This window comes from Babylonia areolata, chromosome 27 (assembly GCF_041734735.1).
Source record: "Babylonia areolata isolate BAREFJ2019XMU chromosome 27, ASM4173473v1, whole genome shotgun sequence".
Taxonomy (NCBI): Eukaryota; Metazoa; Mollusca; class Gastropoda; order Neogastropoda; family Buccinidae; genus Babylonia; species Babylonia areolata.
This window is the reverse complement of record NC_134902.1, coordinates 30124990-30197078: the sequence shown is the minus strand read 5'-3', so window position 1 is coordinate 30197078 and position 72089 is coordinate 30124990. Positions and strand designations below refer to the sequence as shown.

The window sequence follows — 72089 nt, the reverse complement described above, 5'->3', positions numbered from 1 at the left end:
GTTGTAGTTGTGGCAGGTGCATGGAATACCACATCACTCTTTGTTGTAGTTGTGGCAGGTGTATGGAATACCACACCACTCTTTGTTGTAGTTGTGGCAGGTGCATGGAATACCACATCACTCTTTGTTGTAGTTGTGGCAGGTGCATGGAATACCACACCACTCTTTGTTGTTGTAATTGTTGGTGCATGGAATATCACTTCCTTTCTTTGTTGCATGTAGTGCATGGGATAGCGTTCCACTCTTTGCTGTAGTTGTAACTTATACATGGAATACCATTTCAGTCTTTGGTGTTGTAGTTGTATTGGGTGCATTGAATACCATTCCACTCTTTGCTGTATTTGTAACATGTGCATGTAATGCCACTCCATTCTTTGTCGTAGTTGTAGTAGACATGTGGAATACCAAACCACTCAGCAGGGGTCTGTGGTGCATGGAATACCATTCAACCCTTTGCTGTTGCTGAAGAACGTACATTGAATACCACCCCATTCTTTGTTGTAGTAAGTGCATGGAATATAAATTCCTTTCTTTATCGATCAGTAGCAGGTGCATGGAATGCCCTGACACGTTTTGTTGCAGCAGGCGCATGGAATACCATTCCTCTCTTTATTTTTGTGGTTGTAGCAGGTCCATTGGATACCCTTCCACTCTTTATTGTAATTGCAGTAGATACAATGGATGCCATTCCTTTGTTGTGATAGTAGCAGATGCGTGGAATGCCATTCTTTTGGCATACCAGTGTAGCAGCCTATTCGTAACCCCGTTGGTTATTACCGCCGGAGTGAAATCTGGCCAGCCCAGCGGAATAGCCCCCGCAGTTTATGTCGTCTTGCCTAGAATGACCTCCGGGAGTGAACATCAGTTCGTTCAGTTCAGTTACTCAAGGAGGCGTCACAGCGCTCAGACAAACCCATACATGTTACACCACATCTGACAAAGCAGATGCCTGACCAGCAGCGAAACCCAACACACTTGGTTAGGCCTATGGGGGGCTTGGGGGTGGAGTGTTGGGGGTGGGTATAAACTAAAAAAATAGATGTCATCAAATCAATGAATAAATAACACACACACACACACACACACACACACTGTAAACATCAGCTTGTCAGAACTGACCATCCCAAGATGGGGTGTGTATGTGTGCACGTACATGCATGCATTGTGTGTGCGCAAACTCTCCTCTTGCTCTGCTAGTCCTTTCAAGAGGTTTAGATTATGAAATGTTAGAGATTTTTGGTGAGATAACATATCCTTTTTGTGTTTTGTTGTTTTTATCGGGGGGTGGGGGAGGGTGCGGTTGGGGAACAGTAGGAGTGGAATTGGGAAATACAGACTTGCCACTTGGTCACATACTGAAATGGATCTCTGTAGCATCGTTGTTGTTGTCTTCGTCATCCATCAATGAAATGTCCCAAAGTGTCTGCCCTTTCATACCCTGCACTTACAGTGACTTTGGATTCCACCCCCACCCCCCACCCCCAATTCCACACCTGGGGTCAGTTCCTGTCAACACATTTGGTGTCAGAAGATTCATGGGGTATTGTCACTGGGGGGAACGCGGTGGTGGTTGCCTGTTTGGCTTAACCATGTTCAACGCCACTCAGGGGTATAGTAAGTGGTGTCACTGAGGCGACGTCACTGGTATGTGGTCTTGAGGTGACCAACCATCGCTTTGGCTTGCTTTTCCATATTTATTGTTCCATACAATGCTTATGTGTATCTTCTTTCAGATTCCTGGTCGAAATTATTTTTATATGAGAGCCAGACAGTAACATTATATTCAGTTTCTCCTCCTCATGTGCACATGTATATTTAATATTCGAACACCACAATCTAGATGCATGAAATGTGCATGCTCCTGTTTCAAATCATTCTTTTGGTGTTTGCTGTTCATTTCATGTAAATGCTGAAAAAAAAGTCGCAAAAAAAGTCCCAGTATCAAAACGCTGACAATTCTGTCACAGTGCGTATGTGTCCTTGAACCTATTTTTTTCACACCTTTTTCTATCTTTTTTGATTTTCGTGTTGTTTTTCCTTCCTTTTTTTTTTTTTTTTTTTTTTTACATTCCTTCATTGAGAACAGAATACAACACAAATAAGCGTATAAAATCAGTTGCTTTTTTCTTTCTTTTTTTTCATAGTGGTAATACTTATCAGAGACGCATCTTAAACATGTAAAGCAAGTCAAAAAAGATAGTGGTACTTTTCATCAGTCTTTTTTTTTCTCTCTCAATTTTTCAAAATGCTTTTTATCAGAACCTCACTGACATCATTTTTGGAAGTGGGGGGAAAAGGGACTGCACACCTTGTATGTGGGTTCCCCAACAGCCGCAGGTGGCTTGGGGGTCGAGTCCTGTGTACAAATAAAATCATGGACCAGAGATAATTCCGCTTCTCAGGCAAGCGCATCATCCTCTGACCCTGGTCCTGTACAAGTGACCTATGTCCCCAAAGTGACCAATCCAGTGCTTTGTGAAAACGGACCAGGGTCAGGGCCCATATTAAGGTTACAGATCCAATGGCCTATTATGGCCATCAGGGCAATGGATTTGCATCTGCCGTGTCTAGGGTTTTGCATGGGAAGGCAGGGCCCAGATCTCTCTTCCACAAATTTAACCCTCCCCAACCAGAGTCCGGCAGTCCTACCCATTCACACCTGGGCAGAGTGAGGAAAGTCAAACAAAATGCCCTATCAAAGGATAAAACAACATGCAGAAACGGGGCCTCGAACACTGCACATCACAGCATGGTGAACACTGCTTCAGAAAACCAACGCCCAACCAATTTTGCCACAGGTCCTTCTGGTGTCCACAAGTATGGAAAAAGAAGAAAAACGGTCCACTTCACACCTGTGTCCCCTGCCTCGTGACAAACCATCAAAGAAGGGGTTATCTGACATGCAACACTACAATGTGACAATGTTTATAATTGTGTGTACTTGTTGGCCTATGTGTGCAGGAGTGAAAATCATCATGTGGTAATGTGTTTTTTGGTTTCTCATATCTAACATACAAACAATGGATTCTGCGCCTTACTAATGCAACAGTAAATCTTGATCAGGAACTGAACCCCATAATGGACATAAACTTGATCAGTATTTAGTACTGAGAATCTTGGGTGTCACTTAAGTATTTATATCACTGTCACTATCATTAAATGAAGTCGCCAAGTTAACTGGGAATTGTTACCATCCACCTGAAAGAGTCAAAAATCATTTTTAATAGTTTAGCACAGGAGCAAGAAAAAAAGTGCTTGACATGTTAATTAGCGATACTGATCCAACTGTCCCTTTTCTGTCCATTGACAACAGATTCAAAACACTTCAGAGCAACATGAGGACAAATGTAATCTTAGTGACATACTCTCTCAGCATGTGAAAGGGGTATTGTTTTAAACCTGGACACAGATGGTTGAGCGGTTGGAGAGGATGTTCAATGATCATTTGAGGAATTATGAAGGACCTATAATGACTCGGGGATAACATTTTTATGGGCGGGTCTGACTGAGCACTTTAGGTTATGATGCTGGTCAGGCATCGGCCTAGCACATGTGGTGTAGTGTAAATGGATTTGTCTGAATGCAGTGACGCCCCCTTGAGAAACTGGAACTTGACAAAGTGGACAACAATTCACTGCTCCAGGTGCTGTTCACATCAATGGGACCTTCATCCTTGGGGGAAAAAAAATCAAGAAGGAAATGACAGGTGCATGTTTCCTGTGTTTTGGTATCACTGAATATCTCCATATTAACAAAGCAACAGTGGGGGGAACTTCTCTGCTGTGTGGCCTGATGACAACCTGCTAGATTATTGTGGACTGCTAGCACTTATGCAGCAACAGCAAACCAAGCTGTGGCTGTGGCTGTGAGATTTGGGCTGATGATGTTTCTTCAACACAGCACTGAAGTCGGGGAGCACAAACATGTCAAATAAAAGAAAATTCAAGGATAAGAAATGCGAACGAAAAAGAATTGATTCCCAACTTTTTTTCTTCTTCTTCAGGGTTGAGAGTGACAAAGTGACACAATTAAGCTTTCCAAAACTGGTGGAACTAAACCACTGTTCTACTCTATCTGTCTCTCATACACTCTCTCAAGCTCTTTCCACTCAAAGGGAAACATTTTTTATATATTTATTACATACATGAAAACACAACCTGCAAAGCACCAGACTGACATTAAAATCATTAAAAAAAAATTTTTTTTTTTTTAAAGTGATCTTCACACTGAATCATGGGTTGTTCAGAAATAAAAGGACTCAGACATGTCTTCCTTGCCTTCATACATGGAATGTCCAGATAATTTTTATACACAAACAAATGCACAAGTCTGCAAAACAATATAACAAGTCTGAAAAAAAAAACATTTTCAACACAAGGGGTTTAAAAAAATCTTTTCAGCACTAACATTCAATATTCTAAAGACATTTTTGCACTATTTTGGGGGATGGAAAAAAAAAAAAAGTATTGGTTTGTTTTTCTGGGGGGAGGGGCGGGGGGTTGTTTGTTTTGTTTTGTTTGTTTGTTTGTTTTTCCAGAAACATACAGTGATTGATAAAGGCATTTTCCTCAGAATCCTTGGAAGGGGAAAAAGACATTTTCTGCACAAACCTTCAGAGCTGAAAAAGAAATTTTCTGGACAAATTAAAGGGGCTGGCAACAAAAATTTGCTTATTACATCTCTGCACTAATGTTGGGGATTGAAAAAAGATCTTTTGCACAAAAGTTAGGGGTTGAAAAAGACACTTTCAGAATAAAGATTACAGATTGAAAAAGAAATTACTGCACTATCGTTAGGGGCTGAAGAAGGCATTTTCTGTGTAATCATGATTAGGAATTAAAAACATTTTCTGCACAAATATTCAAAATGGAAAACAACATCTTCCTGCGCAAGTGGTGGGAGTTTAAAATAATATTTTCCCAGCATGAACTTTCATTAACTGGGCTATTTTTCTTTCTCCTTTTTTAAGACACACGTGTTAGTTTCTATAGAAAAAAATATATAAAATGCAAGGACATTGGGAACAAAGCATTTCTTTTTTTTAAACTCATATCCAACACACACACATATATAAGAAAGTGAAAGATAAAGAGACATAGATAGACAAACATCAACATTTATCAGTATGTACAATCATCTCATTCATCTTCATTATTTAGTCACCATGACAAAAAATACACCATAACACCTGACAGCCAAAGGAGCTAACCAAAGATGGTGGTGATGTGATTATCGGTTTGTTGTTTGTTCGTTCTTTGTTGTTGTTGTTTTTGATGATGATGATGAAGACGCTATCAATGCCGTTACTTGTTGCTCTTCTGTAAATGATTCCAATATTCAGCTGGTGATTATGAAAGAAAGCTGTGCTTGTATGGCCATGTTCCAAGGAACTGTGAAGGAATGGAGATGGAGAGAAGACAGCAAAACAATTTGCAGAGACCCATGCTTTGGCAAAAACAAAGGACTGACAATTGTAAAATGTACAGGAAAACCCTTTGCAGAGGCTCAGACTTCAACAAACAAGCATCAGACCTGGAGGAATATGGTGTACAGTTCTGTGTGGCGCCCCCATGACTCTTCACAAAGTTAAGGGAGAAGAGAGAGAGAGTGTAGGAATATCCATAGTCAAGGGAGAAGTGAGAGAGAGAGAAGAATATTCAGATTAAAGAGAGAAGAGAGATGTTCTCCAGGCAAGCTGAGCATTCACACAAGGCAATGAGGTAGTTTTGTATTCAGGCACAATCATGCTAACGCAATGAAAAAAGTTGTGTCTTCACTGAATAATCTAAAGGACTCTTCAGCAGTTTTCGCTTTATATATTCACATTAATATTTACAACATTCACTACAACATTAATTACATACTTTATAACAAAAAAAGCATTAATTACATACTTTATAACAAATTCAGAAAATACTGATACAGATCATGTTGACAGAGATATTGAAACAAACACGCACACACAATACTAATGCTCACCTACTTAAAATAACCAAACTGGTAAATTAAGATGCAACAAAAAAACACACACCTCACCCCACCCCACCCCCACCCCACAAAGGAAAAAAAAAGGGATTCAAACCCAGGACCCACAGACTGAAAAGCCCTATGATCTAACCACTCAGATTTTATACAAGTTCCACATCCAGTACTTTACAAACAGCAATACTCCAATAGAGAAGAGATACACATCCAGTATACTTATACTGGGCTATCTCTGGATTAAAAAGCACAGATGTTTTTCTAAAATGTTTCTTCATTTCCTATCAGGTTTGTATTCAACAAAAGCATCTGAACTTTCTTTCAGAGCATGATTTCAGTTAATATATGACATAAGTGGAAAAGAAAAAAGATGGGGTTAGGGCAGAGAACAAACCAACATCTTTTCTTAACAAGGCACTTAAGAAATCTCAACAATACCCATAACTGGGAACAAAAATTCAAGCAACAGGGGGGGACAAATGTGATCTAATTTCACTAGACCTGGAGTGTGATCTGGATGCTATTCATTCTGATCAAACGATAAACTGAGGTCCTGTGTGCATCATGCACTCAGCACACGTTAAAAAAACCCACAGCAACAAAAGAGTTGTCCCTGGCAAATTTCTACAAGAACAAAAAAAAGGAAATTTTCTATCTAAAATTACGTTTAAATAACATACTTACCGTGACCCAACTAGTGCAGACTCCGGCAGGGGTCTGACATTCCTGTCCTGTGCAAACTATCCGCCCATGCGGAGCAGACGAAACTACGGCCGATAACCTCCCGGAAGTAGGTAACCTCCCCTTTGTCCCGCTGGTTATCGCCCTCTTTTTCCGGCAGCCATCATGACTCCTGTACCTGTGCTCTTCATACGGCTAAGTTTTTTCGTATTTTCTGTCTGTCTCCACATTTACAGGAAAACAAATTAGCTTGAGTTGTCCATCCTGATCACAAGGAAAGATGTAGCCACTGGAGTTGTCTATCCTGATCACATGAACAATGCACCCACTGGAGTTTTCTTCTTTATTCTTCTTCCCCCTACACAACCAACATCCACTTGCAGTGCGAATTTGTCGTAGTAGATGCATACTGGGTATTTTCATGCTTCAATACCCACTGACATTGACATGGATCATGGAATCTTTAAAATCGCATATTAGATCTTTTACATGCGTGAACACACAAAAAGAGGATCACACAGGCCAGCAGACCTGGGAGATCAAGGAAAATCTCCACCACCCTATACCCACAAGTTACACTTTAACAGAGGATCGAACTCAAAATCTTGGGTCGAGAACTCAGCCCTCTTAACCGTTTAGCCACCACACACTGTCCTGGTCACATGAAAGGAAAGATGTAGCCACTGGAGTTGTCTGTCCTGATCACATGAAAGGAAAGATGTAGCCACTGGAGTTGTCTGTCCTGGTCACATGAAAGGAAAGATGTAGCCACTGGAGTCGTCTGTCCTGGTCACATGAAAGGAAAGATGTAGCCACTGGAGTTGTCTATCCTGGTCACATGAAAGGAAAGATGTAGCCACTGGAATCGTCTGTCCTGGTCACATGAAAGGAAAGATGTAGCCACTGGAGTCGTCTGTCCTGATCACATGAAAGGAAAGATGTAGCCACTTGAGTTGCCCCCCACCAGGACGTTCTGGGAGGGGTGGAACTGAACCACGCTGCACACCGAGGACAGAATGTCCCCCTGGAACTCGTGCAGCAAGCGACCGTCGGCGCCGAAGGCCTCCATCTGCAAAAGCACCAGCCATCCACCCATCTTGACATCTGTCACCCTCTGTTGCTGCTGTTGTTGTGCCTTTTGTGTTTTTTGTCTGACTTTTGTTGTGGTAAATTGAAGGCTATGGTGCTTGTGCAATATCAACATTTTTTTCTTTGTTTACTTATGCTTTTTTTTGGGGGGGGGGGGGGGGGGGGGGTCCTTGAAGATGCAGTGCTTGTACAATGTAAAGGCCTTTTTGCTGTTGTAAATCCACGGTTATGGTGCTTGTGCAATGCAAACCTTTCTTATTACAGTTGTTTTTGTTATATAGATTTAAGGATGTGATTCTTGTGTGTAAAGAATTACTCCACCCTTCCATTTTTTGCTGTAAATTAAAAGTTATGGTGCTTTTACAATGTAAACACTTCTTTTTCTCCTTTTGTTTTCTTTTAAGAAATGATGCTTGGAGGTTAAGGTGCTTGTACAGTCAAAATGTTTTTTTTATTGTTGTTGCTCTTCGTTTCTTGCTTGGTTTTGTTTCTTGCTTGGTTTTGTTGCTGTAACTAAAGGCTATGGTAATTTAACAAAATTACCGTAATAAAACTTTGCTGTTTTTGTGGTTCTTGTAAAATAAAGGCTATATAAATTTGTACAATGTAAAGGCTTTTGTTGCTGTTTCAAATTGGAGGCTACAACAATCTAAAACCACCACAATTCACTAAATCTGGGACACAGACACGCACACACATGCTCGTGCACGCATTCACACCAACGTGCACGAACATGCACGTGCACACACACTTACACAAGCACATACACACACACATGCACATAACACACACACACTCACGCACACACACAGACACACAAACACACAAAGTGTGGGTCACCTACCCTGCGTGGCGACTTCATGGAGCCCACAAAGAATACGTCCTCTCTAGCAGGATGCCAGACAGCACGAAAAGGCGTCAGCCACCGACCAGTCTTGTTGTTGTGACTACACAGACACATACACACACACAATCAATTCACAATGCACATTTTACACAGTGTACATGCCTAACACTTTGCTTTTGTCAGAGACTGACATATGCTTAAAGCTTACAGTTGGGCCAGTAACAAAGTGAAAGCTGTAAAATCAATGGTTTCTTCATGCCACTGGGAATTCATTTACAGCTTTATCTTTTGTTGAGGACTATGACCCTGAAACGAGGAGGCAAGATTGCATCTGGTTTCGTCATTCAATCCTTCTTTCATACTAAGGGCATCTGGTTTTGTTATCAAGTCATCTTTATTCAAAGTACATCCAGATTTCAAAAAGTCCTATTTATACTAGGGACATCTGGTTTTGTTCTAAAGTCCTTTTTACACAAAAGAACATTTGATCTTGTAAAGTCCTTTTGATACAGTCAAAAGTATAGACAAAACTCTTTTTTTTTTCAACTTTTTTTTTATAGTGAAATACATCTGGTTTTGTTCCAGTCCTTATCAGACAGTCAAAACGCATCTGGTTTTGTTAAAGCCCTTTTCATAAGGTCAAAGGACATCTGGTTTTCTTAAAGTTCTTTTCATACAGCTAAAACACATCTGCTTTGTTAAAATCCTTTTCATACAGTGTTCTTTTCTTTTCTTTCTTTCTTTTGCGTTCGACAGCTACGCAGTCAGGGTCGAAGTCCGAGGGATGCCACAAACTCGGACGTCCGGCTACCATCCCCCAGAGCTTGGTGTTGAGGTCAGCACCCCAGGCCAGGACTGCTGCCGCATCTTCTCATACAGGGGGCAGTCTTGGAGAATATGGGATAGGGTTTGGTCAGCCTAGCTGTAATCACATAGGGATGTGGCTGCCACTCCAGTCCTCTTCAGGTGTGCTCGCAGGCCGCAGTGTCCTGTGCGAAGGCGGTAGATAGCTAGTCTGGTGTCTCCTCTCCGGTGTCCTGATGGGATCCTGGTGTGCCTGGTAGCCTCCGTTCAGGGTGACCCAGCCTCTTCGGAATCTGCTGCGGAGGAGTGTTTTGCTTCCTCATACGTGACAGGAATGGTTGGCTGTGTGAGCTGGCTTCCTTCCTTAGCAAGGTGGTCTGCACGCTTATTGCCTGGGAGGCCTACATGTGCAGGCACCCACTGGAGGGTCGTTGGGGCTGTTTGGGTAAGGGTTGCGAGGGAGGCCTTAAGGGACTGGATCAGTGGACCAGGATCAGGGGAGTCAAGGGCCTGGAGTGTGGACATGGAGTTAGTGAAGATGGAGATGCTGCCAAGGGGCTTTCCACAGGAGGAGAGGAATTCTGCTGCTGTTTTAATGGCCAGGACTTCAGCTCTGAAATTGAAACAGAGCTTTCCTCCAGGGAGTGCGATGCTGCTGTGCTCTCCATCGGGAAATCTGATATAGACACCACTGCCTCCGTTGTATGTGGCTTCCTCCGCTGATCCGTCCGTGTATACATGGGTCCAGGAGCTGGCTGGGTAGGACTCCTCTATCATGGCCAGAGTCAGGATCTTGAGAGTAGCTGGTTGCTGGCATTTGGTGGTGATGCCAGGAACTCTGAGGCTGATGGTGGCCTCTATCTCTTGGTCGAGCCTCCAGTCAGGCAAGGCAAGGTCAGTGCAAGACTCCCCTTTTGCTGCCAGAACATTGCTGTGCTGTGCTCTGAGTGCTTTATACTGGTGGTTGAGGATCTGACGTTTGAGACAGTTCTTGGTGGGCTGCTCCAGTCTGTGGTGTAGGTGGTGTGAGGGCAGTCTTCTGCGCTTCTCTCCCTGCATCAGGACTTTCAGACGTGTCTTCTCACCAGGGGCTCAACATTAGCAGTTTTCTCCATGTCATGGATCGGTGTGGACCTCATGGCTCCAAGTATGAGGCATAGTCCCATATTTTGGACTTTGTCGAGCCGGTTCTTGTTGGTTTTGGAGGCTGTGCCCCACGAGGTTGAGGCGCACTCCATGATGGGTCTGACCCTGGCGAGAAGCCTGCTGTCTGCTCCCCAAGTCGTCCTGGCCAGATTCTTCAGCAGGGCTAGCTTGCGGATGCCTCTCCTCTCCATCTCCTCAATCTGGGGCCTCCAGGTCAGGCGGGTGTCCAACTTGACGCCAAGGAATGTTGGTATATCCATCTGGGGCAAGACCTGTCCCTGGAGCTTCAGCTTGACATGCTCGTTCGCGGTGGAGAGAGAGAAGAGTGTTGCGTTGGTTTTTGTGGTGTTGAGCTCAAGACCCCAGTCTTCTGTCCATGTAGCGATATTGCTGACGACTTCCTGAAGTTGGTAGGAGGCCGTGCTGGTGTGTTCAGCAGATGTCCATACTGCCAGGTCGTCTGCGTGCAGACTGTTGGAGACGTGCTTCGTGATGTTGTCTCTGATGTCATTGATATACAACAGAAACAACTGATGTCATTGATATACAACAGAAACAATGTTGGGGAAAGCACTCCTCCCTGGGGGACACCCTCACGTAGCTTGACCTTTCTGCTGTGGAAGCCGTCTAGTTTGACCCTTGCGGTCCTGCCGAAGAGGTAGTGTTGGATCCACATGTACATCTTGCTACATACGCCAGCTTGGAGAAGTTTCAGGATGAGGCCCTCCTTCCACACTTTGTCAAACGTTCTCGACAGGTCAAAAAACACGGCCAGTGTCTTCTTCTCCTGAAAAGAGTTTTCGATGTCCTGGACAAGGAGGGCTAGTTGATCTTCTGTGTTGCAGAATTTTCTGCAGCCGGTCTGGGTAGGTGAAAGGATGTTCTGTGTTTCCAGGAGGAAGGTGAGGCGGTGGTTGACCATTCTTTCCAGCAGCTTGCCGACACAGTTTAGAAGGCTAATTGGTCTGTAGCTGTGGGGGTCCTTCTTGTTCTTTCCCTTCTTTGGGATCGGGATGATCTCTGCCTCTTTCCAGATGGAAGGCACAACTCCTGCTGTCCAACTGTAGTTGAAGATCTGAAGCAGCACTGTTCTGGATGCTGGTCCCAGGTGCTTCAGCATGTCGCCAGTGACACCATCAGGCCCCGGAGCTTTCTTGGGCTTCAGCTTGCGAATGCCTTGTTTCAGCTCCTTCATGGTTAATGGTTCGCTAGTACAGCTGTCATCTATGCCATGTGGGTCTGATGTCATAAGTTTCGTGGTTTCCTCTCGTACCTGCTTGATGCGCTGTCTGGACATGTGGATCGTACTCTCCTCTCAGTACAGTTCCACAAAGGTGTTGGCTGCGGCCTTTTCTGTTTTCAGCTGGTTGTCCTGCTCGATGACGGTCTTGCCTCTGCTGGAGTTGTCATCATTCAGTTTCTTTGTCAGCTTCCAGAGCCCATGCATGTCTGTCTCCATGTTCAGGGAGGATGTCTTGTCTTGCCAACTCTTTCGTGTTGCTTGCAGCTTTTCCTTTATGGACGCAGCTTTCGCTCTGTTGTGTGTCTCTACATTATCGTCAGTGGGGGAGCTCTCCATCGTGTCCCTGGCTTCACTGAGGGTCTTGTGCAGGGTGTCGAGCTCAAGTGTCCAGTAGGGACGGTAGTTCCTGCGTTTGCCTCATGGAATAGCTGCCTGCGCCGCGTCTAATACTGCCTTATTAAAATTCTTGGCATTTTCGTTGATGTCTTGGTGCGACAGTGTCAGTGCTGAAGTCCTCTTGTCTGCCTCGTGCTTGAAAAGGTCCCAGTTTGCCTTCTTGTAATTCCAGCTTGCTGGGAGCCTGGTGGGATGGGTTTCAAAATGTCTCTGTACTGTAATGATCACTGGCCTGTGGTCGCTGCCTCCAAGCTGGGGCGACACCTCCCTTTGGGCAATGCTATGGATGTCGTCTGTTGCGAAGGCCAGGTCAGAAGTGCTTGTGGTCCTCCATGCTCGTGAGTAGCACATAGGTGGATCTTTTGGACTGTTTATGAGGATCAGCTGGTTACTGATTGCCCAGTTTTCCACATCTTCTCCCATCTTGTTGAGATCTTGGTAGCCCCAGCTGGGTGAGTGGCTGTTAAAGTCTCCTGTGATGATCCAGCTGTGGGAGTCAATGAGGATAGAGTCAAGCTGTATTTGGTTTGTAGGTGAGTAGACATTGAGGACTGTCACTGACGTGCCTGGCAACACCAACTTGACTCCCAGAAATTCTGTGTCGAGATCAGCTTGACCAGAACTCTGGGTCTCTGCTGCTGGGTTGTTGTTTCTTACCAGGGTAATGAGGCCTCCCTTTGGTCTGTTCTCTCGGTCTTGTCTGAACAACTCGTAACCTCTTATGAAAAAGCGGTGAGTGTTCTTGAGGCGAGTCTCTTGGATGCAACATACATCGATCGCATTTTCACGCAGAAACCGCTGGAGCTCAACCTTCTTGCGCTGTACTCCTTCGCATTCCAGTGGACGATACGAAGTGCTGCTTGCCCATGTGCTCCAATCTGTTCTCCCCAAAGAGTCTGGGAAGGATCGCGTCCTGTGGTCGGTAGTAGTGGATGGGCCCCTTTAAGGCTGAGGGCCCAGCACAGTCTCCCCCTGGCCATTGTCCAGGAAGACGACACCACATTGGTCTAATGTTGTCTGTGTAGCCATGTGTCATAGAGTGCGTGCTCAGCCGGTTTTGACTAGATCACGCCCCTAAGAGAGGCCACCGTGGTGCCTGTTCTGGTAACGGTTTACACTTGGCCGGGTTTTCTCTTGGGAGTTTTCCTTCTCTTGGAAGGACTGCCTGCTGAGGCTAACAGACTCCATCTGCCTGGGTTTGAAATCAGAGTTGTCCTTCTCCTAGACTATGTGGGTCCACGGCACCTTATTCCATATCATTTGGTGCAACCCCCAAAGGGAGGGCTCCCCCATCCACCACCCGGGGGACGCACCCCTACGCCGTACAGTCCCAGTGCGAGGTTTCATACAGTCAAAACACACCTGTTTTGTTAAAGTCCTTTTCATACAGTCAAAACATCTGTTTTTGATCAAGTCCTTCTCATACAGTCAAAACGCATCTGTTTTGTTAAAGTCCTTTTCACACAGTCAAAACACATCTGTTTTCGTTCCTCTTAATATCACCCTCAATCCACTGACCTCACGGTTTTGGCACGCGTCACTTCTCCGCATGAGGAGGAGCAGTTGTAGATGCTGCCCATATAGAAACAAAGCAAATTAAGGACCTCAGACATCAACACTTCAAAACATAACAGACCTGGATTGCCCAACCAAACTTCACATTCAACCTCAGACTTAGTGATGATGCTACCTCCAGCAGCCATCCTTCCACATGCAATATTTTCAGTCCGCGAAAACACTGCAGCCTTCCTTCATCTGAAACCATTCCTTGCTACCAAAACGCAACACCATTCATTTCTCTAGACAGAGTTAATTATAAGCTTCTGGGATTCTTTGAAAGAAAAAAACATACTTTTAATTAAACTGTCGAGACAAAGTTAACCACATACTTTCTTTTACATTTATAATGACTGCATTATGTTGCCATGTAATGATGATGCAACCTTCACTAACAGTACAGAAAGTGACTTTTTTTTCCCCTACCCCTCTCAGGTGGTCAATAAAAATCATGAAACTGAAATAAAGCATGGTGTGAAGAAATTTACCAGACATACCCACACAGACAAACATGAGGGGAAGGTTGACACAGTTGTACAACTCTCTCACTGTGACTTTTCACACAAACAACAAAAATTGTCCACTCTGACGTACTTCAACGTGTCATCTGCACTGCAGGACAGAATGTGTCGGCCTGTCAGGGGAGAGAAGTAGGCGCTGGACACAGCCCGCCCGTGTGTCAAGAAATGCAGAGGTTTGCTCCCTTTAGAACTGAGTTTCCTTAGGTCCCACACTGAAACTTTCCTGTTATCAAATGGAGTGATCAGAATGACGAGTTGTATATATATATATGCTTTCACCAAAAACACAACAGATCAGTTTAAAACTCTAACATACCATCACATACTCTGACCACTATGACAAGAAAGAAAATGTCCAATCATTAGACGACAGAGAATATATCAACAAAATTCATTATGCTCATGAACAAAAAATAAACTGTTTTTGTTTTCTTAAATAATGATAAAAGCTATAGTATAAACAAATGAAAAATAGTGCATACTGTTACCATGAATGCACAAAATAATTACTGGCCCCACACGAACTTCAAGCAAATAGTGTGTTTGCACAAATCAGAAATTCAAAGGACTTTTTTTTCTTTTCTTTTTTTTTAAACAAATTTTTAAAAACTTGTATAAAGCTGGTCATGATGGCCACATTATCAGTGAGAAAAATGACAGTGGATTTCAGAGAGAAATGTGTTGTTTCTCTATTCCTTTGTTTTGTTTCGTTTCCATTTCAGGCTTATGGTTCTCATGACCCTGTGAAAATTTACATCCCCACATAAAACCAATTCATTTTACAATCATCATCATCATTAATGCATGACCATCCTCAGCATTTACTTCCCCACACCAAAGCATTTACTTCTCCTACTACTATCAGTATTATCATTCTCATCATTGACATTACCACACTCATTATCATTTCCTACTATTAAATCATTAAATACTACTAGTACTGTCATTGTCAGATCAAATTCATCATCTTCACTGTTTACTTCCGCACCTTGATTCATTTGATATTACTTCAGTAAACTACAGCACAATCTCTTAATGTGATCATCACCTTCACTGTCATTATCATCATCAACATTGCCATCTAGCTACTACTACAATTATCATCATCCTTGTAATCATCAACAATCATCCCCATCCTTTACTTCTGCACACTAAACCACAAACTACTTTAACAATCATCATCATTCTTGACGCCATCAACAATATCATCACATTAATAAGAACCTCCTTGTTCTTTGCTGCAGCACACTAAGCCATCAACTACTATTATCACTTTCTGTCATGATCGCATCAACATCACCATCCTCGTCAATTCCTTCAGCACATTCTTCATTATCATCATCAACTTTGTGATCATCACATCATCAAAATCATCCTCGTCATTTACTTCCACATACAAAAACCATCACCGTCATTATTACATCATCATCCTAACTGTGTTACTTCTCATACTTGTCATTACTACAGCAATCATCATCATCCTTGTCATCATTAACATGATCATCACGTCCTCGTTACCCTCCTCATCATGTAGTTTCCTACTTACTTTTTTTTTCTTTTCTTTTTTTTTTTTGCTGCCCTATCCTCTAAATGGCATTACTATCAGGCCGCACTTACCAAGTCCCCCATACACAGCCGCACACAAGTTCATCTGTCACAGCCCCAGCATCAGCAGTACACAGGGACAACTGATGTTAGGTCACCAGGAGGCCACACACCGGAGGAGAGTTCCCCTCATTCTGTGTCCTTTCATGCCCCCCTGTGGACCTCAGTTTCTACCCCCTCCCATTTCCATACTGAGGGCTGAGTCCTGTCAGAACAAGTACTACACAACACCACCAAGGAGACTCGGCAGCAGTGCGGGGCCTCCTCTGGTGTGTGGCCTTCTGGCAACCAAACTTAAGTTCCAAGTGGAAACTAGCACTGCGACAAACGAGCCCAGGCGTGGCCGTGTATGGGTGGGAGGGGGTGGGGGCAGTGTGGGGAGTGACGCCACTGAAACAGTGCAGATAATGGGGACAGCAACAACAACAACAAAAAGTCCCCCCCACACTGACGAACACACAGAGGTCAGCGCCTTACATGTCAGTGCCAGCAGTGATGAAGATGTTGGGACAGGAGGGGTGAACGCTGACTGTCCTCAGGTACTTGTCACACACTCTGTACACCTTCTCTGCCCTCTGCCTGAACGACACAAAAGACACAACAATACTTGATTTTTTCTATAAGAGAAAAATTGTAGACATGTTTGCTGACAAAAAGGCAACATACATAATATCTAATTAATCAATCAGAACAGCTGACAACAAGGCCACATAAAATCAAATTGATTAATCAGAAAAATGCAAACATCCTTTTATGACATCAAGTAGCAAGCTGAAAGAAAATCAGTACAATAGTATCTGTAGCTGAGACCACACAACATCAAAGCATCTGTTCAACCAGCCATTGCTTTATCACACACTTGGGCCTTGATGTCTGCAAGACTGCAAACTATTGCAGGTGTGTCTTGTTTATGTGTGTGTGTGTGTATGTGTGTGTTTAAAGTGTGTGTGTTTTTATGTCAGCATTTGCACACTGGTGGCAGTGTGCATGCATGTGTGGGTTCATAGGTCACAAATGTGTGTATCTGTGCAGGTTCGCTTAGCGTGGCCCATTTTTGTTCTCGTTTTAGTCCTGTCATTTCCTTTCTTTGTACCTTTGACAGGATTTTATCAAAATAGCTCTTATTTTTCATTCTAGATTCATATTTAACAAACATGGGAGAAGAAGAGCTATAATAAACAGAAGTGAACATGAGAGTCGCAGCCCAAGAAGGAGGAGGAGGAAGAAAACAAAAAAGACAGCAAAGAAGATGATGATGATGATGATAATGACGACGATAAAGAAGAAGGAGAAGAAGAAGGAGACGAAAAAGGAGAACAGGAAGACAAGCTTTAATAACAATAAAAGAAGCACATGTGAATGAGGGAACTGCAGCCCAAAAAGAAGGCGGAGATGGAAAAAAAAAAGACAAAGCAAACAAAGGTGATAACGACGATGACAATGAAAAATGATAATGACAAAGGAGAATGAGAAGAAAAATAGGAGATGAAGACGAACAAGGAGAAGAGGAACAGTTTACATAGACACAAGTAAAGCACGGAAGTCACAGTCCATAAACACAGAAGATGGAAGGAGAAGAACAAGAACAAGAGAAGCTCATCACCCCGGCGTGCGTGTGTCCAGAACGGCCACGTCCCCTCGGAACTGAGCCAGCAGCAGGGAGGAGGGAGACAGGAAATCAAAACTGCGGAACAAGTCATCCTCCTCCTCTGGCACCGAGTACAACTGCCACACATACACATGCACATGCACACACACACACACAAACATGCACACACACATATATACAACCATGTGACTGTGATACAAAGGGGGCATAAAAAGAGACAGAGAGTATACGTGTGTGAATTAGTGTATGTGTTGTGCATGTGTGTGTGTGTGTGTGTGTGTACGTGTGTGTTGTGTGTATGTGTCATGCCCCTGTGTGTGTGTGTGTGTGTGTGTGTGTGCGTGCGTGTGCATGTATTAGCTATTCAATAAGGCTTTTTTTTCCTTCTCAATATACACACTGTTCTGTCAATCTATTCTATTTTTTCGACAGACTCGAACACTGTTCTGTCATGCAATTTTGTTTTCTCCATATATCAAGCACTTTGTTCTATCATGCAATTTTGTTTTATAAGTTAATTCAAACACTTCATTATGGGAACAAAAACAAACTCAGCATGCACACCCCTAAAAAAAACGAGTGTGGTTGCAAAACTCCCATACCCATTCATGTGTACAAGTGACAGGGGTTGAGCAATGAAATGGCCTCTCAGAGGACAGCTAGGCTTAACTCTCTCCATACGAACAGCAAAAGAGACGACGTTAACAACGTTTCACCCCAATTACCACCATCAAAATATTGCAAGCGGAAGGCTCTTGTACTGAAGAGGTGAATGTTGACAAAGAATACCACAATTCTGACGACCGAAGCTAAAGGTTGGGTCATTGAGACACCCACTGAACATCCGAGGGGTCCGTGTAGAGGAGAAGAGAGGACTGGCCATACTGAGTGAGTTAAACGACTTGATTTGATCTGCTTTGATTTGATCTGATTTCATGCTGGCAACCATAGTTCCAATTTGGGGTGTACACATGCTGTTTATTTAACAATGCTAGTTGTTTACGTGCTTCCCATTAAGCACTGACAAGACACAGAACCTTCAGAACGAAAAGTCTGCTGCATTTGTAACTACTCTGCTACTGCTGCTCTTGTTACCGTACCTCTTCAAAGACCCCCCTCTCGATGTGTCCGCTGCGCAGAGTGGCGTCGTAGCTGCAGGTGTAGACAGTGTGAGGGGCGCTGGGGGGCACCACGATGTGACCAATGGGACGCGAGTGGGGTCGAAAGGTCACCACGCTGGAGTCCTGGTTGGTGGCACTCTGTGCATAATGGAGCAGACTTTTTTTTTTTTTTTAACTGCCTTCGTATAAAACAACAACAAAAGCAATGATAACAAACAAAAAAAAAAAAACCTACTTAATGCTTTTTAAGAATATAGCACTTTAAAAAAAACAACACATGATGATTCTAAATCTAAGGTCAAACATTAAAACAAAAAAAACATGATGATTCTAAATCTAAAGTCAAACATTAAAACACTTTCACATGCAAGCATACATACTTTACACATGTATAAACTCGCACTAATACATATTTCCTCACTCTCACACACACACACAAACACACACACACACACACACACAATACACCGCACCATACCAGTCTCACCCAAGTCTACAAAAAGAAACAGGTGTGCAACAGTTTTCTTTTCAAAGTGGCATCTTCAAATTTCAACAAATGAAGAATAGGATTAAGTACAGGTTACGCCTCCCTTCAAAAAATCAATTCTCAACAGAAACTGTCTCACTGGTGAGAAACGATTTCCACATATATACGTTAAAATTGTACATGCAAGAGAACGCAGAAGATGCAGCCCACAAATACTGATGAAGAAGAAAAAGATGAAGAAGAAGATGGCAAAGAAGAAGAAGAACTCACAATATCCCAGAATCCCAAGCGGCCCCACTTGTCGCCAGCCATGGCCAAGACACGGTCGTTGGCAGGATGCAGGGCGACGGAGAAAAGTCGGTCTTTGCACGCCTTGGCCTTTGTGCTGATGCTCATCTTCTTCATGTCCGAAACAAACCTGGAAAAACAAAAAGACAGTGTGAAATGTATTGTTATTCTCAGATTCAAAGCCCACCAAGCAAGAGTGTGAATGGGTGGACAGGTGAAGCTGTGTGGGAGTGTGTGAGGGTATGGGGTGTGAGTTTGTGTTTGTTACACACATTTTTGCACAAATGTGTGTGTGTGTGTGTGTGTGTGTGTCCTGCATGTGTATGTGCTATTGTGTACAATGTGTGCATGTGTTGTTGTTTTTTTGTGTGTTTTTTTTTTGTTTTTTTTTTTTTTTTTTTGGGGGGGGGAGGTGTATGTGTGTGATGTGTGTGCCGTGTATGTGTGTGTATGTGAGTGTGTGTGGGAGTACAAACAGTATTTTCCTTTTTTTTTTAATTTTTATTTTTAATTCCTTCCTGGACATACAAGAAGCTTACTTGCGCGTGTCAGTCTGTGCTTACTAATTTTGTATGTCCCAGTGTGAACAGTATTTCAGTTTCACTAAGTTACACTATAATCTGTCTTCATTAGACAGCACCGTGAATGGGCACAACAGGTCAAGTACTTTCAGCACTGGACGTTCAATCTGAGGGTCCTGGGTTTGAGTCCCTGTTGTGGTTTTTCCAGCCCTGGAAATGCTGCTCTCATTTTTACAAGGCTTTTCCAGACCTCCATGATTGTGTGAACTGTGGAGTGTGTTTGTGTCAGAGTGTGAGAGGCAAAGGAGGGAGAGATTTCACTGTAAAGGTTGTATTATATCCTGTATCTGACATGTGGAAATATTTATGTGCACATTCAAAATGGGGGTTTTGGTTGGTTTTTTTTATTATGTCGCCTGATACACTTTTGATATCTATCTATGTAAATAATTATTCAATTACTGTCTGAAGTCCACCCCTCCCTCCATCCCCCTCACTTTCATTTTGATTTAATTTGTTGCTTTGCGAGAGTGATGCATTCACTGGTCTTGAGTGATCTGCTGCAGTGGTGTGCAAGGATGAGGTGAATGAGGAGCACCACAACAATTTCCTGTCTGTGAACATTCATACAATTGTACCTCTTTTGTCTTCATCTCTCTTCCACAGAGCTGTTGAGGACAGACAGGCGGAGGAGAGTGGTGGTGTTACTTCCTTACTCACCTGGCCAAATCCTCGGAGAGAGGCTTCCATTGACAGCGGTCTTTCGTCAGGCCCGACAACGCGCTGGCCACAATCCCATAGTCTTCCTCCGCACTCTCCATGACGTCCACCATGTTCACGGGCCCAGCAGGAACCCTTGGCTGAAACACCACATCAAAGCCGGAAGGGTGATGCATCCATTTGTTTCCAGTTTCATTTTCTTAAGGTGTCACTGCCTTCAGTCAAATCCATATATACCAAACCACATCTGCTAGGTAGATGCCTGACCAGCAGCATAACCCAACGTGTTAGTAAGGCCTTGAGTGCATGCATATATATATATATATATATATATATATATATATATATATATATATATATATTCGTGGACCTACCTGACTTGATTTCTTCAATTAATTTTGCCAGAGGACAACATTTTTGCTGCCATGGGTTCTTTTTCAGTGCTTTTAGTGCATGCTGCACAAGAGACCTTGGTTTATCATCTCATCCACATGACTTCATGCTCTGTTTGATTTTTCAGTCAAAGCTGGCAGAAAGGGTGAGGCTGTGATTTGCACCCATACCCTCACGGACATTGTATCGGCAGATAAGCATCTTAACCATTCTGCCACCTTCCTCTGGTAGTTGACTGGTGTTACAAAAACCACAGCTTTGTTTTCTACCTTCTTCTTAACCAATGAAGAGTTGTAAATTAAAAGTCACAATGACCTCTAACCTGAAAGGTCAGAGAGGGGAGGGGTGCGGATAGTGGCAGAGATTTGAAAGGTCTGTGTGTGTGTGTGTGTGCGTGTGTGTGTGTGTGTGTGTGTGTGTGAATGTGTGTGGATGGGGAGAAGAGTAGGATTTGGGAAGATGAAACAAATAAAGAAACGAGAAGACGAGCCAGATCATCATTCATCCTGACAAATTTTCAACAACTATACAAAAATCAGTGAATGAAGCGCCCTCAGTCACCAACTGTTCCCTGAGTGTATTTCAGAATTTTTGTTCTGCTTTTGCTGCCCCCTCATCTGCATTCCTTCAGTACCATAACCCCCATCCCCTTCATCCCAGTACCCCCCCCCCTCCCCCCACCGGCACACATACACTCACACACAAATGTTGAGGATCAATCATTCTTCTCTCTCTTTCTATGCCTCAGGTGCATGCAAATCACAGAGGACATTATTTACTGTTCAACTTTTGTGTGTTTTCCCAATAACTGCAGCATTCGACGGGCGCAATAGCCGAGTGATTGAAGCGTTGGACTGTCAATCTGAGGGTCCCGGGTTCGAATCACGGTGACGGCGCCTGGTAGGTAAAGGGTGGAGATTTTTACAATCTCCCAGGTCAACATATGTGCAGACCTGCTAGTGCCTGAACCCCCTTCATGTGTATATGCAAGCAGAAGATCAAATACGCACGTTAAAGATCCTGTAATCCATGTCAGCGTCCGGTGGGTTATGGAAACAAGAACATACCCCAGCATGCACACCCCCGAAAACGGAGTATGGCTGCCTACATGGCGGGGTAAAAACGGTCATACACATAAAAGCCCACTCGTGTGCATACGAGTGAACGCAGAAGAAGAAGAAGAAGAACTGCAGCATTCTTTTACATATAAGTGCTTACATACCTCTGGGTTTTTTGGAATGCAGCAGCGCATGTTGCAAATGACATTTTCAAGCAACTCCAATCTCAGTCGCTCCCAGATGCTTGCACATAACACACTTTTTTTGTTTGTTTCTTTCTTTCCCTGTTCTTCTGACCATTCAGTTGTTGCGGCCGTCAACTCACATGCTCGTTGACAAACGGTTCCGGTTCTGGCTCTGGCGGCAAAGGCTGACCGGCAGGATCAATTCTCTGGATGCGTAAACTTTTGCGTCTGGGCAGCACCTCTGGCGTCTTCCGCTCTCTGTTGGATCAGTGACAGCACTGACACTCTTGTCTTCTGTACTATTTATCATTCTGCTGCACTGTAATATTGTACTGTATTGTTATTTATTGGATGGTATCGTATTTATCTTGTATTATTATAATGTATTGTATAACTCAAGTGATATTATTCTTATTCTCATAGCACTGTATTGTATCATTTTGCAGTGTACTGAATTATTTTTCATTGTATTGTACTGTATTACATTGCATGATATTGTATCATCATACTGTATCGCACTGCATTAGTGTCATGTATTGTATCATTATATTTCTTTTTTCTAACAACAGATTTCTCTAAGTAAAATTCAGGCTTCTCTTCCCGGGGAGAAAGTGTCACCATGCATCATCCTTTTCTTTCTTTTCTTCTCTCTGCACAACTATGTTTTTGGACTATCAGTATTTTTTTTTATTTTGCCAGGGACAACCCTCTCCTTGCTGTGGGGTTTCTTTACGTCAGCTTAGTACATGCTACACACAGAACTTCAGTTTAGCGTCTGATCCAAATTACTAGCACCCAGACCACTATCCAAGGTCTGGTGGGGGGGGGGGGGGAGCAAAAACCCAGTCTGTATATGGAACCAATGGGAACAGCACTCTGATTTCGACGTCAGTATATTACAATCCATTCTGACCTAAAATTGTCATCTTTTCCAAACAAATTTGACATTAGTTACAGCAAGACATTAATACTATAAATACCTGTTCTGCAAAAATGCTGTTCTCTTCAACATTTTTTTTTTCCAGATGTTGTAAATCAAAGCATCATTTTTTTTTATTCAAGAGCAAAAGAAGTTCCTGCCAAGTTAAACTGCAGTTAATAACATAAACAAAAATATATATACAGTTAAACAAAATAATTTTTTAAAAATCTATTTGCCCATCTGTATACAAATCCAAATTCTCTCTCTCTCCCCCCCTCTCACTCTAGCGCATGAATGCACGCTCACTCTCACTCACACACAGGGAAGACACTGCACAGTGGCATGGACAGCAACCAGAATTTCACAGAGAAATCAGTTGTGACACAGAAGTAATGCAATACAATAATAACTCCCCTTAAAGCTACAGATATTCATTCAGTGCATCTGTTCTCTAAATGCCTCCTTTTCAGGATATGTATATTAAGTGGGGACATGGCAGTGCAGAAGAGACCGAAATGATGATTTTTCATGATTTGGGTTTTTGATGGATTTTGATTCTTGAACATCTCTTCTATCATATGCATAAGTTTTTCCACTGTAAAGATGTCTTTAACAATGAAAAATTGCCAATAAAGATTGCTTGCTGAATCATGAAAGTGTTTATAGGAAATTTTCTTCCTAAAATTACGTTTAAATAACATACTGATAGTCAGACCCCTGCCGGAGTCTGCACTAGTGGGTCACAGTTAAGTATGTGTACGGTAATTAAATAATAATTATTGTTTAATTTCGACACAAGTCGTCAAGTTTCTGGCCTTGACAACATACCTTGGACTTGCTCAATGATGAGTAAACCTACAACCATGGGACTTTGCATGACTGTTTTGTGACATGTTATTGAAGTTTTGTCACGAGTATGTATGAAAATATTCTCTGGGTTTTAATGCATAGCAGTTCCAATCTTTTTACCCATTGTAAATTTTGAGGATTTCACAATACCCAAAATTCCAAAAATTCATAAAAAGTACAATAATTGAAGAATCAACACAATCTCACGTGAAAATGAAGATAATGTCATTGTGTATCAAGTCCACATAACAAAGTGTCTGCATGCACCACATGGACTACAAACCCGGTTTCTTTGATATATTGTTTGGCGGCCATAGCAACAGGTATTCACAGAAATCTAAAAACACTTTTTTTGTGATCCACAAGTGATGATACACCTAGTAGACAAAAAAAAAGAGAGATATAGTCAGAGAGAAAAAAAAAGACATTATTTGACTGTAGTGTCTGGCCTTAAGTAATGTATGTGAGCCCTACACAGTACAGCATATTTGAAGAAGAATAAACCACTGTATTTTTCTGTACAGTACCAAGTTCTATAATACTAACATGTATTACGCTGCTGTATGCAGAAATGTATTACCTGTAATATGGCTTTATCACACTACACTACACCTTGTTGCAATGTTTTATGGCTTATGCCAATCCCTTCATTCTTACCATTAGAAACAGATATCAAAGTAAGGAACAAACTGAAATTTTCATCAATTTTCAGGAATGCACAATATTCTTCTTTCTGATTTAACATGACGTAACTGATAGAGAATCTGCACTTGCAGACAAGGTGCTAACTGAACTTTTCCATTGTATGGACTTGTGAAGATCATTCACGATCTTTCCTGAAGATCTGACAGTGTCAACTTTTTGTTTTCTCGTGGTGAGAGTTTACTCAGTATGTTCATCAGTCGCATACTTTTGCCTTTGACAGCTAGCCATCTTTTCACTTGAACACCCTTTCTCTTCAATTCGGCTCATGCACAGCTGGCTACAGACACATGTATATGTGCACACTGTTTGAGTTACAATTTCCCACCTGATGTAATGTAAGTCCACCTGTCAAAAGAGCGTCCCAACTCTGTTGTTGTTTTACACAAAATACATGATTTGCAGCCTTAACATAAGAATAGTAAATGTTTCCGATATAAATACAGCTAATCCGGGATAGTAGGCATGTATGAATCGTGCACAAAAAATGCTGACTGGTAGATCTTAATATAGCAACCATGGAGATACAGCTCGAAAAGCACACTAAAAAAAACAATCAAGGTGTAAGAACAAAGGGAACAAGAACAAGAGGAGGAAATCTGCCTGATCTGAAACTCTCTGATCTCAAGTTCTGTGCCATGGCAAGGGTTCGTATCTATATGGATCTATCAATTGAGGCATTGCATATTTGCTTCATTTCTTCTTTTTTTTCTCTCTCTCTCTCTCAAAGCCCCCTTCCCCTCCCAACATCCACCATCTCAACCGCTTCCCACAACCAGTGTGTGTATCTGTGTGTGTGTGTGTGTGTGAGAGAGAGAGAGTGTGTGTGTAACGGTGTGTGTGTGTGTGTGTGTAGTATGTGTGTAGTGTGTATGTGTGTGTGTGTGTGTGTGTGTGTGTGTGTGTGTGTGTGTAGTGGTGTGTGTGTGTGTAGTATGTGTGTAGTGTGTATATGTGAGTGTGTGTGTGTATATGTGTGTGTTTTCATGCGCGCATGCATGTGTGTGTGCATGTCTGTGCATATATATGTGTGCTGAAATGAATGAATACATAAATCACCATGTAGTGAACAGACAAAAAACCAGTGATGAGAACAAGAGGTTTAACTGTTCAGGCACACACAGTCAACACAGTAACTATGTAGACAATACTGCGTCACTTTTAACACTCAACTCACCGTTTCACAGAAGATTTGGGAAACTTCTTCTGAGCACTCACATGAAGGCGTTCTTTAGCCTGAAAGGCAAAGAGGTGGATTGTATGGAAACCTTCAATGTTATCTGAGTGAGTGGCAAATCCATGGTCATAGCAAATGAATCAGGCAATGTCATGGGCAAAACATTTGAAACATAAATATCCCTTTTCTAGCTGGGATATTTCACAACAAAAAGCAACAAACGCTTGTCCAATGCTCCCAACAAAAAACAACCAGCTGACAAGTCAAAGATTTATCATCACTGCTCCTTACTAAAGTATGACACAATGAGCTGTTAGGCCTAGTCTAACCTGACTGTGTCACATATCACCAAAAAAGGTAAGGTCTAAGCCATCAGGGCAATGAATTCATATCCACTGTGTCTTTGGCTTGGCAAAGGAAAGCAGGGCCCAATGATCTCCTTCACTATTTTAATGTCTTTGGCTTGGCAAAGGAAAGCAGGGCCCAATGATCTCCTTCACTATTTTAATGCCTTTGGCTTGGCAAAGGAAAGCAGGGCCCAATGATCTCCTTCACTATTTTAATGTCTTTGGCTTGGCAAAGGAAAGCAGGGCCCAATGATCTCCTTCACTATTTTAATGTCTTTGGCTTGGCAAAGAAAAGCAGGGCCCAATGATCTCCTTCACTATTTTAATGTCTTTGGCTTGGCAAAGGAAAGCAGGGCCCAATGATCTCCTTCACTATTTTAATGTCTTTGGCTTGGCAAAGGAAAGCAGGGCCCAATGATCTCCTTCACTATTTTAACTTATCAAGTACCCATTCACACCTCAGTGGAGCGACAAAAATCGGAGTACAGTGCCTATCCCAAGGACACACCACCAACCTTTAACAGGGCCTTGAACCCTGATCACTGGCAACGATGGATCAGAAGTCTACTGCCAAACCAATTCCACCACTATGCCTGCACACTGTCTTATCTACTTGACGGTACTGAAGCAGGATTTCCTCACTGGAATCTGACAACCATGTGACACATAAACTGGATACAAGATTTCTGACATATTCTGACACTCTTAAATCTCTGTGTGGTGTGGTGTGATATATGCTTTCATGCATGCATGCATGTGGGAGTGTGAGCACGTGCGTGAGGCTGTGAGTGAGTGCAAGCATGACTAAAGTGTGTGTGTGTGTGTGTGTGTGTGCATGCGTGCGTGTGTGTTGCAGGTGCACACAGAGGTTTCTATCTCACCTTGTCAATGCCCAGCATGGAGAAGAAAGCCTGGTTGTCCCTCAGGTTCCTCTGCCTCATCTCCTCATAGTCCACCTCCTCCTGGTGACACAAACAAGTTAAGGTTGAAGTTCAATGTCCCATTGTCTCTTTACACCCATTAGGGCAGTGAATATATATCCACTCCATCTAAGGCACAGGAAGGCACGGGCCCTCTCCTCCTGCCATTCTAACCTTCCCCAACCAAAGTCCGACACCCCTTCACAACTGGGTGGAGGGAGGAAAATGGGAGTTAACTGCCTTTCCCCAAGGCCACTACAACAAGCCAAAACAGGACCTCGAACCCTGATCACTGGTGAATATTGGACATGAAGTCCAACGCCTTAATATTTCTGCCACAGCGACTCACCCAAGACAAAGAACACACACACACAATTAAATAAAACAACAGCCATGAGAGTAATGTTAAAGAGACTCCGGACATAGTGGAACCTCTTATCACCAACCCTACAAACCCCCCTCTTCACAAGCACCCTGAAATGTTGTAATGGACCGAGCTCTTAGCCTGCTTCTGATCAGTTTGAAATCCTGAGAGTCCTTGGGGGGCCCATGGACTCTTTCTAACTTAATTCAAGGGGGAAGTCAAAGGGACTCTTTTTACCATATTTCTAACACTGAGTTCCACAGATTTTTTACCAAATTTGTAGTCTCCCAGACTTTTTCAATATTTCTACAGGGAGTCCCACAGACTTTTACCATATTTCTACAGAGTCCCACATATTCTTTTACCACGATTCTACCGGGAGTCCACAGACTTTAGCCTGAATTATTCAAGGAGTCACACTGACACTTTAACCATAATTCTACATGGGGACCTATGGTCTCTTTTTGCCAGAATTCTAGGGCGTCCCAGACTAACATAAAAAAAGGTCATTTAAATGCTGCTCATTCTTCCAAACAAATCTGCATTGCTACACACATGCAAAAATGTGCATACCTTCCAATCATAATCATCTTGGTTTCTGGGCCAAATAATGATAAAGGGAAAGAACTCTTTTTCAGAGCAGACAATCCTAGAGTCATGACTCACACTCTGATACAATATCATACCCTTGGTATATGTTTGTACCACACGGTTTTAGAACATCCCAAGTGCCCAACTAATAACACGAAGTGTGTCCTTTCCTTACACAAAGAATCAGGGATATAAATTTCTGTGATATCAGAAGCCCCGTCTTCCACTCGTGTGCTGTGAAACCTGCCGTCCCACGGGCTTGCTATGTGATGCCATCTTATGACCTCGAATCCTCACCTTTCAGTTGCAAATTCTGCTCTATCAAAGGATATGATGGGAAAGATTTCATCAGTTTTCAGTTTCAAGGAGGTGTCAGAGCATGCATTCAGATCCATGAACGCAGCACCACATCTGCTGTAAACTACAACAAAGGTTTCATCACATTCCATCGTCCTGCCCCATTTGTTTCAGAAAATGCCAACATTATTTACTACTCTCTCTCTCTCTCTCTCTCTCTCTCACACACACAGGCTCATAAACACACACCCACACAAAAATACCCACACACACATGCACACACACGCACACATGCACTCTCACACACACTGTGATTTCATGCACACACAAATACGTGACGAGTTCAAATACAGACTTAACTTATACACACATCTCTGAAAGTTTTGTGTTTGCTTTTGTTTTTTTCAAACAAGAAGCAGAGAACGGACAGTACCTCAGATTCTGAAGACTCCTCCTTATCAGACTCTTTCTCCACTTTCAGCAGCTTGGCTGGAGGATCCACAACAGCCGGTGAGGATTTCCGTTTCCCAGAAAGGACCTTCAGTTCTGTGAAGCAGATATTCTGCTTCATGACGTCTGGCTCCACCTTAATACCCTTGATGTCCTCTTCCTTCTCTGTCTTTTGCTGTTCAGGCTGAAGGTCTTTCTTCATCTGCAATATTTTTTTTTTTTTTTAATTAAGAAAAAAAATAACAGAGCCAATGGTTACATAAAAATTAAAATCTTCATTGTCAGTCTATGTTGGGACATCATATTCACTTGTAACTCTGTGTCTGAGTAGAATAAACGAAATACACAAATCTACATGCATGAGATTTATCTGTACAAGTGTGTCTACCTTCAAACCAAGTTCTGATTTTATTAATTTATATCTTAAAAACATTTCATGGTGAATGATGGATGGATCCATTCCATTCTGGCTCAGTGTTCAGGGCTCAACATTAACAGCTGCTAGACTGCCCAGGGAAAGAAGAACATTATGATGGAAAAGCTATGCCACTGACCAGGCAAGCAATTATCTTTTCAATACCAGCAAGTAATTTGTAGTTTGTTGTTCTATTTTTTTCCCCTAAACATTTTGGTTGCACTCCAGACACCAATCATCAGATAATCTCCAGCAGATCATGTTTTGAATCCTGACAAACTGGGCAGAGTGAAAAGAGAGTTGTCGTGCAGCTCTCTGGCAATTTGCCACTGGTGACAGTCAATGGTAATTTTACTCACAACCCAGTTGAGATATCCTCTTTTCATCCATCAGGAGCACAGAAACTGGGGATCGAACCCAGGACACTTGAGGAAGAACCCAGCGCTCTGCATGATCATTCAGGACCACACCCGAAATTAATAAGATTTTAAAATATAATTTCAAACTTTTCCATGTGAACATCTGTCATCTTAATAACAATCTTTTTTCTTTTTTAATATGACAGATGGTATCAATCCCTGTGTAGAGAACCAGATTGTAGTAGTAGTAGTAGTAGTACTAGTAGTAGTAGTAGGGACTGGCATTTTTGCCTTTAGGCCTCGCGGCCTATAAACGTCCCCTCTTTGTATTAGTATCTTTTTGGTTTGCATTGCATGCTTCATTTTAGATATACATATCAAAGCAATTATTCGTCAAATTTATAAAACATGTTACCAAATTTTGAATCGCAGTCCAGAAAGTTCTTAAAACTGTTAGTATCTTTTGCAAATTTAACTGACGGTGGTAATGAGTTCCACACGTTAACAACATGAATAGAAAAGTTATATTTTCTTTTGTAAGTGCAACATGGTTGAACAAACATTTTTCCTTTAGAATTTCTTGTTATGCTTGATTGGCGAAGGAATGTGAATGTGGAAATTTTAAACTGATCATAATTGCATGAATTTGTACAACTTGTATATGTCCAGACCCGCTCCTGCCTGAAACCCCTTCGTGTGTACACTGATGCAGATCAAACAGGCATGAACAATAGCTGAAATTGCAAAAAAAAGCCACGACATTGAATGATTGATACAATATATAGCCTGTATACACCAGACTACACCCTGACTTCATCAGTATGCTGAACGATTACAGCCTTGAACAACTTGTGGAAGAATCTACTAGAGAGGAAAACACCCTGGACTTAATCATCACCAACAACCCACAGCTGATCCTGCGAGTGGAAGTCCTTCCTGGGCTGTCTGACCACGCCACAGTCTACTGTGAGGTGGTGGTTTACACCCAGAAGAGGAAGCAGGCACCGCGCTCCATTCCACTGTACAAGAAGGCGGACTGAGAGGGTCTCAGGAAGTCCATGAACGATCTCACCAACACCTTGGAAGAGATGAAGGACACTGCTACTACAGAAGAGCTGTGGGCTTGCTTCAGAGACACTCTTCATGCAGCTGTCAAGCAGTTCATCCCCCACAAGCAGGTCCGTGTCAAGGTGAGCCAGCCCTGGATCATCCCAGCCCTACACTGACTCATCAACAGACAAAACCTCATCTTTAAGATGTGCAAGCGAGGGACAGAAGACCTGAAACAGCAGAACAAGCAACTCCGAAGAGAGGTCCAGCGCCAACTACAACGAGCATACTGCTCCTACCTCAACAACACCGTCGACGAAGCAGACTCCGAGCAGGCAGCCAAAAGCAAGTGCTTCCAGTCATACGTAAAACACCTTAAGTCGTCCAATGCCGGTGTTGTGCTGCTGAAGGAAGAAGGCAGGTTGGTGTCTGACCCAAAAGTACAGGCAGACATCCTGAACCGCCAGTTCCAGTCTTTATTCGGCAGCGGAGAGACTCAGAGACTTCCCAACCCCAGACAAGGTTGACATTAACATCCAAGGGGTGAATATGCTCATCAGCAACCTGAAACCTGGAAAAGCACCAGAACCTGACAACATCAGCCCGAGGATCCTGAAGGAGCTGGCAAGCGAACTGGCACCAGCTCTTACCATCATCTTCCGTCTTCAGTCAATACCGGCACCCTACCAGCTGATTCGAAAACTGCCCATGTTACACCAGTGTTCAAGAAAGGAGAGCAATACAACCCGGCAAACTACAGACCAGTCTCTCTGACAAGTGTATGCTGTAAAGTGCTGGAGCACATCATGACCAGCACCATCATGAACCATCTCAAGCATCACGGTATCATCTGTAACCAACAGCATGGCTTCCGCATGAAAAGATCTTGCGAGACCCAACTCCTTGACTTCACCGAGCTGTTTGAGAACATGGAGAGCGGGAAGCAGACCAATATCTTGGTGTTGGACTTTTCCAAGGCATTCGATAGGGTCAACCATAGCCTCCTTTCTCACAAGCTCAACTACTACGGTGTTCAAGGAGAGATCAACACCTGGGTAGCCGACTTCTTGAGAGATAGAAAGCAGGCGGTGATTGTCAGCAGAGAGCATTCTGGCTTCGTCCCAGTCAGGTCCGGAGTCCCACAAGGCTCTGTTTTGGGGCCCTGTCTGTTCCTGATCCACATAAATAATCTGCCCGACATCCTGACTATGAGATCACGCCTGTTCGCAGACGACACGGTGGTCTACAACATGGTCACTTCTCCAGCAGCCCAGGCCCATCTACAACAAGACCTTAACCAGCCTGCTGCGTGGGAGAAGAGATGGGACATGGCCTTTCATCCTGGAAAGTGTACCACTCTGCCTGTGACCCACAGCATGGACCCCCTCCACTTTGACTACTGTATGCACAGCCATATCCTGGAGACCATCACCAGCACTCAGTATCTAGGCGTCACCATCTGCAGCAATCTTAGCTGAGGCATGCACATCAACCACCTGTGCAACAAAGCCAACAAGACCCTAGGCTTCCTGCAACGTAATATCAAAGTCAGCTCCAGGAAGATCAAGGAAATGGCCCACAAGTCCTTCATGCAACCCATCCTGGAGTACGCCAACAGCATCTGGGATCCACACACCGAGCAGAACATCAGCAAGTTTGAAGGGGTGCAGCGCAGGGCAACCCATTCCCTGATGAGGCGCTACCACAACACCTCTAGCCCCACCGCCATGCTTGAAGAACTGAAGTGGCCCAGCCTCCAGGGCAGACGACGTACAGCACGCCTATCCATGCTGTACAAGATCCACAATGACCTGGCAGCACAGAAGGCATCAAAGCCAGCCTGCGCCATGCAGAACGCAGTATAGACAGCAGGCGTTCCTACCCCGTACCATCAAGGACTGGAACGAGCTACCCCAGGATGTTGTGGAGGCCAAGACCATCGACACCTTCGTGTCTAGGGCTTCCCGTCTCCATTAAAAGCCACGCCCAGGTTTTGGGGGGGTGGGGGGGGGGTTCTGCAAGTGCGGACCCCTTGCATAAGTGACAGAGTAATCAACTAGCTGATTGTGGTCGCTACCAAGAAGATAGGACACTTTCAATAGCTGACTGCACACAAAGAGCTGCATTTCTTAACTTCTTTTCATTCAGAATTTTTTCAGTTTCTGGCATCAAGAGGAGCGAGACAGGAGATGAGATGGTACGTTTACCGACTGATTAACAACAGACTTACAGTACACCAGTGACCGCAAAAATCAACTTTCGGTCTCTCAATGTACTGGACACTTGACTGTTTCTGAAAACAAAACAAGACAAGACAAAAAAACATTCGACATCAATCCTCTCACTCCAAACCTTTTCGTGATTCTGAGTTGAGATCGTCTGCAAAGGCACACGCGAAGAACTCCTGGTTTTTCTCATCTTCGAAGACGGAGTTCACGACCACTTTTTCACCAAGCAGAGAAAGGTAGTTGTGTAAGCAGCCGACGTTATGTATCCTTCCCGCGAAATGAAGCAGGTCACAGTCCCCGGATATAAAAATAGATGTGAAAGGTCACAAACCTGCTGAAAACGAGGTTTCATAAGATGTCAAGGCCACAATGTATCCGAATACCAGACAAAACAGGAAATGTGCAAACAGCATGCAGATCAAAACGAAGGCAGTGCTGAGGTTTGGGGTCAGGCAGAACAATATCATGAATGTGTATTGTGTGTGCGTGTGCGTGTGTTTATGTAAGTTTGTGCCTGCCTATGTGTGCGTATGTGTTAGGGTAGCTGTTAGATACACACGTATGTTAAAATGTATGTATGCAGCGTGTGTGTGTGTGTGTGTGTGTGTGTGTGTGTGTGTGTGTGGTCACATTTTGGTGTGTGTATATAACATAGATATGATGTTTTATGTTAGCAAAAGCGTTTTTGTAATGCACCTAGAGCAGATTTCTGGATAGTGTGCTATATAAGTATCCATTATTATTATTAAGACAACAATTACCTAAGTGGCTGCTTTTATTTGACAGATTTCGGTCAAAAGTTAGAAACACACACACAGACGCGCACACACACACACACACACACACACACACACACACACACACACACACACACACACACACACATGTAAGTTTGTGCCTGTCTATGTGTGCGTATGTGTTAGGGTAGCTGTTAGATACACATGTATGTTAAAATGTATGTATGCAGCGTGTATGTGTGTGTGTGTGTGTGTGTGTGTGTGTGTGTGTGTGTGTGCGTGTGTGCGTGTGTGTGTGTGTGTGGTCACATTTTGGTGTGTGTATATAACATAGATATGATGTTTTATGTTAGCAAAAGCGTTTTTGTAATGCACCTAGAGCAGATTTCTGGATAGTGTGCTATATAAGTATCCATTATTATTATTAAGACAACAATTACCTAAGTGGCTGCTTTTATTTGACAGATTTCGAAAAATACACACAACACACACACACACACACACACACACACATGTGCGCGCGCACACACACAGCATAATCATCAGAGTTAATGCCCGTGCTCTAAATTTGGAAAGAAGGAAAGTCCAGCGGGGACAGGAACTCAAATTTGTCGATTAAATATGTTCATTAGTATTATTTTGTTGTTACTGTGTGTTCAAGGAGACGACCAGAAAATATTGTGAAACCTTACTCAATCGCATGACGGAAAGTGGGAGCGATCAATGGAACCTGTATCAACTAATCAGGTTGGCAAAGCACAAAAAGTTCTCTGAAGTTTCTGCATTGGTGGGGGGTTTCAGTTTTGGTTTTCCTGGTAATCACAGCACGGAATCGAACGAGTTTGTTTTATTTGAATGATGGTGCACGTTAAAAAGAAAAAAAAATCAATAAAATAGCTCTGGTTGAGCAACAAACTGGTAAGATTTCCCGGAAGAAGTCAACTTTCGGTTTCGCGGAAATGACCACTTGCGATTTTTTTTTTTTTTTTTTTTTTTAATAAATGGACTGGCCATATTTGCATAGTGACCATATGTTTCTTTGTGTGCATATTTGCATTCTGACCATATGTTTAAGTGTGAGCATATTCACATGACTGTGATAATTTATGTGTGTGTTAGTCTTCAGTTAAACATCTTTCCACTTCAAGCGAGATTAGAAAAAAATGGGAGGCGGAGTAAGAGGGGGTCCTATTGAACAGCACATCAAACCTTTTGCAATAGCAGATAACATCTTGAAATTGTCAATATATTCAAGTAAACTTTCTGAAAAGTTTGGTAAAAACGATTCAAATTCTGACATTCAAATGCTATGTGTTTGCTAGAGGTAAGTTCACCTAATGTGCATTTCATATCTTTGCTGAACTAAGTCACGAAAGTGCTCAATTTTCTCTTGTTTGATAAGGCATAAATCTGCCTTAATCTGATTAATTACTTTGTATATCTGATATATTGATAGTTTGTTTCTGTGTTTGCATATTTGCATAATCTGTATGTTTGTTTGTTTTTGTGTGTGTGTGTGTGTGTGCATATGTTGCAATGTGTGTGTTGTATAGTATGAATGTGAGTGTTGATATGTACATATATATGAAAGAGCATGTATGCATACATGCAGTGTGTGTATGCAGGTACATGGGAACATAAAGCAATATGCTTATGTGTGTGCTTGCATATATATGCACACACACACTGGTTTGTGTGTGTGTATATATGTGTGTGTGCATGTGTGTGTGTATGTGCGTTTCTGTGTTTTCGTATGTGCATTTATTTTTGTATGCAGAAGCAAATATTTTGATGTGCATGCTATGCTAAATTTATATATATATAAATTATAATAAAAAATAATATATACATATATATATATGAATATACACATAGATAGCTAGATAGATAGATATTATTACTGTCCCCGAAAATATTTGTACACAAACATAAATGTGTGTTTGTGCATGCATGCACACAAGCTTGTATGTTTTTGTTGTAGAACATTGAACAATTGCTACAAAAATGTTCCCTCTTATTTCTGCCACAGGGGAGAGGCCAGTTTGCACACATGCAGCACAATCAAAGGAACAGTCTAGAGGAGAGAATTATCAACTATCTCAGGCAGCAAACAGCTCTCAAAGCGGCATCCCAGATCGTCAAACACATTGGGAACTGTGAAAAAAAGGCTGTCAATTCCATTCTGTACAGGCTGGAGAAACAGGGCAAGGTCGCAAAGCAACTTCAGGGTTTCAGACCCATGTGGAGGGTGGTGCCCCACGATGGTTGGGGTGGTCGGGGATACCCTGGTTACCATTTTAACCCAAATCCCCAGTGGGTTAACTGGGGTAACAACCAGCGTGGAGGTTTGCCATTTCGGGTGCGTTTCAATCTGTTAGTCTGTTTCTCATGTGTTTGTTGTCTTCCTGAAAATTATAAGTTGAGAAATGAGTTGTGTTTTTTGTTTGTTTGTTTGTTTGTTTGTGGATTTGCTAGCTTATCATTATTTCATTTCTCATGTACCATCCTCTCTCTCTCTCTCTCTCTCTCTCTCTCTCTCTCTCTCTCTCTCTCTCTCTCTCTCTCTCTCTTCTAGAGGGATATATATATATATATATATATATATATATATATATATATATATATATATATATACCATGAGCTCCCTGTCTTGCAGGTGTGAGCATCAGTCTGCATTAGTAGTAGTAGTAATGTCATCAGTATTATCCTGATCATCATCATCATCATTACTATTCTCATCATCATCATTGCTATTAATATACCAGGTAGGTGTGTTACCATGCTGAAATCACCTTGCTCACAGTTGGTCAAACCAAACAGAATAACAGTACCAATAAGCAACTGTGGGTCCAGTTCAGTTTCCATGGGGGGGTCTTGGTGCTCAGGCTGCCCATGGTTTCCATTCAATAGTAATTCCATTCTGTCATCTTTATTGATCAAATTGGACTTCCATAACTTGAAAACTTTGGTGAAAAACATACAAGGATGTTCTTTTCTCTTCCAACTTTGTGGAGTGCTACCAGGCTGTTGTATGAAATATATAAAACTGAATCATGCCTAGATAAAAACGAAAAACCGACAAAAAACTTGATGTGTGTTTGAAGGACATGTGTATCCAAATCACCTTCAAAGGAAAGTAATTGTGTCAGAATTCTCAGTGTGTCATGTGCATTCCCTAGTTCAGTTTAAAAAGTCTCTCAAAACATATCTCTTCTGTTTTACCTGCCATAATATTTATTGACCTGTGTGTATCTGTAACTTCTGCCAGTTGTGGGTTTGCATGTGTGCTTGTATTTGTGTTTGTTCATGTATGGTATGTTATATGCATCATGTATAAATTAAAAAAATACATTTTTTATTGTAAACACTGCAGGCTCCCCGTCTGGCAGGTGTGAACATCAGTGTGCTATATTATTATTGTTATTCATATTAGTAGTAGAAGTATTATTGTTATTATCATCATTATCAGCAGCAGCAGCAGCATGATTATTATCATCATCATTATTACTATAAGAATTCCATGCTAAACATGATGTGATTGGGTTCATGGTAAATTTCACTTTGCTTTTTGTTTACGTGCAGGGAGGTCATTTTCAAAGCAGTTCACATGGTCAGACATTTCCATGTAGTGGGGCATCCTATCCCCACCCTCCTCGGTTGCCTAGAGGTAGAGGGAGAGGGAGAGGGAGTGACAGAGGAAGAGGCGGAGAGAATTGGAGAGGTAGGAGAGGTAGGAGGGGGCAGGATAACCAGAACTTTTCAGCACATTCATCAGGATTTCCTCCAGCAGCAAGACACTCGACTCCACAAGGTGCTGCACCTTCAAGACACCACAAGTCCCAGAAACCATTTGATGGAAAATCGGCGGAAGACAGAGCCACCAGCACCACTGCAGGACAGGCCATGGGTCAAAGCTCTAAGAAAACCATCACCACGACTTCCATGGCACCAAACCAGACAGGCTCTTCAATTCCACCTCTGAGCATCCAAGCGTCAGCGCAGCAATACATCACGAATCAGACCTTTGCTCTGAATTGCACGGTAAACAGAGCACCCCCATTGAACACTCCGCTCGATCATACCAGCTCTGCAAGCCCCACAGCAAGAGCGGACACAGCGGACACCACTTCTGTGGTTCCACTGAAGGACAGGGGTGGTGACACAGACAGTGACAGCATGGACCTTGAAGAGGAGGATGACGACTTTGAGGCCCCCACCATCACCAGCCGATTTCGGGACATGATGGGCACACTGATGTTTGATTCCGAGGAGGACATGATGGAAGAAGATGAGCCGGCTTTTGATGGCAACTGGACTGAGTTTATTGTGATGAGTATTTACCATGCTGCTGGTCAGACAATCACTGTCAAGGAGCTCTCCCAGGCATTGAAGAAAACAGAGGAGGAGGTGGCCTCTTACATCAGGAACTGTGGTGACAGAGTGGACATCAGCAAGGGCATGTGTACCCTCACCAGCAGTGGTAAAGCGTGGGCAGAACAGAAGCTGGGGAGTTACACATCTTCAGCTGGTGAGCCAACACCAGCATCCAAACAGGGAGATAATTTGTCGTCAGCCACATCTGTGTCTTCTCCCTATGGTCTCCCCCTGCCTCCAAAAGAATGGTTAGAGGCTCACCCTGACCTGAAGAATGCAGCATCCAGTCCATGTTCTGTTGTCCAGAGAGGTGAAGGATCTGGAGGCGGAGGTCCATCTGTTCCAGGAAACCAAAGCCCATCACAGCTGGCAGACAGGGGCATCACAGTGCAAGGCTCCCATGATGTGAGAGATGTGGAATCCCGGTTAATCTCCAATCCACCCTCCTCTTCTCCTGTTGTCACTTCAACAATCACGACAGCAGGGTTGGGGTCTGGTCAGCTAGGTCGCAGCAGTAACCAAACGGCATCATTCCGCAGTGTGGAAGAGTTTGAATGGAAACCACTGATATCAGCTGCAGAGGAGAAGCATCCTGACAGTATGGCTCCTTTCTCCGTGTCATCATCCTCCTCTCCACAATGCTCATCCATTGGTCAGATACCACAAGGGGCGGCCGAACATTCGGGAACGTTGGAACCGTCCCAGCTTTGTTCACTTCCTGTGTCAGTGCATAGTCCCGTGACCCCTGTGACAACATTCAGTGTCTCGCTACAAACATCTGTGCAAGAGCCAGCAGTGGTGAACAGTCAGTTGAACTGGATGGGCTCCATGTCATTGCAGAAGTATTTAGCAGAAGGACTGACCTTCATGCCTTTGCCACCGCCCAGGTTGGTGATACTCAGCATGTTAACATTGCTGTTTGTATTGTATTGTATTGTGTTGTATTGTATTTTGTCTTAACAGATTTCTCTGCATGAAATTCAGTTTGCTTTCTCCAGGGAAGGCATGTCATACAGCTCAGCGCCACCCTTTCTTTTTTTTTCTTTTTTCTGCCTGCAGGTGTTGTTTTCCTAGGAAAGTGGAGTTTTCTACATAATTTTGCCAGGGACAACCCTTTTGTTGCCGTGCATTCTTTTATGTGTGCTGAATGCATGCAACATAGAGTACCTCAGTTTAATCATCTGATCCGAATGACTACCATCCAGACCACCACTTAAGATCTAGTGGAGGAAGAGAAAATACAAGTGAGTGTGAGATACAAATCTGTGCACTCGGATTCTCTCACTTCCTAGATGGACACATGACCGCTACGCTTCCACTGCACTTGTTTCACCATTGCTAAATTCATTTCATTACATTCATCATCTTTTTCTCTCATTCACTGTCTTTGTGGGCATCATCTCTCACATTTGCTCACGTACAGGTGGGCTTCTTACATGTATGACCCACTTTACCCTGCCTTTAAGGCAGCCACACTCCATTTTGGGAGGGGCATTCATCAACATTGATAACCATGTTACTGTTAAGATCTGTGTCTGCTGAGCGTGCTGGAGTTCAGGCTGTTCACCTTGCAGACAGCATGTGGTCATAATCCATTGCCACCCTTTTTGTTCTGTCTGTCTATAAGTATTTGTTTTGGTGTGGGGATGGGGGGGGTGTTGTTTTTTGTTTGTTTGTTTTTTGTTTTGTTTTTTTGTTTTTGTTTCTTTGCTATCAAAGTGGATTTTTGTGTAGAATTTATTTTGCAAGGAACAAATCTCATGTTGCTGTGAGTTCTTTAATGTGCTGTAGCTACATTCCAAAAGACTGCCACTCAAAGTCAAGAAGTAGAAGAAAGGGGAAGTAACAAATCCCAGTCTGTGCAGGAATGAAACCTGTGGACGCTTGGCTTCCTTGTTTGTTGCAGTGCATTCAGCACTGGGTCCTCAGGAAAGACAACTGCAAGTCCTGGAGGCAGTGCTGTCCCCTTCCAGAAGCCTCCCACACCCCTGGAGTTGGTTCAGCAAGAGAGGGGCCGCCTTGGTGAGTGAAACAGCAGTGTGGAAAATGTGTGCGGTGTGTTACAGTCCAGTTCAGTCCAGTTCAGGTGAGTTCAGTTCAAATGACTTTATTAACTCCTTCACAGCCAAGTTTCTGCGTGAAAAACACTCCCCAGCTCCAAATAGTTTAGATTAGATATCATGCTTTCAGTTACAGGCTTCCGTTCACGTCAAAACAATGCAATGGTCAAAAGAGGGCGCTAGCCAGGGGGACAAAAGGGAGGTTATCTACTTCCGGGAGGTTATCGGCCATAGTACTTTCGTTTTCTCCGCATAGGCGGATAGTAGTTTGCACAGGACAGGAATGTCAGACCCCTGCCGGAGTCTGCACTAGTTGGGTCACGGTAAGAATGTTATTTAAACGTAATTTTAGATAGAAAATTTCCGTTTTCACATCAAACTGAATCAGGGGGTGAAAGTTAGTCATTGTTCTATTGGCAGAAAACCTGCTACAGCTGTCAAGCTCTGTTACAACATGAAAATGGTACTTTTAACATGACCATTCAATGTCTACTAAAGTCACCTATGGCAGTGCACTGTCTAGGCAACTAAGGTCAGATATGGCAGTGAAAGAGCTAAAGTCTGCTTCAAACACTTAAAACAGAAAGGTTTTTTAAGGCTTATTCAAATGCTGGTTCAAAAGATAAACAAAAGACTTGAAAAAAAAACTCAGTTAGTAGTCTTTACACACTTCCTTGATGACTTTCTTATTTTGTGCATATCAATCATCAGGTAAAATGCAAGTGAAATAATATGCTTGTTTTTTGTGTTAATTTTTTTTTCTTTTTTTGACACACACACACTCACACACACACACACACACACACACACACACACACACACACACACACACACACACACACACACATTCTCTCTCTGTCTCTCTTTCTCTCACACAATCAAACCAGCAAAATGATTCAAACCCATGCACACGCTCCCAGACAAAGTGTTCTTCATTCCTGATTCTGATTCATGATTTCTGATTCATCCCCCCCCCCCATCTGCCTCAACCACCAACACCACCACCACCCACCATCCCTGCTACCCCTCCAAACCTACCCCACTCCCCTACACCCCATCCCCCAACTATACCACACCACACACAGGCATGTCTCACAGCAACATCAACGTGCTCCCACCCTCCTCCCACCCTTCTCTCCCAACCATCCCACAGTCTCGCAGCATGCCGCAACTACCCTCCTCCACATCCTCCTCGCTGCCGCCGGTGCCAGGGGGGACAAGCATGGCAGAGGCCGGTGGCAGTTCCGGTGCCGGCGCCTCGCTGCAGATCACAGCGGAGAGTTTTGCAGCACTGAACAAGAACCCTATCAGCGCCCTGATGGAGTATGCCCAGTCGCGGCGCATGACAGCCTCCATCGATGTCGTCAGCCAGAAGGGGCCTTCCCACCGCCCTGTGTGAGTACAGACATTCCCATCATTGCCCTGTGTGACTACACACATTCCCATGGCCCTGTGTGAGTACAGAAATTCCCATCATCGCCCTGTGTGAGTACACACATTCCCACGGCCCTGTGTGAGTACAGAAATTCCCATCATCGCCCTGTGTGAGTACAGACATTCCCATCACCCTGTGCGAGTACAGACATTCCCATCATCACCCTGTGTGAGTACAGACATTCCCATCACCCTGTGTGAGTACAGACATGTATTCCCATCACTGCCCTATGTGAGTACAGACATTCTCACCGCCCTGTGTGAGTACAGACATTCCCATCACCCTGTGTGAGTACAGACATGTATTCCCATCATCAACCTATGTGAGTACAGACATTCCCATCATTGCCCTGAGTGAGTACACACATTCCCACGGCCCTGTGTGAGTACAGAAATTTCCATCATCGCCCTGTGTGAGTACAGACATTCCCATCACCCTGTGCGAGTACAGACATTCCCATCATCACCCTGTGTGAGTACAGACATTCCCATCTTCGCCCTGTGTGAGTACACACATTCCCACGGCCCTGAGTGAGTACAGACCATTCCCATCATCCTGTGTGAGTACAGAAATTCCCATCATCGCCCTGTGTGAGTACAGACATTCCCATCACCCTGTGTGAGTACAGAAATTCCCATCATCGCCCTGTGTGAGTACAGACATTCCCATCACCCAGTGTGAGTACAGACATTCCCATCGACATCATCACCCTGTGTGAGTACAGACATTCCCACAGCCCTGTGTGAGTACAGACATTCCCATCTCCGCCCTGTGTGAGTACAGACATTCCCATCATTGCCCTGTGTGAGTACAGACATTCCCACGGCCCTGAGTGAGTACAGACCATTCCCACCACCCTGTGTGAGCACAGACATTCCCATCACCCTGTGTGAGTACACACATTCCCATCACCCTGTGTGAGTACACACATTCCCATCACCCTGTGTGAATACACACATTCCCATCACCCTGTGTGAGTACACACATTCCCATCACCCTGTGTGAGTACACACATTCCCACCACCTTGTGTGAGCACAGACATTCCCATCACCCTGTGTGAGCACAGACATTCCCATCACCCTGTGTGAGTACAGACATTCCCATCACCCTGTGTGAGTACAGACATTCCCATCACCCTGTGTGAGTACAGACATTCCCATCACCCTGTGTGAGTACAGACATTCCCATCACCCTGTGTGAGTACACACATTCCCACCACCCTGTGTGAGTACACACATTCCCATCACCCTGTGTGAGTACACACATTCCCACCACCCTGTGTGAATACACACATTCCCACCATGCTGTGTGAGTACACACATTCCCACCATGCTGTGTGAGTACACACATTCCCACCACCCTGTATGAATACACACATTCCCACCATGCTGTGTGAGTACACACATTCCCACCATGCTGTGTGAGTACACACATTCCCACCACCCTGTGTGAGTACACACATTCCCATCACCCTGTGTGAATACAGACATTCCCATCACCCTGTGTGAGTACACACATTCCCGTCATCACCCTGTGTGAATACACACATTCTCATCACCCTGTGTGAATACACACATTCCCATCACCCTGTGTGAGCACAGACATTCCCACCACCCTGTGTGAATACACACATTCCCATCACCCTGTGTGAGTACACACATTCCCACCACCTTGTGTGAGAAAAGACAATTCCATCGTCTTATGTGAGTACAGAGATCCACATCGGCCTGTACGAGTACATTCATATAGACATGAACGAGTGGACTTGTACATGCATGACTATTATACCCTGCCATGTTGGCCAACACAGACATGGATTATGGGATATTAAATGTGTGCATTTGACATTCTGCAAGCTTTTTTTTGCACATGGAGAGGCTTCAGGCACAAACTAGCTGGTCTCCTCATGTATTGATGAGGGAGAATGGAAAACGTCTCCACCCCTTAACACACCCAGGATTCAAACCCAAGACCCTCAGATTGAAAGTCCATCACATTCTCGTTGTGAAATTTGAATGTGTTCAGGCAGAAACAGAAAGCGACACACCTTCAGGCATTTTCTTTGCTTGATTCACTGAGATTCCAGGGTAGCACACTCTCTCAGTCTCTGCAGATGTGTGTGTATGTGTGTGTGTGTCTGTTCATATCACTGTGTGTGTGTGTGTGTGTGTGTGTTCATATCGCTGTGTGTGTGTGTTCATGTGTTATATCACTGTGTGTGTGTGTGTGTGTGTTCATATCACTGTGTGTGTGTGTGTGTGTGTGTGTGTATTCATATCACTGTGTGTGTGTGTTCATATCACTCGGTGTGTGTGTTCATATCACTCTGTGTGTGTGTGTGTGTGTGTGTGTGTGTGTGTGTGTGTTCATATCTCTGGCTCTTAAACTGAGTGTGGGGGTGTGGGGGGAGGACGAGGTGAAGGGCAGGGAGGGAGGTGGATGGGAGGGGGGTTGGGGTGGATGAGGTGAGGGGCAGGCAGGGAGGTGTGGGCGGTGGGGGGGGGCTGGGGGGGATGAGGTGAAGGGCAGGGAGGGAGGTGGATGGGGGGGTGAAGGGCAGGCAGGGAGGTGGAGGGGGTGGGGAGGAGGTGAAGGGCAGGCAGGGAGGTGGAGGGGGGTGGGGAGGAGGTGAAGGGCAGGCAGGGAGGTGGAGGGGGTGGGGGGGAGGTGAAGGGCAGGCAGGGAGGTGGAGGGGGGTGGGGGGAGGTGAAGAGCAGGCAGGGAGGTGGAGGGGGGGAGGTGAAGAGCAGGCAGGGAGGTGGAGGGGGGGAGGTGAAGAGCAGGCAGGGAGGTGGAGGGGGGAGGTGAAGGGCAGGCAGGGAGGTGGAGGGGGGAGGTGAAGGGCAGGCAGGGAGGTGGAGGGGGGTGGGGAGGAGGTGAAGGGCAGGCAGGGAGGTGGAGGGGGGGTGGGGAGGAGGTGAAGGGCAGGCAGGGAGGTGGAGGGGGGAGGTGGAGGGGGGTGGGGGGGAGGTGAAGGGCAGGCAGGGAGGTGGAGGGGGTGGGGGGGAGGTGAAGGGCAGGCAGGGAGGTGGAGGGGGGAGGTGAAGGGCGTGGAGGGGGGTGGGGGGGGAGGTGAAGGGCAGGCAGGGAGGTGGAGGGGGTGGGGGGGAGGTGAAGGGCAGGCAGGGAGGTGGAGGGTGGGGGGGAGGTGAAGGGCAGGCAGGGAGATGGATGGGGGGGAGGGGTGAGGGGGGGGGTGAAGGGCAGGCAGGGAGATGGAAGGGGGGGGGGGTGAGGTGGGGGTGTGAAGGGCAGGCAGGGAGATGGATGGGGGGAGGGGTGAGGGGGGGGGGTGAAGGGCAGGCAGGGAGATGGAGGGGGGAGGAGGTGAAGGGCAGGCAGAGAGGTGGAGGTGGTGAAGGGCAGGCAGGGGAGTGGGGGGGAAGGTGAAGGGCAGGCAGGGAGATGGAGGGGGGAGGAGGTGAAGGGCAGGCAGGGGAGTGGGGGGGAAGGTGAAGGGCAGGGAGGGAGGTGGGTGGAAAGGAAAGGGGGCTGGAACACTAGAAGGGTGGTGGAAGGGTGATGCGTTTTTAGATCAGTCTGCAAGATTTGACTGATGTGCCTTTAAAAATGAAAATCTGTAGGTGTGTGTGTGTGTGTGTGTGTTTCTGTATGTTTGTGTGTGAGTGTGTGTGTATTTGTGAGTGTGTGTGTATTTGTGAATGTGTGAGTGTAGATGTGTGTGTATGTATTGTCTCTGCATGTGTGTGTATAGATCTGCACATGTGTATATGTGTGTGTGAGTGTGTGTGCATCTGTTGGCATGTGTGTGTGTGCGTACATTTGTGTGTGTGTGTATGTGTGTGCATCTGTTGGCATGTGTGTGTGTGTGTACATGTGTGTGTGTGTGTGTGTGTGTGTGTGTGTGTGTGTGCATCTGTTGGCATGTGTGTGTGTGTGTACATGTGTGTGTGTGTGTGTGTGAGAGAGAGAGAGAGTATGTGTTTGTATGTATGTGTGTGAATGTGTTCATATCTGTGTTTGTGTGTGTGTGTGGTGTGTGTGTACATGTCTATGCATGTACATCTCTGTGTGCTTGTACATTTCTCTGTTTGTAAATATTTGTGTGTGTGTGCATGTCTGTATTTTGTATTCACATCTGTGTGTGTATGTATGTGTGTGTGTGTGCATGTGTGAGTGTGTGTGTGTGTGTGTGTGTATGTTTGTTCATATTTCTCTGTGTGTGTGTGTGTGTGTGTGTGTGTGTTCATATCGCTCTGTATGTGTGTGTGTGTGTTCATATCACTGTGTGAGTGTGTGTGTGTGTGTGTGTGTGTGTGTGTGTTCATATCACTGTTTTGTGTGTGTGTGTTATTATCTCTGTGGTTCATATCTCTGTGTGTGTGTGTGTGTATGTGCAGGTTTGTGATGGCGGCCAGGGTGGGCAATCGGCTGTTCAACAGGATCAGCTGCCACAACAAGAAGGACGGCAAGACGGAGGCCGCAGACGTCGCCCTCAGGGCGCTGATCGCTGAGGGGCAGCTCTCTGCCGCCACACCCAGTCCTTCTGTACGTTGTGGTATTTTTGGTTGGTTGGTTCTCTGGGGTGGGTGTGTGTGTGTTTGTGTTAGTGTGTGTGTGAGTGTGTGTGTTTGTGTAAATGTGTGTGTGTTTGTGTGTGTGTGTAAATGTGTGTGTGTGTGTGTGTGTGAGAGAGAGAGAGAGTGTTTGTTTGGATGTGTGTGAGTGTTTGGGTGTGTGTGAGTGTGTTTGTGTGAGTGAGTGTGTGTGTGTGTGTATGTGTGTGTGTGAGTGAGTGTGTGTGTGTGTATGTGTGTGCATATGTGTTGTTGTTGTTTTTGTTTTGTTTTTTGGGGGGGTTGGGTGTGTTTGTGTGTGTGTGTGTGAGTGTGAGTGAATGCATGCATGTGCGAGTGTGTGTGTATTTGTATGTGTGGAGGACAGGCGTTGGGAGATTGGGGAGATGGGGTAATGGAGTGGGTATATGTATGTGTGGGTTTTTTGTTTGTTTGCTTGCTTTTTTTTTTTTTTTTTTTTTTTTTTTTTTTTTTTATGACCAACAAAAAAAATCTACAGACTTTTGAACATGCATTGTAGCAGTGAAAGGGGGAGAGAAAACAGAGATTACACAACAGAGAACAAAACAAAACATGATATGGTTAGATGCTTACAGACAGACAGACAGACAAAGAAAGACACATAGAGAGCATCAGATGGAAATGAAAGAGCAGCCAGTGATGAAAGTTCACATTGTGATGTATTTGTCTTTGATTTACAATATTCACAGACTTGCACACGCACAACGAAAAAAAGAAAACCAGGTCTACGTCTGTACATGGTGGTTTCTTTGACAAGAGACATGGAATTTACTATGTTCGTGTGTGTGTGTGGTGGAGCAGGGTGGGTAGGGGCGTTGTGTGTGTGTGTGTGTGTGTGTGTGAGTGTGTGTGTGTGTGTTTGTCTGTGTGTGTGTGTGTGAGTGTGTGTGTGTGTGTGTGTTTGGTGGAGGAGGGTGAGTAGGGGGGTTGTGAGTGTGTGTGTGTGCGTGTGTGGTGGAGCAGGGTGGGTAGGGGGGTTGTGAGTGTGTGTGTGTGTGTGTGTGTGTGTGCGGTGGAGCAGGGTGGGTAGAGGGGTTGTGAGTATGTGAGTGTGTGTGTGTGTGTGTTTGGTGGAGTTTGAGTGTGTAGGGGGGTTGTCAGTATGAGTGTGTGTGTGTGTGTGTTTGGTGGAGTTTGAGTGTGTAGGGGGGTTGTCAGTATGTGTGTGTGTGTGTGTGTGGTGGAGGAGGGTGGGTAGGGGGGTTGTCAGTATGTGTGTGTGTGTGTGTGTGTAGAGGTGGGGTGGGGGAGCTGTGTTTGTATGGTTGGGTGGCTTGATGAGTGACTGTGTGTGTGGTATGTGATATGTGTGGAGTGATGGCCTGGAGGTAACGCGTCCGCCTTGGAAGCAAGAGAATCAGAGCTTGCTGGTTCAAATCACGGCTCAGCCACCGATATTTTCTCCCCCTCTACCAGACCTTGAGTGGTGGTCTGGATGCTAGTCATTTGGAAGAGATGATAAACCGAGGTCCCGTGTGCAGTGTGGACTTAGCACACGTAAAAGAACCAACGGCAACAAAAGGGTTGTTCCTGGCAAAATTCTGTAGAAAAATCCACTTCGATAAGAAAAACAAATAAAACCGCATGTAGGAAAAAAATGCAAAAAAAGGGTGGCGCTGTAGTGTAGCGACGAGCTCTCCCTGGGTAGAGCAGCCCAAATTTCACACAGAGAAATCTGTTGTGATAAAAAGAAATACAAATACAAATGTGAATATATCATGCAGTTCACATTCGCATGGAGGTATGTTAAACAAGCAACAACAAAAAATGATTATCAACAAGATTTTTAAATGTTTTTCTTTAGGTTATTGATTAAAAACCTGTGAACCAATCAGGAAATGACACATTTTGACAAGACATATCAGGTGACTAACACTCTGTGTGTTTGTGTTTCACAGGAAACCGTCGCTCCAGAAAACATGACACACTTTGACCGAATGGCAGCCTTGACCCATCAGTCGTTCAACGCGCTCATCGCCAGCATCCCAGAAAACCTTGCAGGGCGGAAAGTGATCGCCGGCCTGGTGATGAAACGCGGCCCCGAGGACACGGGAATCGTCATCAGTATCGGCACAGGTGGGAGAGTCAGCTGGTTGTTATGATAATAAAGAATAAATGTTTTTGTACAGCGTTTGTATAGCACTGAATCTTGTGCAGAGACAAATCAAAGCACTTGCACAACAGTCATTCACATGTATGCATAACCCTGGCTCAAGGGGATGAGAGATGAAGTTATAAACACATGTAGATTGAAGAGTAGAGAAACTGGGGGCTAAAAGACGAAGGGAAGCTGATCGTAGAGAAGCTGATGTGGTTTAGTGGTGAAGGCAGTCGCAGATATTGGATGTTACGTCTGCTTGCTTGCCTCATTGGCTGGTTGAGAGTGAGTTTGAAAATGTGTGCGAGTGTGTGTGTTTTATGTGTGTGTGCACGTGTCAGTGCCCATTTGTAAGTGTATGTGCATGCATGTGAAAGAGTGTTTATGTGTGTGAGTGTATCTTTATCTCTGTGTATGTGTGTGTGTGCGTTTGTGTGTGTTTGAAGTTTGGAGACAAGGGTTGCTTTGCTACTAAAATGTGGTCTCAACAACCAACAGATCTGCCAGTTAGATGTATACTTTCATGATTGCACAGACTTATTGGGAAACATGTGGATGTTGAGTGGTTTAACTCACTCAGTACGGCCAGTCCTCTCTTCTCCTCTACACAGACCCCTCGGATGTCCAGTGGGTGTCTGAACGATCCAACCTTTAGCTTCCTTCGTCAGAATTGTGGTATCTTTGTCAACATTCACCTCTTCAGTATAAGAGTCTTCTACTTGCAATATTTTGATGATGGTAATTGGGGTGAAACGCTGTTAACGTCGTCTCTTTCCCATTCGTATGGAGAGAGTTAAACACTGGATTTTCAGTCTGGGGGTCCTGGGTTTAAATCCCTGTCATGGCTCTTGGTGAGTTAAGGGAGAAGGTTTGTGTGGATTTTCCAGATCTCTCACATCAACAGATATGCAGACCTGGCAGTGCCTGAATCGCCTTTGTGTGTATACACATGCAGAACATCATCACTCACACACGTGTGCATGGACACACACACACACACACACACACACACACACTACACAAACACTGATTTGCAGTCTCACAGACGCCTGTTTCAGGAAATCGTTGTATCACGGGAGACAAACTGAGCCTTGAGGGCAACACAGTGAACGACTCTCACGCAGAAATCATCACCCGCAGAGGGTTCATGAGGTGAGCAGAGAAAATGATTATGTAGCAGATTGGGTTTGTTTGCTTTTTTTTTGCTTTTTTTTTTCTATATTATTCAGTTTTAACTTTTTTCTTTAGCTAATTGTTGATCAACAAACAAACCAAAACAAAAACAAAAATATTTTTATTCTTTGTGAAAAAAACATATGCAGCATATCTTTTTTTTTTATGTTAGTTATGCCTTTTCCTTGAAGACAAATTCATGCTGTGGATTTTTTTTTTTTTTTTTTTTTTTTAAATCATGCTGTGATTTGTTTCTTTCATTAAGAAAAATCATGTCACCATTATTTGTATGGACATCTTCTTGAGATTGTGTCATGGTTTTTACATGGGGCGTGTGCAGGTTTCTGTGTCATGGACTTTACATGGGGTGTGTGCAGGTTTCTGTGTCATGGACTTTACATGGGGTGTGTGCAGGTTTCTGTGTCATGGACTTTACATGGGTTTGTGTGCAGGTTTCTGTGTCATGGACTTTACATGGGTGTGTGTGCAGGTTTCTGTGTCATGGACTTTACATGTGATGTGTGCAGGTTTCTGTGTCATGGATTTTACATGGGGTGTGTGGAGGTTTCTGTGTCATGGACTTTACATGGGGTGTATGCAGGTTTCTGTGTCATGGACTTTACATGGGGTGTATGCAGGTTTCTGTGTCATGGATTTTACATGGGTGTGTGTGCAGGTTTCTGTGTCATGGACTTTACATGGGGTGTGTGTAGGTTTCTGTGTCATGGACTTTACATGAGGCATGTGCAGGTTTCTGTGTCATGGACTTTACATGGGGTGTGTGGAGGTTTCTGTGTCATGGACTTTACATGGGGTGTGTGCAGGTTTCTGTGTCATGGACTTTACATGGGGTGTGTGCAGGTTTCTGTGTCATGGACTTTACATGGGGTGTGTGGAGGTTTCTGTGTCATGGACTTTACATGGGGTGTGTGCAGGTTTCTGTGTCATGGACTTTACATGGGTGTGTGTGCAGGTTTCTGTGTCATGGACTTTACATGGGGTGTGTGCAGGTTTCTGTGTCATGGACTTTACATGGGGTGTGTGCAGGTTTCTGTGTCATGGACTTTACATGGGATGTGTGGAGGTTTCTGTGTCATGGATTTTACATGGGTGTGTGTGTAGGTTTCTGTGTCATGGACTTTACATGGGGTGTGTGTAGGTTTCTGTGTCATGGACTTTACATGAGGCGTGTGCAGGTTTCTGTGTCATGGACTTTACATGGGTGTGTGTGCAGGTTTCTGTGTCATGGACTTTACATGGGGTGTGTGCAGGTTTCTGTATCATGGACTTTACATGGGTGTGTGTGCAGGTTTCTGTATCAGCAGCTGCTGACGTACCAGGAGGGGAAGCCGCACGAACTGTTCGAACCCAGCTCTGGTGGAAGGCTGAGGGTCAAGAACACCGTCACTTTTCACCTCTACATTTCCACCGCCCCTTGTGGAGACGGCGCCCTCTTCTCGCCCAGGTGAGGGAAGGGAGACAACTGTTGGCAATTTTTGGTGGATGAGGGGCAGAAGGGGTCCTATGCCTGTTACTGTATATGATTCTGTGCAGGCAGTCACAGAGATGTGGAGTGGTGGCCTAGTGATAACTCGTCCTCATAGGAAGTGAGAGAATCTGAGAGCATGGAATCGAACTCCCCATTTGCTAGAATTTTCTTCCCCTTTTCACTAGACTGTGAGTGGTAGTACAGATGCTAGTCATTTAGTCTGTGTGAAATTCAGGCTGCTCTCCCCGGGGAGAGTGCATCATCACTGTTCTGTGCCATCTGTTTGTGTGGTTGTTTTTTGGTCCTTTTCCAGTAGCAAGCTTTTTGGGGGGCGGGGAATGGGGTTGGGGTGGGGGGGCTGTCAGAATGTTTTTTGTTATTTTGTTTTTTTACAGGGACAACCCTTTTGTTGCTGTGGGTTCTTTTACATGTGCTGAGTGCATGTTACACACAGGCTCTCGATATATGGTCTCATCCAAAAGACTGAGTTTTCAGCTCATTGTTTCCAAGTGTTGTTGTTGCTGTTGTTTTTTGTTGTTGTTTTCTGTTTTTACTCGTCTTTTTCTGTGGTGAACAAATAACATTTAGGTGTGGGATTACCTGATAAGACTGTGCTCTCATGATATATATCCTGGCATTAAACAGGCTCCAAAGATAAGACACCTGCAGTGTTGGTCGGAATATTTGAGCAACACTCACAAAATGCATCCGTGGAGTGGATGGCCCTCAGCTGTGAGGTCCTAGCCTTCCCATTTCAGCCCACAGCACTCAACTCTAGGTCGGACCCAGCCATAGCCCCCCACCCAAAAAAACAACAACAAGAAAACTCTAATGTGGTTTGAACCTACGTCCACCCAGTCGTCTATCCGTGACACTAACCACTTTACCATGGTGGCTTGTATATCGTTGACTGTTACCTGTGCAGCCTGACACACGTCAGTGAGCAGATGACAGAAGCGCTGGTCACAACAGCCAGGTGGTTAGAGCTCTGGACTTTCAGTCTGAGGTTCCTGGGTTCGATCCTGGTGTGGGCGCATGATGGGTGAAGGGTGGAGATTTACCAGTCTCCCAGGTCAACATATTGTGTGCAAATCTGCTAGTGTCTGAATCCACCTTCATGCATATATACAGATGCAGGACATTAAATAAAATAACATCAGAGATTCCTTAATCTGTGTTTGCTTTTGATAGGTTATAGCAACATGAACATACTCAGCATGCAAGGCTTCTAAAAACAGAGTATGGCTGCCAAAATGGCAGGGTAGTTACACATGTAAAAGCCCACTCGTATGTATGAGTGAAATTGGGAATGGCAGTCCATGAACAGATCATATAAAAAATTTATGATGGCTGCCGTCAAAAGAGGGCGCTAGCCAGCGGGACAAAGGGGAGGTTACCTACTTCCAGGAGGTTATCGGCCGTAGTTTCGTTTTCTCCGCATAGGCGGATAGTAGTTTGCACAGGACAGGAATGTCAGACCCCTGTCGGAGTCTGCACTAGTTGGGTCACGGTAAGTATGTTATTTAAACGTAATTTTAGATAGAAAATTTCCTTTTAAAAAGTTTCACAGATAACACAGGCCACCACCATGGTGAAGTGGTTAACATCACAGACTGACGATAGGGGAGGATGCAGGTTCGAATCCCCATCAGAGGTGGGGTGGGTTTTTTTTACACATGGCTAACTGCTACAAAGAGCTGAGTGTTCTGTGGGCTTTAAAGGGAAGACTGGGACCCCACAGTCAAGTATCATCCACTTCATGGATGCGTCTTTTGGAGTGTTGCTCAAATTTCCTGACCAGCGCTGCAGGTTGTCTCGTGTCCCGAAGCCTGGTTGGCGCTTGGATATATTATGAGCGTATACAGCCTTGGCAAGCAGGACGCTTCTCACACCTAAATAGACACCCCACCCCCACACCCCACCACCACCTGTTGCAGCAACTTCATCACCATCATGGTCATTTCGTCATCTTCAGAATATAGAAAACGAAACGTTCGTAAGTCTGAGGCACACACAGTAAAAAGTTGCACAGGTCTTTGGCTTTCTCTTTGATGTTTGATTGATTTGTGTGTGTGTGTGTGTCTGTCTGTCTGTGTTTGTGCCTGTGTGTTTGTGTATGTTTGTGGGCGTGTGTGTGTGTGTGCATGCATGTGTGTGTGCGTGCAAGTGTGTATGTGTGTGTGTGTGTGTGTGTGCATGCGTTTGTGTGTGGGTTCTGTGCATGTGTGTGTGCGTGCTGACAGGGATGCGGAATCCAACAGCGGTGCGGTAGCAGACGTCGACAGAAGGGAGCATCGCCCCACCTTCACCAGTAATGTACAGGGACTGCTGAGAACAAAGATGGAAGGAGGTGTGTGTGTGTGTGTGTGTCTGTCTGTCTGTCATTCAGTTTGTGTCTGTCTGTCTGTTAGTTTGTCTGTGTGTGTGTGTTGTAAAAAATTATATTGTAATGTATCGTATTGTATCTTCTTTTCTTCTTCTTGTTCTGCGGTGAAGGCAGCTGTACGCTGTATTACTCTTTTGTCACAACAGATTTTTCTGCATGAAATTCTGGCTGCTCTCCCCAAGGAGAGTGCATCACTACAATGAGAGTGCCACCCATTTATTATTTTTCTGTCTGCAAGTGTATTTGTTTTCCTGTCAAAGTTGATTTTTCTACAACCCTTTTGTTGCTGTGGGTTCTTTTACGTGCACTAAGTGCATGCTGCACACGGGACCTCAGTTTATCTTTTATCTGAATGACAAGTTTCCAGACCACCACTCAAGGTCTAGTGGAGGAGGAGAACATGAAGGCAAGTGTGGGAATCAAACCCGTGCACTAAACAAATTCTCTCACTTCCTTGGGGCATGCATTGTCTCTAAGCTGACACCTCTCTGGGTGTCTGTGGTTTCTGCATTGTTGCTTATGCACTGTGTATCTCTCTATATGTGTGAATGTGTGTGTGTATGTCTGTGTCTGTGTGTGTGTGTGTGTATATGGATATATGTGTATGTGTGTGTGTCGTTTCTGTAAATTGTTGCATGCACATTATGCTTCTGTGTTTGTGTGTATGCATTTTGACGCTGGGGTCAGTGTGCAGGTGTGCATGGGTTCACTTTGCGTAACCCATTTTTGTTTTCTTGTTCTGGTTCTATAATTTGCCATATTCATATCTTTCACTTTACCATATCCCATTGCAACCACATTTTTTTTTCTTCTCCAGTTTCATGGTACTGTTTTACATAAAACCTAGGGTGTATTCTCAAGGCCTAATCAGTGCGTTGGGTTTATGTGAAGATCAGGCATCTGCTCCTTGTGTTGTTTTCCACCCAGAAGATGTGGTGGATGTATATGGATCAGTCCGAATGCATTTATACTTCCTCAAAACTGAAAACCCCCCCAAAAAAACCCAACTGAAACTGTGGTTTTCCCCCATTCACGTCACTGCCCTTAATCCCCTCCCCCCTCCATCCCCTCCATCCCTCCCCCTCCATCACCTCCCTCCCTCCATCCCCTCCCCCTCCATCCCCCCTCCATCCCCTCCCCCCTCCATCCCCTCCCCCTCCCCCCATCCATCCCCTCCCCCTCCCCCTCCATCCCCTCCCCGTGAATCATATTACTGTTGTTATATTCTCTAATGTATGTTAGTTGTAAGTTATTATTTCTCAGGTTTCACTTTTTATTCTTTTTTTTTTCTTTTTTCTTTGTCAAGAAAATATGTATTGTCATTTTAACAATACTGTTGTTGTTGTTGTGAGGCACATTCATTACATCCAGACAGAGCGCTGGTTGGACTTTTATACACTTTATTCTGTTTAACTATAGGCTGCAGTACAGAGAGGTCTTTACATAGAGTGAGGGTGGAGGTGCCGGGGAGGGGGGGTCGCTGCATGCAGGGAGGCAGAGACAAAGAGTAGGGCGTTTTATCAGCCTGAAAACGGATGGCTGCTTTACATTTGCATTCCTCGACCAGTTATCTTCAAGGTTGCAGCAGTTGCGTGACGGGCGCAATAGCCGAGTGGTTAAAGCGTTGGACTGTCAATCTGAGGGTCCCGGGTTCAAATCACGGTGACGGCGCCTGGTGGGTAAAGAGTGGAGATTTTTACGATCTCCCAGGTCAACATATGTGCAGACCTGCTAGTGCCTGAACCCCCTTCGTGTGTATATGCAAGCAGAAGATCAAATACGACGTTAAAGATCCTGTAATCCATGTCAGCGTTCGGTGGGTTATGGAAACAAGAACATACCCAGCATGCACACCCCCGAAAACGGAGTATGGCTGCCTACATGGCAGGGTATAAACGGTCATACACATAAAAGCCCACTTGTGCACATACAAGTGAACACAGAAGAAGAAGAGGAAGAAGCTGCAGTTGCTTGTGGTGGCCAAACTCCACAGTTCACTCTAGAGCAAAACTAGGTCACTACAGTTCATGGTTGGGTTGTTGTTGTTTTATTGTCTGACAGGAGTTTCTCATTGAACCAGGGTGTCAAACATGTGTCCGACAAAAAATCCAACCCGACCATGAACTGTGGTGATCTAGTTTTGCTCTGTGCTTAACTATGGAGTTAGGCCATTGTCATTGAACTTGGGTGTGACGGGCGCAACAGCTGAGTGGTTAAAGCATTGGACTTTCAGTCTGATGGTCCCGGGTTCGAATCTGTGCCTGTTGGGTAAAGGATGGAGATTTTTCCGATCTCTCAGGTCAACAGATGTGCAGACCTGCTTGTGCCTGAACCCCCTTCTTGTGTATACACATGCAAAAAAATCAAATACACATGATAAAGATCCCATTATCCTTGTCAGTGTTTGATTGGGTATGGAAACAAGCATATACCTCACATGCACCCCCACCCACCCCCACTCCCCTGCCCTCAAGAAAATGGAGTATGGCTGCCTACATGGCGGGATTAAAATGGGCGTAGAAGCCCACTCGTGCACATGAGTGAACGTGGGAGTCACAGCCCATTAACAAATAAGATTTTTTTTTTCAAACATTTTTATTCAATTTTTACATTGTTAAACACACACAAACATACACTAGTAACTATACATACACACAGACACCAACATAGACATACACACACACACACACACACACACACACACACACACACACACACAGAGAGAGAGAGAGAAGTACTACTACTACTACTACTACTACTACTAATAATAATAATAATAACACAACCACAAAAACATTCTGGCAAAGATCAATGAATCAAGATCAAATATGAGGTCACCGGGCGCAGTCTAAGGAATCCGATAAATTGTAGGTTGTCAACCTCACAATAGTTGACAACAAATAAGAATATTGACATGAAGAAATTTCCTACCAGTGCATACCAAGAAAGTGCCCCAAGTTTGTCTCTTTTTTTTCCAATTTAATCATTTATTTATTAATTTGTTTAGTTATTCATTTATTCATGATCACGTTTGTTTGTTTTTTAGTGTTTTTGTTTTTTGTTTGTAACAAAGTGCATATTTGGAACGGTGACAAAAAATTTATGTAGAATATGCACTATGTATGCACTATGTTCTTCTTCTCTTCAAGCGCGTTGGGCTACGCCGCTGGTCAGGCATCTGCTTGGCAGATGTGGTGTAGCATATATGGATTTGTCCGAACGCAGTGACGCCTCCTTGAGCTACTGAAACTGAAACTGAAACTCTCTATACGTCTTTGTCTTGTTACACTTTCTTTTCCTGTTGTGCATTAAGTTAATGTAATGTATTGTATTCGTACTGTTTAGTTATGTTAAGGTTTGTGCAATGTAAAAAAAAAAAAAAATTGAATGAATAAGAATATTTTGGGAAAAAAAAAAAAAGAATATTTAAAAAGCCCCCCCCCAAAAAAAAAAAAAAAAGCCCCAGGATGTTTTCAGGAGAGGGGACCATTCCGGTGGACACGAAGGATCTCACGGTACAGACGTGGGACGGAGTGGTGAGGGGAGAGCGCCTTCGCACCATGTCGTGCACGGATAAAATCTGTCGCTGGAACGTGTTGGGCATGCAGGGGGCGCTGCTTTCCAACTTTCTGGAGCCCATCTATCTGGATTCCCTCACCCTGGGTAAGTGTTTTAGGACTCTGTGGGAATGTGTTTTTGTTTTTCGGTTTTTCCTGTCTAGATAAATGTTTGGGATTTAGCAGAAATGTGTTTTGTTTAATTGTTGTTGGGTTTTTTTTTGGTTTTCTGCTAGTTTGTTGTTTGTTTGTTTGTTTTGTTTTGTTTTGTTTTATTGTAGTTTTTTTTTGTTTCAGTTGTGGATGCACACACACATGTGAACACATACTGACACACACATACGTACACACACATACATGCACATGCACACATACACATACACGTACACACACACAAACAGTTATACCGTGATAGGTTTTGTAGAAACAGTAATAGCAATGATCGGTTGTGTAGAAACACTCATACCATGAAAGGTACAGAAACAGTCATACCCTGATAGGTTGAATAGAAACAGTCATGCAATGATAGTTTTTCGTAGAAACAGTTATACCATCATAGGTTGTTTAGACACAGTCACACTATGATCAGTTGTGTAGAAACACTCATACCATGATAGGTTTTGTAGAAACAGTCCTACCATGATAGGTTTTGTAGAAACACTCATATTATGATAGGTTTTGTATGAACAGTCATGCCATTATAGTTTGTGTAGAAACAGTCACATCATGATACGTTGTTTAGAAATGGTCATATCTGTATAGAAAAAGTCAGACGGTGATATGTTGTCTAGAAACAGTCATACCATGATAGGATGTATAGAAACAGTCAGATGGTGATATGTTGTGTAGAAACAGTCATACCATGATAGGATGTATAGAAACAGTCATACTATGATAGGATGTATAGAAACAGTCAGACGGTGATATGTTGTGTAGAAACAGTCATACCATGATAGGATGTATAGAAACAGTCATACCATGATAGGATGTATAAAAACAGTCATACCATGATAGGATGTATAGAAACAGTCAGACGGTGATATGTTGTGTAGAAACAGTCATACCATGATAGGATGTATAGAAACAGTCATACCATGATAGGATGTATAGAAACAGTCATACCATGATAGGATGTATAGAAACAGTCAGACGGTGATATGTTGTGTAGAAACAGTCATACCATGATAGGATGTATAGAAACAGTCATACCATGATAGGATGTATAGAAACAGTCATACCATGATAGGATGTATAGAAACAGTCATACCATGATAGGATGTATAAAAACAGTCATACCATGATAGGATGTATAGAAACAGTCATACCATGATAGGATGTATAGAAACAGTCAGACAGTGATATGTTGTGTAGAAACAGTCATACCATGATAGGATGTATAAAAACAGTCATACCATGATAGGATGTATAGAAACAGTCAGACAGTGATATGTTGTGTAGAAACAGTCATACCATGATAGGATGTATAGAAACAGTCAGACAGTGATATGTTGTGTAGAAACAGGACCATGAGGGATGATGTGGGTGGAGGTATAGGGGAATGGTGGACTGGGCTCCCACAGAGCAAACAGTGAGATCTGACCAAATGTCTGTCCGCAACTAAGCGACTATTGTCATCAGTAGGAGGGCTTAGTAGGTGGTGTCCTTAGTAAGTTTGATCAGAACAGGCACCACTGAACACCTCCAAAGTGACTCAGCAGCAGTGCAGGGTCTCCTCTGGTGTGTGGCCTTCTGATGGCCTAGCATTGATGTTCCTTGTATATTGCTGACACTGGGACTGCAACAAATGACCCCCAGTGTGTGTGGGACTTGGAATGAGCAGCCGTGGGAGTAATGCCACTGAAATGGTGCAGATGATGGGGCAGCAAAAATGAAAATAAAAATGTGTCTGAATGTTCAGCTGAAAATGACCATTCTGCAGAGAGGCTTGTATTGTTGTTTTGTCATGTTTGTGTATAATTGTGGTTTGTGATGATGGTTTCATAACAAGGTGTCATTTTTTTTTTTTTTTTTTTTTTCATCCCGTAGCAAAAAGGGAGAAAAAGAGAGTGTAGAAGTGGTTTTTTTTCTGCTTTTTATCTTTCTTTATTTGTGCTTGGGACAAAAGGGAATGATATCAGAATTGTTACTGTTACTGTTATTATTCATTGATTCTTGTTTGCTGGTGTGTGAACTTTAGCAATCATTTGTCTTGTTAACTTTTTCACCACCACAGGTGACTTTAGTCAACCAGCCATAGACAACTTTAGTTGACATTAAAGAGTCATGTTAAAAGGACAGTTTTTCACATTGTAACAAAGCTTGACAGCTAGCTGCAGCCAGCTTTCCCGAACAATCCGAAATTGTCTGACCTGCCCCTCTTGACTGAGTTTGAAGTGAACAAGTCCACGATATGTTGTTTTGACATGAAGCAAATTGTGTGACATAGAGCAGCATCGGGTCTCTTTTTAAAATATTTTGGTGCTGGGAAGTGTTTAATCACACAGAAGTTTGGTGATGAAAGGGTTAACATTGTTTTATTTTGACCTTTGTATCATTATTTTGGTTTCTTTTTGACTGGTTTTAAGAACTGACGGTTAGATTGCCCTGAAACGACACGTTGTGGTCAGCTGAGCTGTAAGTTACATGATCTGATTTGATTTGATTTGACTTGATTTGTCACAGTATACATTATTGAGAGACAAAAAAAGCAAAACAAACAAAAAAAAACAAAAAAACCTCAACCTGGTGTTGTGGAATTTGAAGCACTGACTCCAGTGAGGTTGAAAATGGGACTGATACGCCACGGGGTATTTTACCTGTGCAGGTTTCCTGTACGACCACGGCCACTTGTCGCGGGCTGTGTGCTGTCGTCTGGCGCGGGAAGAACCTGGGCTGGATCAGGAGCTGCCATCAGGTTTCCCCACTTTTCTCTTTTCTCTCTCTCTCTTTTTTTTTTTTTTTTTTTTTGTCTATCTTTCTTCATTATTTCCTCCTTTTTCCATACTTTCTGTTTAGAATTTAGTGAAAAGTCAGTTTCTGTGGGAGTGGATGAAAATGGATTACCATTATCATCATTCGGATGAGACGATAAACCGAGGTCCTGTGTGCAGCATGCACTTAGCGCATGTAAAAGAACCCACGACAACAAAAGGGTTGTCCCTGGCAAAATTCTGCAGAAAAATCCACTTCGATAGGAAAAACAAATAAAACTGCACGCAGAAAAAATACTAAAAAAAAAAAAAAGGGTGGCGCTCTCAGTGTAGCAACGTGCTCTCCCTGGGGAGAGCAGCCTGAATTTCACACAGAGAAATCTGTTGTGACAAAAAAAAAACCCAAAAAATGCAAAATACAATCATCATCATCATCATCTTTAGCAGCTATGAAGAAAACAGATTGTTATTATTATCATTATCATCATCATCATCGTCGTCATTGCTGTCATTATATCTTTATCATCATTATTATTGGTTTTGTTATTATTACTTTTTTGTTGTTGATGTTATTTTGATATGATTTTTGTTTCTGTTGTTGAAAACTTTTTTTTTTTTTTTTTTTTTTTTTTTTTTTTTACATATTTCCTCTCGTCAGGGTTTCGTCTGAACCACCCATGGCTTGGCAGAGTGACCGCCTGTCAGCCACTGAGAGAGACCCAGAAAACGAAGGCGTTCAGTATCAACTGGGTCATTGGGGACACGGCGCCAGAAGTGTTGGATGGAACTATTGGCCACTGCTATACAGCGTGAGTGTGTGTGTGTGTGTGTGTGTTATTGTGTGTGTTGGTGTGTGTGTGTGTGTTGGTGTGTGTTGGTGTATGTGTATGTGTGTGTGTGTGTGTTGGTGTGTGTATGTGTGTGTGTTGGTGTGTGTATGTGTGTGTGTGTGTGTGTGTGAGTGTGTGCTTGTGTGTGTGTGTGTGTGCGTTTGTGTGTAAGTGTGTGTTGGTGTGTGTGTGTGTGTGTATTGGTGTGTGCATGTGTGTGTGTTGGTGTGTGTGTGTTGGTGTGTATATGTGTGTGTGTTGGTGTGTGTATGTGTGTGTGTTGGTGTGTGTGTGTTGGTGTGTGTATGTGTGTGTGGTGTTTGGTTGGTCATTAATTTGCCATCTGTTCTCTAGACTGATTTTAGACAGGAAAAAAATGTGGATGTGTGCTGTACATGTGTGAATGTGTTTGAGAACATGGTTGAATTGTATACAGTTGGATATGTCATGGGAAAGAGAAATTTGGAACGGACAAGGAAATTTGGGGGATGGAAACAAGTGCAAGTGGTGTGTGTGTATGTGTGTGTGTGTGTGAAAGAGTGAGTGTGTGTAGGGGGTGGGGAGGAGGTGAGGTGTGTATGTGAGTGCATGTGGGCAAGTGAGACATGGCTGAATCGGTCATTGTAATGTTTTAGTTGACCAATTTTAACATTATTTGGGGCTTGCTTCAACATCCTGAGAACTGGATGGTGGTCAGCTCTGAAATGGTCCCTCTGGGGTCAGCTGGGCCATAATAAGCAACATGATTTGATTTGAATCTCATTTGTGTGTGTATGTGCTTGCATATGGTGACCATAAGAAGTCATTCGGATGAGACGATAAACTGAGGTCCCGTGTGCAGCATGCACTTAGCGCACATAAAAGAACCCACGGCAACAAAAGGGTTGTTCCTGGCAAAATTCTGTAGAAAAATGCACTTCGATGGGAAAAACAAATAAAACTGCATGCAGGAAAAAAATTTTTAAATGGGTGGTGCTGTAATGTAGCAACGTGCTCTCCCTGGGGAGAGCAACCCAAATTTCACACAGAGAAATCTATTGTGATATAAAGAAATGCAAATACAAATAAGTCTTGGAGTCACCAGACTAAGTATTTCCAGAGAAAATGAATAGTTAAAGTTTACCACACACAAACAAACAAACCAGCACACACACACACACACACACACACACACACACACACACACACACACACACACATGCACACACTCACACACCCACAAACTCATTGACTCAAATGTGCGCGCGCGCGCACACACACACACGCACACATGCACACACATTTCTTCTTTTTCTTTTCTTTTCGGATTGTTTGGTTTTTTTGGGGTGGTGGGAGGGGAGTGTGGTGGGGGGTGTTGCTGCCCCATCATCTGCACTGTTTCAGGGACACTACTCCCACGCTGCTCATTTAGATCCCCTCCCCACCCCCTCCCATACACGGCCACACCCAGGTTCATCCGTCACAGTTCCAACTTCAGCATTCTGCAGGGAACCATTGATGTTAGGTCGCTGGCAGGAGGCCACACACCAGAGGAGACCCTGCACTGCTGCTGAGTTCACTTCAGTGGTGCTCAGTGGTGCCTGTTCTGATTTAACATACTTAGGACACTACCTACTAAGCCTCCTACTAACGACAATAATGGCTTAGTCGCAGAGCCAGACTGAGTGAGCGTCCCACCCAGAGTGGAGACAGCCACCACGTCCCTCAAACAACAGCTTCCCATGAATCTGCCGACACTGAAGACATTGACAGGACTCACCCCAAGCACAGAAGTGTAGGGGTATCAAAACTGAGGTCACCATGAGAGCAGGGTATGAAAGGCCACAGACTTTGAGACTGTTTTGTTTACATTGATGATGATGAAGGAGGAGGAAGAGGATGACAATGTTGCTCTGGAGGTCCATTTTGGTTTGTTTTTTTTATTTTTTGTTTGTTTGTTAAATACTAACTCGCAGGACAAGAGTCTGACTCATCGGTCTTTCCTTTCTGTCATCGTCAGGGTGGAGAAGAAGCTGTTCTCGCGGGTGTCCAAGCGAAGCCTCTACGACAGCTTCCAGAAAGTCGCGCAGCATCTAGGTCGCAGCGACCTCTGTCAGGCGGCCTCCTATCACCAGGCCAAGATGGCGGCGACGGCCTTCCAGACCAGCAAAGCGGCCATGTTCCGCAGGTTCCGTCAGCTGGGGTGTGGCTGGGTGAAGAAGCCGATTGAGGAGGAGATGTTTTCATAGGGAGTGGATGCATGTCTGTGATTATTGTTATGCTAATGATAATGGTGGTGATGGTGATGGTGATGATGATGATTTTTATTGTGATGTACATTTGTACAGTATGTTTTCTGCCATGGCGCTTCGCACAAAAGAAAAAAGAAACATATCCTGACCACTCCCTCTGCGTCTGTCTCCCACCCCCCACTGCCCTTCTGTCATACCTCACACATGCAGAGTGAGCTAGCAGGCATGAGGCAGTGTTTCATACATGCAGAGTGAGCTAGCAGGCATGAGGCAGTGTTTCATACATGCAGAGTGAGCTAGCAGGCATGAGGCAGTGTTTCATACATGCAGAGTGAGCTAGCAGGCATGAGGCAGTGTTTCATACATGCAGAGTGAGCTAGCAGGCATGAGGCAGTGTTGCAGAAGTAAGAGACTGAGAGTGCTAACAACCCCTGAAAATGGAGTATGGCTGCCTACATGGCGGGGTAAAAATCGGTCATATAGATATAATCCCACTCGTATACAAATGAGTGAACATTGGAGTTCCAGCCCACGAACACAGAAGAAGAAGAGCGCTACCAGATAGGTTTTAATGAAGAGCGGAAGGCACAGTTGGAGTCAGATGAAGGAATAAAACATGGAAATGGAATGCTGTTCCAGATATGAGAAACAGCAAAGTGGAAAGAGCATTCACCACAGGTTCTTTTATTAACACAAGGAATTTTCAGAAGTCAACATTCTTAGAAAGAGCGAAGAGTTCTTAAGGGAGTGTAAGCACTGATAAGGTGAGGAAGATGATTAGGTCCAGTGGAGTGCAAAGCAGAGAAACAGACATGCAATATTGTGTTAAATTCTCGCCTCAGTGGGTAGCCAGTGAAAAATACGGAGGTGAGGAGAAATGTGATCAGTACGTTTGACTAGTGAGATGGGCAACATTGTTTTGAATTTTGTTAGCTTTGTATTTTATTCCCACATCAACTTTGAGCCAGTGCAAAGTGTGGAGGTGAGGAAAATTGTGATCAGTTCGTGGCACTCTTCAGAGTTAGATGGGCAGCATTGTTTTGAAGTTTTTTTTAATTTACTGAAGGATATTATTGGAACGACCTGTTAGAGGTTTACTGTAGTTGGTTCGTGAAAGCTCAAGAGTTTTTGTAGTTTCAGCACAAAGGTACTGACAAACACAGTTAATCAAAGTTCACAATTGACAGTGCATGTGTACAGAGGTTTATATACAGAGGTTTAATCAAGAATGAGTCTGAGGTACCTTGCTGATGAAGAAAGCTGAATTATGGCCTCACTCACCACAAGAGAGTCAGGAACATAGACAAATATGGACAACCTTAAAGAGGAAAACCCATAGCTTCTCATTATGTTGCACTACCAGAGCCTTAAGTGTGGTCAGTAGCAGCTGAAGTGTCATCTGAACATATAATTTACAAAAGTGTTTTTCAGAAGTCCTGTATTTTACAGGCTACATGGTGTTTCAAAATAATACAGCACATCCTCCAATACTTTTCATAATCCGATGTTGATTGTACACATGGCACAGCCTTTTATAAGGCACTAATTAAAGTGAGAGACGAAAGTAGAGCATTGATGCGTTGATTGCTGTCACCACCACGGCAGTGTCTGCACCTTCAGCTGCTGTCAGTATTGAGGCCCTGATGTCATTAGAACTCTATTCACATGTTGCGTCATCTGCTTGCTTGTCCGATGTGTTGATCTCTGCCTTCCTGAATTTGTCCCCTCTCGGGTCCCTCTATTGTGTTGCTGATGTAAATGTGAAATGTTTGTGAACAGTGTTTGTTCTGATTCATGGGAAGGTTTCATTTGTTTGCACCAGCATGAGTGTTATGCCTCCAATGGCGTTTTGACAGATTATAACCACTATATAGTGCACTATGTTTTAACGCACATGGGTCAAAGCTGAGGAGACATGTATTGCCTTGTAATCTGTAAAATACTGTAATCTTCAGTTCTTTCCCCTTTACCTGTATTGACTGACCTCCCTTTCACTGAAACTTACAGGACTGAGTGCATTGACAGAGCATATACCCCAAATCACGGCATGTGATGGACATTCTGTGTGCCATAAATCTTTGTTCATATGTTTTTAATTTGCAAAAAAAAAAATTGTCTTTTTTGTTTTGCTTTTTATAACAGAGAATTTTCACAGGGGTCTTACCCATCATTTCTGTGATCTGGTCTTGAAATCAGTTGCACAGAACTATCAGCATCAGTGTGTTAGAATAGTACAGCTCAAAAACTAATGTGCTTTGGCAACTAAGAACTTGTTCACATCATTAGGAGTTTACTGACCTGTAGCAACACATAATGGAAAGTTATTTTGACTTCTTTTTTTTTTTTTTTTTTGTTGTCACATTGTGTTATCAGGAAGGCCATGGCTGGTTGTGTAATTGTTAGTCCTGTGAATATTTAATAAATGAATGAATGAGGTTATGTCTGCAAGTTGCCATTGCACAGGTTAAAGAACCCATGGCAACAATAAAGACTTTCATGGCAAAACTGTGATTAAATCTACAACTCCTCCGAGGTGTCAGCAGAGATCAGTTACTAAGAGGGAGGAGTGGGGGGGTAGTAACATTATTCTCCTTGAGGAGAACAACCTTGAATTTTTTTCAAAGCATTTTTTTTTTTTTGATCATTTGGGAATGTGTTTTGGCATTGCATACGGTACTGTGCTTTTACAAAACTGATCTCCTTCTTTAAAGTTCATAAGCAGTTGCCTGCATATGATTGTTTTGTTTGATTGAATGCTGTATGTTTTGTTTTGGGTTTTTTTGGTCTTCAAACAATTTAGGTTTGCTTTTGGAGTTTTACAGAGTCACAATGTTCTTTCTTGTTTTATATTCAAGGGTGCATTGTTTGCAGGCAAATGTATTCTGTTGAATAATGGTGATATAAACAAACAAAAACCAGACATATGGAGTGGTAGCTTTGTGGTAACACAACCCAGCAAGTGAGAGAATCTCAGCATGGGGGAATCAACTCCCACATTCACCAAAATTTCCTCCCCCTCCATTACACCTTGAGTGGAGATCTGGATGCTAGTCATTCAGATGAGATGATAAACTGAGGTCTTGTGTGCAGCATGCACTTAGTGCATATAAAAGAACCCTTGGCAACAAAAAGGTTGTCTCTGGCAAATTGTGCAGAAAAAAAAGATGTGGTGTAGGATGTCCAAACACTGTGATGCTTCCCTGAGTGGCTGAACTGAACTATAGAGAAATCCACTTTGATAGGAAAACAAATGCATTTACAGGCAGCCATGGTAGAAAACAAAAGTGGAGTTGCTGCACTATAACAACACACTCTTCTCAGGGAGAGCAGCCTGAATTTCACACAGATTAATCTTGCGACATAGAATTACACAATACAATATAATACAACAGCACTATACTGCATTATATCATGCTATGCAATTCAGCATGATCCACCAAATGCCAAGGCAGTTCTGTTAAAAATATGTCTTCAGAATGCCAGCTATTTTTTAAAATGTGTATACTGTTGTTGAAATGCCATGTTTATGCAGACACCTGCTTTTAGGTAAAGGATTGTTCAGATATGTTTTATTTGATGGGTGAAGGACTGTCAATAAGTGTTTTTAGTGTTCTACATGTTTTAGTTGATTGGTGCTTTTATTTTACTTAATATGTTTTGGCACTTTGATCTGATATTCTGACACAACAACAAGAGCAGTTATTAATATCATTTTTTGTTCAAACAGGAACTTCTTTTGCTAAGCATGGAAGTTTTATTTATTTTGCAAACGTTTTGGTGCAGATAGTAAAAAAGGGAAATTACTCTGTAATTAATGCTAGGGGACTTAATTTGCCACAAGTGAGTCTTGAAGGCCTTGCCTCTCTTGTTTAACATGTTTTGGGTGATTGTTGATTGTTCTTTTTTTTATATGTTTTTGTTTTGTTGGTGATTTTTTAACATGTTTTGGTTGATTCGTGATATTTTTTTTTAAACATGTTTTGGTCAATGAGTGATTTTTTAAAACATGTTTTAGTTGATTGATGATGTTTTATGACATGCGGTTGGTTGATTTGTGATGTTTTCTTACATGTTTTCACTGATCGGCGCTTTTTTTTTTCCCCCAACATATTCAGTTATACTTCTCTCTCAGTCTTTTCCTGTCCACTGATTTGCTCTTTTGCATTTACCTGCTTTGTAGGCAGCCATGCTCCCGTTTTCAGGGGTGCACGTGCTGGATATGTTCTTGTTTACGAAAACCCACTGAACACTTGACATGAACCATGGGATCTGTAACATGCGTAATTGATGTTCAGCATGCATATACACACGAAGGGGGTTCAGGTGCTAACAGGTCTGCATGTCAGTCAGTTGGAAAAAAACCTTCACCCAAGTAACCAGGAAATACCAGGATTCAAACTTTGAACCTCAGATTGAAAGTCCAGTGCTTTAACCACTCAGCTGTTGCACCTGTTCTGCTATGTTTTTTGCAGTTATGTTCTTTTTATATTGTTCTTTTAGTGTTTCTTTTTTTGTTTGTTCAGTTGTGGTACAGATGTATTTTGCTCTGGTTTTTTGTGGGGGTTTTTTTTTATCTCCCTTTTGTAAGTCATTGCCTATGTGTGTATGCTAAATGTTTATTGTAAAGTGCTTTGAGCTCCCTTTAAGGGAGGAGAGTGCTCACAAAGTATCAATTATTATTATTATTGTTTTACCTGCAGTTGATCTCTAGCAAAAAAACAAGAAGTGGTGGCCAACTTGAGAGGCATGGTTTTTGAGAGGCATGGTTTATGTACATGAATGCACTTGTGCCTGACCCCATATAGGATGCTGGGGGTCTTTCAGTATAAACAGAGTCCCCACCTTCTGGAAACTCTCTCTGCTAGAAATTTCCTCTTTTCTATCGCTCTCTTTATATCTGCTTTTTTTCTTTTTTTTCTTTTTTACCTTCACTGTTGTCTCCTTTTTCTGTCTTCCCACTCCATTCCCCCTTCTTTTTTCAGACAAGCCTCGACACTTTTTTTTTTTTTTTTTTGTCTTTTCTGCAGTCTGTGATGTACTACCTGTGCTGTTTTGCTCTGGCGATTAGGGAGTGGGATTGTAAATACTGGGATGGACACTAGCTGTCCTATCTGCAGCGTTATTTGCCTATCAGGCCATTTTTATGAATTTTTTGTTTGGTTTTGAAGTATTGTTTTTTCCTTTTTGTATGATTTTTTTTTAATCTGGGGATGATAGATAAAAAATGGAATGGCTGGCATCCTCAGCGCGGTCAAATCTTATTTGCCATATGGAGCTAAATGGATATAATAATGTGTCATGAACTGAGTTTTGTAGGTTTATTTGGATGTTTTTTGTGTGTATATGTGACAGCTTAGTGTAGACACTGTTGAGCATTTGTATGGTTTGACAGTCCTGATATGGCCCTGTGTAGACGGCTGGACTATATGCAACAATAAACCTAAACTCGATCCAAAAAAATTTTTTTTATTGAAGGAATGTTCAACATGAGAGACATGTCCAAGGTTTATGTAGATGAACATGAATGTGCTTGTGCCTGACCAGGCTTTCTTGATGGGGCTGTTCTTGTTATTGTTTCAAGTTTTACCCGATCAAGTGCTTAAATTTTCAGCCGTGATGTAGCCATGTTTGGCAAGTGCTTTCATAACCTGTGTGACGGGTGTTAAAGATGATACATACAAATCATGCATTCATGTGCATGATTGTATGTGATGATAATGAAGAATACAATTAATAATTGCTTCAGATGGACTGATACTTTGAGCCTGTGGCTGTTTATGTTCAGTATATGTGTGTGTGTGTGTGTGTGTGTGTGTGGTACATGCAGTTTGCCTGCACATGTAACTCTATGTGTGTGTATGTGTTTGTGTGTATGGATGTGATGGTTTGTTTGCATGTGTATATGTTGTGTGTGTTTGTGAATAAGATTGTTTGCCTGCATGTGTGAGTGTGTGTGTGTGTGTGTGAATATTATTGTTCACCTGTGTGAGTGTGTGTGTGTTGTATGTTAGATTTTGCCTGTCCGTGTTGATCTGTTACTTTCAGCTGATACCATGCTGAGTCTGGAACAACAGATGAAAAATGTCTACAGTGAAGCATCCAGAGAGTCAACATACAGAAAAAAGCGAGATTGTGTTTAGAAAGTAGTTACACAGCAGTTTGGTCACTCACTGTCTCTTACACACACACGCACACAGATATATATATATGTGTGTGTGTGTGTGTGTGTGTGTGTGTATGTATGTATAGGGGAGGAAGGTGGCAGAATGGTTAAGACGCTCAGCTGCCAATACAGAGAGTCCGTGAGGGTGTGGGTTCGAATCCCGCTCTCGCCCTTTCTCCTAAGTTTGACTGGAAATCAAACTGAGCGTCTAGTCCTTCGGATGAGACGATAAACCGAGGTCCCGTGTGCAGCACGCACTTGGCGCACTGAAAAAGAACCCATGGCAACGAGAGTGTTGTCCTCTGGCGAAATTACGTAAAATGAAATCCACTTTCATAGGTACACAAATATGTAAGCATGCACTCAAGGCCTGACTAAGCGCGTTGGGTTATGCTGCTGGTCAGGCATCTGCTCAACAGATGTGGTGTAGCGTGTATGGATTTGTCCGAACGCAGTGACGCCTCCTTGAGAAAGTGAAACTGAAACTGAAACTGTATGTATGTATGTATATACAGACAACCATTGATCTAGGGCTGAGGACACGCGAAGGCGAGCAAGGCCGATAACTGCTCACATGTGCTCGGTTTCTAAAAATAACCTCCTCTCTTAGCCTTCCAGTTTTCTCTGAAACGGTTCCGGTTTCAGCCTCAGTTTTATAGAAGTGTCAAAACATGCGGGCAACTCCATACATGCTACACCATATCTGCTGTTGGGGAGAAAAAAAGAGGAGGAGATCCCTGACCTTCGCATAAAGCCAGCACGACAATAGAGCCTTGAGAGCCTACCCTAGGTTTGTGCACATCCTCAGTAACATGAAACAGACTGGAGTGAATAGACAAAGTAAACAAATACCGCATAAAAACAAGTATGCCTTTAACATAACTATGGAATATAACAAGTTTGTGTGAAAATGGGCACTCTATAACTGTTTGATACAAGATTAAGCCATACAATGTTACTTTGGAACTTTGACATTGAACATATATTGTTTTGCTGTTATAGATTTGTCAGTACTTAGAACTTAATTATATGCTTACCCTATACTTTCTAATGCACAAAACATATAAATTCTGTATCTGTAAACCTTTGTCTGAATAAAAAATGTTGAAAAAAAAATACCGCATAAAAAGTGTGTATGTCAATGTTTCAGTGTGTGTGATTGTTTTGGGTGGAGCCTGCGTACATAGGATCGTTGGTTGAGGGTTGGGCCTTTGGTGTCCGTGTGAGACTATCTCTCTCTCTCTCTCTCTCTGTCTGTGTGTTGTGTGTGGTGTGTTTGTGTATGTGTGTGTATGTCAATTTATGTGTGTGTGTGCGCGCGCGCGCCCGCACGTGTGCGTAATCTCCTCGCGCAATGCTTTATGTGGCACACGTGCGGCCGGCGCGCGCGCACACCCACACACAAACTGACATACACACACGCACGGGCGCGCGCGTACAATCCTGTACATGCATATAGCACATAAAAATTATATGCGTTTGTGCAGGCACCCGTGTTCACATGGTGCATGTCCGGTTCGCCGATTCCCGATTCGCCTCCCCCACCCCTCTCTCTCTCGCTCTCTCTCAAACGCAAACACACACCCGGTCACACACACACACGCACGCACGCACGCACACACACACACACACACACACACACACACACACACACACACACACACGTCCCAGTGCGCGCGATCAGGCGCAATCACATGCGTATTATTGTTAAATCAAAATTTTTAAGTGAAATACATTCGCGGAAGCAAACAAATTAATTTTTTCTTAGGACACAGAAAAAATATCAAATTCATATGCTAAATTTGACTGTTATTGAGATTATCTTTCTCGAAACAGAGGATGAGAAGAGAGAGAGAGAGAGTTGGGTGTCTAATAATAGGCATACGTGTCGTGTTTGTTTTACTTTTTCATCCAACTTCTCCATTTGTTGAATGACGTTTATGACAAATCTTTGACGTGGTTGTCTTTATGTGCGGGGTGTTCCTTACGAGCTCAGTGAGCCAGCAGAACTGGAGGATACCGGAAACGGACCTCCCACCCGAACAGTTAACATCCAGGTTCCAACCCCTCCAACAACACAACCTTCATTGAACCAAGACCCGACCCTGAACACCTTGACCATAAGGGTGTCAGCCAGTAGGTTGGTAAGCTCAACTCTTACCTTTCTACGTACAGGTTGTCTAAAGAATGTCAGTGAAGCATACTGGGACAGCTTGACCTTTGGAGTGTCAGCCAATATATGTTAATCTCAACCCTTACTACATTCAGGTTGTCAAAAGAATGTTAGTGACTGACACAGACAACTTGACCTCAGGGGTTTCAGCAAATAGGTTGCTGAGCTCAACTCTTACTATACGTACAGGTTGAATAAAGAATGTCAGTGAAGCACGAACGTCAAAATTTGACCTGTATTATTTTATGTTTTAGCAGAGGGTCAAACAAAGTGATGCACTCTTTTTTCCATAACATGATATTTTCACATACATAATTATGAGTTGGATTTTTTTTTTCTTCTTCTTTTTGTTGTTGTTTTTGTTGTTGTTTGTTCGTTTTTGTGCTGCTACTGACTGCCGATGCCATGAAACGACCATCAAAATTTTAACCTAATCAGTTTTCAGTTTCAGTTTCAGTAGCTCAAGGAGGCGTCACTGCGTTCGGACAAATCCATATACGCTACACCACATCTGCCAAGCAGATGCCTGACCAGCAGCGTAACCCAACGCGCTTAGTCAGGCCTTGAGAAAAAAAAGTAAATAAGTAATAGATAAATACATAAAAAAGAACAAAGTGACCTCAGTTACGAGGAAAGGAACAAAGGTACAAAGGCGCGGCGCTGGACTTGTGATCCAGTGATCCGGGTTCGAGGCACCGTTCCGGCATCACAGCCATGTGTTGTGCCCTTCGGAAAGGCACAGTGAGGCAACTACTATGGTTTTTCATCACTCCACCCAGGTGTGTGTGGATACCTGACTTGTTGGGGAAGCTTGAAACTCAGAACTCAAAACTCAGAGTTCTGAGTTCAAGCTTGAAACGACGGAAGGAGAGAACTGGGCCCCACCCTCCTATGTCGAGCCTCTGGCAGACACAGTTTATATTATGAACCCACTCCACTGCTTTGATGGCCGTAGAAGGCTATGTGACC

At 43.5% G+C, this 72089-nt stretch overlaps 2 protein-coding genes across 2 annotated transcripts; one reads left to right on the top strand and one right to left on the bottom strand.

Moving 5' to 3' along the window:
- Positions 1-6941: 6941 nt before the first annotated feature.
- LOC143301335 (WD repeat-containing protein 76-like) lies at positions 6942-33202 on the bottom strand. Its single transcript, XM_076615552.1, has 14 exons — positions 33049-33202; positions 28856-29074; positions 27132-27212; positions 25904-25962; positions 22394-22511; positions 20618-20757; positions 19359-19506; positions 18581-18739; positions 17475-17596; positions 16349-16450; positions 14340-14489; positions 13707-13760; positions 8597-8699; positions 6942-7732 (listed from the first exon to the last, which is right to left on the bottom strand). Exons 1-14 carry the CDS (start codon positions 33112-33114, stop codon positions 7586-7588), a joined length of 1668 nt encoding a protein of 555 aa, XP_076471667.1. The 5' UTR covers positions 33115-33202; the 3' UTR covers positions 6942-7585.
- Positions 33203-34245: 1043 nt separating this feature from the next.
- LOC143301260 (uncharacterized) lies at positions 34246-68961 on the top strand. Its single transcript, XM_076615409.1, has 14 exons — positions 34246-34408; positions 35691-36020; positions 37244-38922; positions 39942-40057; positions 41181-41490; positions 45893-46040; positions 47989-48166; positions 49247-49340; positions 50671-50826; positions 53094-53200; positions 56714-56899; positions 59618-59707; positions 60382-60532; positions 62553-68961. Exons 1-14 carry the CDS (start codon positions 34385-34387, stop codon positions 62779-62781), a joined length of 3798 nt encoding a protein of 1265 aa, XP_076471524.1. The 5' UTR covers positions 34246-34384; the 3' UTR covers positions 62782-68961.
- Positions 68962-72089: the final 3128 nt, after the last annotated feature.

Coding starts and splice junctions, on each gene's coding strand:
- LOC143301335 (XM_076615552.1), bottom strand. CDS start 33,114: ATGAGAAAAACCAGGAGTTCTTCGCGTGTGCCTTTGCAGACGATCTCA. Junction 20,758..22,393: donor AACCGTTTGTCAACGAGCAT/GTGAGTTGACGG, acceptor GTGGTGTTTCAG/CCAAGGGTTCCTGCTGGGCC. Junction 19,507..20,617: donor CTCTCCGAGGATTTGGCCAG/GTGAGTAAGGAA, acceptor TTGTTTTTCCAG/GTTTGTTTCGGACATGAAGA.
- LOC143301260 (XM_076615409.1), top strand. CDS start 34,385: ATGGAACCTGTATCAACTAATCAG. Junction 41,491..45,892: donor GGGCCTTCCCACCGCCCTGT/GTGAGTACAGAC, acceptor GTGTATGTGCAG/GTTTGTGATGGCGGCCAGGG. Junction 60,533..62,552: donor ATTGGCCACTGCTATACAGC/GTGAGTGTGTGT, acceptor TGTCATCGTCAG/GGTGGAGAAGAAGCTGTTCT.